Here is a 72,089-nt window from a genome sequence, read left to right on the forward strand (position 1 = left end):
CCCATATAGTAATGATTAGGAATAATGCTGACTACTGGTTGCCACTTTATTAGACACACGTAATAAAACCATATTTTGCCAGATGATTCCCGTCCTAGAAAGGGACCCGCAAATGCTGGAGTATCGAAACATGCTTTGTACAACCTTAAGAAAGCTTTTCTCCAAGACAGCAGTGAAGCACACAGTTCGCATCGCAGCAGTAGACTCCTAACCTCCGGCCTGTCAATTCGTCAAAGCCAAAACATTAGCAGCAGCAGCATCAGTGGTGGAAGTGACAGAAGCAATTTCTGTGAGTCCTTTGACACTTTTTTTTAGACCAACTTGTGCACCAGCATAATAGAGTCCAAGTGTTACACGTGGTGAATGAATGGAGAGGATGGTGCAGGAGTATCTAGAACTAAATATCAATACCATCAGGGAGAGTTTGGACCCTTTCACATTTTGGTCTTCCAAAATGGAGGAGTGGCCTGAGTTTGGCTCACATTCCTTGGAGGTTTTATCGTGCCCAGCAGCCAGCATTCCTTCAGAACCTGTCTTCAGCGCTTCTGGTAAGGTCCTGAACAATAAGCACATACAGTTGTCCCCTGAAAGCGTTGACCACCTAACTTTTATTAAGATGAACAAGTCATGGATCTCCAAGGACCTTTGCACCCCAATCACAGACTGTACAGACTAGGTGATATTGCATTTTTTAGTGTGATTAATGTCACATAACTGCACTCTGTGATATCTTTAGTGTCGCTTCTGTGCCTGCTCCTGATGTTAACACAAATTTGTGGCAATGTGAACAATCATGGTTGGTCTACATCTGGTGAGTTAGCTGTAGTGGAAGACGTTTCGGTCCCAATTATACTATTTCTATTCTCCTGAAAGTTATTCCACTTTGGTGGTGTCAGGCCCTCAATTTTTTAAATGTGGGTTGTCCATCTGCTGGATTGGGTGTAGTGAAAGACATGTCGGTCCCTATTACACTACTGTGTTGAAATTGATGCCACTTTGGTGGTATCTGTCAATAATTTTTGGAAATGTGCACACTCATGGTTGAGCGTCCATCTGCTGGATTAGGTATAGAGCAAAACCTTTCAGTCTCTATTCTACTATTTCTACTGTCATGAAATTGATGCCACTTTGGTGGTGTATGCCAATAATTTTTGGAAATGTAAACACTCCCTGTTGAGTGTCCATCTGCTGGATTGGGTGTAGAGAAAGACCTGTTGGTCCCTATTCTACTATGTCTACTGTAGGGAAATTGATGAAACTTTTGTTGTGTAAGGCCCTCATTTCTTTAAATATGAACACTCCTTGTAGGGTGTCCATCTGCTGGATAAGATTTAGTGAAAGACATGTCGGTCCCTATTCTACTATTTCTACTGTGGTGAAATTGATGCCACTTTGGTGGTGTATGCCAATCATTTTTGGAAATGTGAACACTCCTGGTTAGGTCTCCTTCATGCTTGTTGCCTGTAGCAGTAGGCCTCCAAGACCGTTGGGCCTCCACTTCCTTGCACTCAACTACCCGTGTTATTATCTTTACATTTTTCTGTCAATGGTAGTCTAGAAAACTGATATTTGTGCCACCTGAGTGTGGCTCAGCATGAAAGCAGGTAGAGATGTTGCATGTGTTATCAGGGTTCCCTGCAAAGGGGTACTAATCCAATCCTTCACCCACCTCGTCTTACTGTGATGTTCATTGGAAAGCTGTAAATTCTGTCTCAGACCCCGAAATCTCATAACTGGCTGATTGCTGCAGTTCCATGCTGCAATTTGTACTGTGGGTGAATTGAGGCCACTTTCCTAGTGTCTGTCCCTCATTTGATGTATTTTGACAGCATTTGGGGACGTTTTAAGGTGTTGTGAATGCGTTTGTTTTTGCTTCCCATTGACTATAATGGTGTTCGATTATGTTCGTTGAATATTTGCCAAATTAATCGGCAAATATGTGCACATTCAGCAAACGTAACCCGAACCGAATATTGAAATATTCGCTCATCTCTAGTTATAAGGTGTTGTGTTGTGTATGCATTTGTTTTTGCTCCCAATTGACCTGAATGGTGTTTGTTTATGTTCGGCGAATATTCGGTGAATATTGCAAATTCTGCGATCGGAATCCGAGCCGAAAATGTAATTATTCACTCATCTCTACTTACTACATCTCAGTCAAGATAAAATATAAGAAAAAACAAACGACCTCTACTTAGACATCTATTAGCATCAGCTAGAACTCTGATTCTGGCAATGTGGAACTCCAATTTAGCCCCTTCTATCTCCCAGTGAGAATCTAAATTAGAACAAATATACAGATTTTGAAGAACTCTCAAGTTGAGAATTGAGGAGACATGATTCAAAGAAATTTAGACTCCATGGCGACTCTTTAAGGACTCTGCTAGCTCGACCTTATTTGTCTAGACAATTACTTACCACCTTCAATAGGGCTAATTTCCTACACATGTAATTAAATACCTATCCTTATTTGATAATATGCTCAAATCCTTGCCCCCTTTAGAGGAGTAAAATAAAATAAAAAATTAGTAAAAAAATGTGGTCAATTCTGTACTAATATCATCTATCCTGGTATTTACATGTCTCCCTCATCACCATCCTTGTATACATGGTCCCCTCATCCCCATCCTGTACACATGGTCCTTTCATCCCTATTCTGGTATACATGGCCCCATCATCACTATCCTGGTATACATGGCCCTCTCATCTCTATCTTAGTATGGATGGACTCCTCAGCCCTATCCTGGTATGGATGGACTCCTCAGCCCAACCCTGGTACAGGTGCATCTCACAAAATTAGAATATCATCAAAAAGTTAATTTATTTCAGTTCTTCAATACAAAAATTGAAAATCATATCTTATATAGAGTCATTACAAACAGAGTGATGTATTTCAAGTGTTTTTTTTTCTGTTAATGCTGATGATTATGGCTTACAGCCAATGAAAAATCAAACGTCGTTATCTCAGTAAATTAGAAACCTTTATAACACCAATGATTTTAAAATCTGAAATTTTGACCTACTGAAATGTATATTCATTAAATGCACTCAATACTTGGTTGGGGCTAATTTTGCATCAATTACTGCATCAATGAGGTGTGGCATGGAGGCGATCAGCCTGTGGCACTGCTGAGGTGTTATGGAAGCTCAGGTTGCTTTAATAGCAGCCTTCAGCTCATCTGCATTGTTGGGTCTGGTGTCTCTCATCTTCCTCTTGACAATAGCCCATAGATTCTCTATGGGGTTAAGGTCAGGCGAGTTTGCTGGCCAACCAAGCACAGTAATACTGTTGTTTTTAAACCAGGTATTGGTACTTTTGGCAGTGTGGACAGGTGCCAAGTCCTGCTGCAGAATTAAATTTCTATCTTCAAAAAGCAGAGGGAAGCATGAAGGTCTCTAAAATTTCCTGGTAGACGGCTGTGCTGACTTTGGTCTTGATAAAACCCAGTGGATCTACACCAGCAGATGACATGCTCTCCAAACCATCACTGATTGTGGAAACTTCACACTAGACTTCAAGCAGTTTGGATTGTGGCCTCTCCACTCTTCCTCCAGACTCTGGGACCTTCATTTCCAAGTTCTAGTGTGAAGTATCCAAAACAGCTGCCATGTGCAGGGAAAGATGTGGGCTCAACGCCGGAGCCCACATCAAAGGGAGGGTGTCTGCCATTGGCGTACTATTGCACCTGATGTCGGAAAGGGGTTAAAGCACTCTATTTATTTCTTATGAACATAAATAACTGCAATATAAAGTATGCCAGTAAACACAAAACATTTTTGCACATACATTTATTAAGACAAAAAATTAGGTTAGTATATAACAATTTAAAAAGCATTGATAAAGTGGATTTCAGGAAACAGTCATTACAAGTTTCTTCATTGCATAGTGGAAAATAGGTAAAATCCCTTTCCCCTTCCCCTAATAAAATATTAATATATACAATACTAGTATGGCCATGATGAAGAAGAAAATAAATTATTTATAGTCCCATTGCTCATTACTGACTAATCCCAAGATTTTTCCAGACTTCAGAAGGCAACTTCTCAGTACAATTTAATGGTCAGAAATCCAAGTAGAGTACTGCACAATACAGCCCAAGGCAAAGCTGTAGAAAAAAAGGGGTTTGTATCATACAGGATCTTATATACAAATATATAGTTCATTCTAATGCATCTATCTATCTATCTATCTATCTATCTATCTATCTATCTATCTATCTATCTATCATTAATCTATCTATCATTAATCTATCTATCATTAATCTATCTATCTATCTATCTATCTATCTATCTATCTATCTATCTATCTATCTATCTATCTATCTCTAGTATCTATCCCCCACCCCCTGAAGATGGCTGGACCATGATTGTAAATACATCATTGTAAATACACACCTGTACTTTGCATCTCCCCCACCTCATTGTAGATTGTAAGTTCTCACGAGGAGGGTCATCTTATTTCGCTTTAATTATTGTATTGTTAACGTTGTTACTTATGACTGTTGTGTTTGAAACTGTTAAACTGTAAAGTGCTGCGGAATATGTTGGCGCTATATAAATAAAGATTATTATTATTATCTATCCACGGTATCTATCTATCTATCTATCTATCTATCTATCTATCTATCTATCTATCTATCTATCTATCTATCTATCTATCTATCTATCTCAGCCAGATTGAAAGGTCATAATGTAAAAAGTTACTATAATAAAATAATAGAGAATTCTATAAAATTATTATTTTATTTTGAAACATGAGTAATAAATATTAAGGACTATGTAATACATTTTCAGCCATCTTACCTGAATTGCTTACAGGACTGCTGTCCTTCACATCTGATAAAAGAAAAAACAGAATAAGGAAATAATTCACAGCGTCCTTCTTTAAATAAAATGACACAGAGAAAGAGATGGAGTTTTGATTACATACAGAAATATTGAAGGATAGCGGCGCTGTTACGTTTGACAGGGGTGGACTGCAGCAGGTGGACCCTTATATCACTTATAGGGTGAAAGGCTAAAATGATAAGAACAAGTATACACAATAAGTGTATACACACCCGTGCAATGTCCTACGTTGCTTTTAAATAATCACACTACCGATATGACATTTACCTGCTCGAGTATGTTGGATCTGGGAAATGTGCACTATCTCATGCTAAGTACAGGTATCTATTAACCCTTAATAATAATAATAATAATAATAATAATTTTTATTTATATAGCGCCAACATATTCCGCAGCGCTTTACAAATTATAGAGGGGACTTGTACATACAATAGACATTACAGCATAACAGAAATACAGTTCAAAACAGATATCAAGAGGAGTGAGGGCCCTGCTCGTAAGCTTACAAACTATGAGGAAAAGGGGAGACACGAGAGGTGGATGGTAACAATTGCTATAGTTATTCGGACCAGCCATAGTGTAAGGCTTGGGTGTTCATGTAAAGCTGCATGAACCAGTTAATTAATTTTTTTTTTTTTTTTTTTTAATATAGGCCACACAGGGATCGTTAGGTTAATGCATTGAGGCGGTAGGCCAATCTGAACAAATGAGTTTTTAGGGCACGCTTAAAACTGTGGGGATTGGGGATTAATCGTATTATCCTAGGTAGTGCATTCCAAAGAATCGGCGCAGCACGTGTAAAGTCTTGGAGACGGGAGTGGGAGGTTCTGATTATTGAGGATGCTAACCTGAGGTCATCAGCGGAGCGGAGGGCACGGGTAGGGTGGTAGACTGAGACCAGAGAGGAGATGTAGGGTGGTGCTGAGCCATGGAGTGCTTTGTGGATGAGGGTAGTAGTTTTGTACTGGATTCTTGAGTGGATGGGTAACCAGTGTAATGACTGGCACAAGGTAGAGGCATCGGTGTAACGGTTGGTGAGGAATATGATCCTGGCAGCAGCATTCAGGACAGATTGGAGCGGGGAGAGTTTGGTAAGAGGGAGGCCGATTAGTAGAGAGTTACAATAGTCCAGACGAGAATGAATAAGTGAAACAGTAAGAGTTTTTGCAGAGTCGAAAGTAAGAAAAGGGCGAATTCTAGAAATGTTTTTGAGATGCAGGTAAGAAGAGCGAGCCAGTGATCGGATGTGGGGGGTGAATGAAAGGTCAGAATCAAGGATGACCCCAAGGCAGCGGGCATGTTGCTTTGGAGTAATGGTGGAACCGCAAACGGAGATGGCAATGTCAGGCAAAGGTAGGTTAGTAGAGGGAGAAAACACGAGGAGTTCAGTTTTTGACAGGTTTAGTTTCAGATAGAGGGAGGACATGATGCTAGAGACAGCGGTAAGACAATCACTGGTGTTTTCTAATAAGGCAGGCGTGAGATCAGGAGAAGAAGTGTATAGTTGGGTGTCGTCAGCATAGAGATGGTACTGGAAGCCAAATCTACTGATTGTTTGTCCAATAGGGGCAGTATACAAAGAGAAGAGGAGGGGGCCTAGGACTGATCCTTGAGGAACCCCAACAGTAAGGGGAAGGTGAGAGGAGGAGGAACCAGCGAAACATACAGTGAAGGATCGGTCAGAGAGATAGGAGGAGAACCAGGAGAGAACGGTGTCTTTGAGGCCGATGGAGCGGAGCATAGTGAGGAGGAGCTGATGATCCACAGTGTCAAATGCTGCAGAGAGATCCAAGAGAATTAGCATGGAGTAGTGACCATTAGATTTAGCTGTTAGTAGGTCATTAGAGACTTTAGTGAGGGCAGTTTCAGTAGAGTGTAAAGAGCGGAAACCAGATTGAAGAGGGTCGAGAAGAGAGTTATCTGAGAGATAGCGGGTAAGACGGGAGTGGACCAGGCGTTCGAGGAGTTTAGAGATGAAGGGAAGATTAGAGACAGGTCTATAATTAGCGGCACAGTTTTGGTCGAGGGATGGTTTTTTAAGTAATGGATGTATGATGGCATGCTTAAAGGAGGAGGGAAAAATACCGGAAGTGAGGGAAAGGTTGAATATTTTTGTTAGGTGAGAGGTGACAGCCGGGGAAAGGGACTGGAGGAAATGTGACGGAATGGGGTCACTGGTGCAAGTGGTCGGGCGAGAAGATGCAAGGAGCCTGCTTACTTCTTCTTCTGTAACTGGTTCAAAGTCAGAGAGTGAACTAGATGCAGTGGGGGAGGGAGGACAGTGCATGGTAACCCTTAAACCACATTTCCCAGATCATGGGCTGCTTCATGTAGTTCAATGGGTTAATGTGGAATACACATGTATTCCACATTAACCCATTGAACTACATGAAGCAGCCCATGATCTGGGAAATGTGCACTATCTCATGCTAAGTACAGGTATCTATTAACCCTTAAACCATATAACGGGAAAAGTATGCAATTTTTATTAAGGAGTATATAGAAGTTTTCTTTTCTTTCAGATTACATTTTTTGCAAAAACAAGTGCCCTGAATTCGAGCAATCCAGCTCTTGATTGCAGAACAACGCTATCAATGTGTGTAAATATAGTACCGTTCCCATACAGATTATTTTAGTATCCATATTTAATATATACACTCATTTTTTTCTTTTAGTAAATACATTTATATTATCCCTGATTTGATTTGTGCCACTATCAAAATCATCCAACATACTTCATCGAGCAGGTAAATGTCATATCGAATACAAAACTCCCAGATACATATTGTGAGCGCACGAGGTTTGGCAGTAAATACGCCAAAAGACCCCGACCTCACCAAATCAGCTCAAAACAAACCATGCCAAAAGGAGAGCAATTCAGAGCAATGATTTATAAAACAAACTTTAATTGCCATAAATAATACAAAAACATATATCAAAATATAACATTATCTAATGACTAGAGCACAGGATGAATGTCCCAGGAATGCTGGAAAAGCGCCCATCCCCCCACTCCCCCAGATGTAAATACCCTTGTAATGGTATGCATAAGAAAAAGCACCTACACTATCCAACCAAGGTCACCCCAAAGCAGTGGGATTCTATAGTAATGCCATTAAGTATGGTGGTGGAAAAAGGGTGCTAGCACTTACCACTACACAGAGGTAGGGGGGGGCGGTCGGGCGATGGTCCCCAACGCACATTTTGTGGCCACCAGTGCCACTTCCTCAGGGGACTCGAGCAGGTAAATGTCATATCGGTAGTGTGATTACTTAAAAGCAACGTAGGACATTGCGCGGGTGTGTATACACTTATTGTGTATACTTGTTCTTATCATTTTAGAGTTTTGATTACAGTCTAATTGAAAATTGACAGATGGAATCAATGAATTATTATTAACTACTAGTGTTGAGCGATACCTTCCGATATCCGGAAATATCGGATCAGATTGGATCGGACCGATACCCAAAAAATATCGGGCATCGCCAATTCCGATACCGGAAACCAATGCAAGTCAATGGGACACAAATATCGGAATGTAAATAAACCCTTTCTTTCCTTTTACATCGAGTTCTGGAGGGGGCAAGAGTGTGAGCGGTGCGTGGGTGGAGACTGTGCATGTCTGTGTGTGCGGGTGGGGTCTGGACGGGCCTCTCGGGGGTCTGTGCGGGCTTGCCGGGGGTCTGGACGGGCCTCTCGGGGGTCAGTGCAGGCCTGCCGGGGGTCTGTACAGGCCTCTCAGGGTCTGTGCGGGCCTGCCGGGGGTCTGTATGGGCCTTTTGGGGGTCTGTGCGGGCCTGCCAGGGCCTGTACAGGCCTCTCGGGGGTCTGTCCCAGCCTGCCGGGGCCTGTACGGGCCTCTCGGGGGTCTGTGCGGGCTGCTGGGGCCTGTACGGGCCTCTCGGGGTCTGTGTGGGCCTGCCGGGGGTCTGTACGGGCCTCTCGGGGGTCTGTGCGGGCCTGCCAGTGGTCTTTGCGGGCCTCTCATGGGTCTTTTTGTCTGTGTGCAGGCATCATCCGATGGGACTACAAGTCCCATCGGGCTATGCCTGCTACAATAATAGTGATTGACACATTAGCCAATGATGGGACAGTAGTAGTCCCATCATCCGGCTAATGTGTTGAATGTAAAAAACAAAACAAAAACATGCATACTACATACATACAACATACATACTACACACTACATACATACTACATACATACATACTACATACATGCATACATACTACATACATTCTACATACATATATACATACTACATACATACAACATACCACATACATACTACATTCATACATACATACATACATACTACATACATACATACTACATACATACATACTACATACTACATACAATACATTCATACATTACATACAATACATACATATAGACATACAGTACATATAACATAGATTACATACTCACCATCACTTGTCACTTTGTTCCCCGAAGCCAATGTCATCTGTAAAAAATATTAAAATAACAAACAAACAATATACTCCCTGATCCGCAGAAATCCACGAGTGTCCCACGACGATCTTCCGTGGAGAACAGCAGCATCAGCTGATGTGACCGCTCTCTAGGGGCTCCAGGAATACAATGACGGGAGGAAGGTATCCTTCCGCACTGTATTCCTCCGCCACTGTAAAAAAAATAGTCCCTAGTCTCACTTTTGACATTGCTGTGTGAGAAAGTTCCCACACAGCAATTGCCATAAAGTGAGACCAGTGAACTACAGTAACATCTCAGTGATGCACTGCAGGAGCCATTGTCTCCTGTCAGTGTGTCACTGAGGGTCCTATAGAGCAGTGACATCACCCGATGTTACTGTTCTATAGGGAAGATCGTCGTGGGACACTCGTTATTAATTGGACTTTATTTTTTTTTAACTCTTTCACTACTGTAGGATTAATAATGGATAGGTGTCTTATGGAAAAAATGGAAAAAAAAAACGGCGTGGGCTCCCGCGCAATTTTCTGTTCCAGAGGGGGAAAGCCGACAGCCGGGGGCCAATATTTGTAGACTGGGAAGGGGGTAATACCCATGGCCCCTCCCGAGCTAAGAATATCAGCCCCCAGCTGTCTGCGTAGCCTTTACTGGCTATTAAAATAGGGGGACCCCCAAAAAACGACGTGGGGTCCCTCTATATTTTATAGCCAGAAAGGCTACGCAGACAGCTGCGGGCTGATATTCATAGCCTAGAGAGGGGCCATTGATATTGGCCCCCCGGCTACAAATACCAGCCCGCAGCCGCCCCAGAAATGGCGCATCAGTAAGATGCGCCAATTCTGGCACTTAGCCCCTCTCTTCCCACTCCCGTGTAGTGGTGGGATATGGGGCAATAAGGGGTTAGTGTCACCTTGCTATTGTAAGGTGACATTAAGCTGGGTTAATAATGGAGAGGCGTCAATAATACGCCTATCCATTATTAATCCTACAGTAGTGAAAGAGTTAAAAAAACATATAAAGACACAGCCAGAAAAAAGTATTTTAATATTCTTAATTTAACCATACTTACCATACTTCAGCGCCTGCAAAAAACATAAAATAATAAACCGCATATTCCCTGTTCGTCGCAGTCGAATTTATAACGAGTGTCCCATGATGATCTCCCCTATAGAACAGTGACATCAGGTGATGTCACTGCTCTATAGGACCTTCAGTGACACACTGACAGGAGACAATGGCTCCTGCAGTGCATCACTGAGATTACTCTAGTTCACTGGTCTAGGGACTATTTTTTACAGTGGCGGAGGATACCTCCCTCCTGTCATTGTATTCCTGGAGCCCCTAGAGAGCGGTCACATCAGCTGATGCTGCTATTCTCCCCGGGAGATCGTCGTGGGACACTCGTGGATGTCTGTGGATCAGGTGAGTATATTGTTTTTTTGTTATTTAAATTTTTTTTACAGATGACACTGGCTTCAGGGAACAAAGTGACAAGTGATGGTGAGTATGTACTCTATGCTATACAGTATATACTGTATGTCTATATGTATGTAATATATGTAATGTATGAATGTACTGTATGTAGTATGTATGTAGTATGTATGTAGTATGTATCTGGGGGCATCTGTGCAGTTGGTTTTGGCATCCATGGGTAAGATATGCCTATCTTTGGTATATATGCACTTTTGGCACTTTACTTCTAGCTTTATAGGAACATGGTAATTTTGCTACACGCTATACCTTATAGTGAGCCTGTTCCTCTGATAGGTACTATATTTTTTGCCCATTTACATTAGGCTCTTATACTCTATACATTTTTAGAGTACATTTTCATATGGATGGCCTACCTCTGCCAGGTTGCATCATTGCTTATTAGACCTCTCCAGTACTTTTCCGATTTTATTATGTGCACTTGTTTGTCTTGCTTGCATTTAAAATACTAATAAAGCTATAAACTTTTTCTACAGTTATTGGCTTGACATTAGTGATTATTTATTTTATTTCTATATAGCTACATTTAGTAATTTAAAGCTCTTGTTTCTTTGATATATATTCTATAGCTCTATCAGAGTATTCCTCAAAATTATGGTCATTCTATATTATCAGTTCTGGTATGTTATTATATTGTATGTAGTATGTATGTAGTATGTATGTATGTAGTATGTATGTAGTATGTATGTTGCATGAATGTAGTATGAATGTAGTATGCATGTATGTATGTATGTATGTAGTATGTATGTAGTATATATGTAGTATGTATGTATGTAGTATGTATGCTGCATGAATGTAGTATGTATGTATGTAGCATGTATGTAGTATGTTGTATGTATGCTGTATGTAGTATGTGTGTATGTATGTAGTATGTTGTGTGTATGTTGCATGTATGTTGTATGTCGTATGTACAGTATGTAGTATGTATGTAGTATGTATGTTGTATGTATGTATATTCTCCCCGGGAGATCGTCGTGGGACACTCGTGGATTTCTGCGGATCAGGGAGTATATTGTTTGTTATTTTAATAATTTTTACAGATAACACTGGCTTCGGGGAACAAAGTGATAAGTGATGGTGAGCATGTACTCAATGTTATATGTACCGTATGTCTATATGTATGTAATGTATGTAATGTATGAATGTACTGTATGTAGTATGTATGTATGTTGTATGTATGTAGTATGTATGTAGTATGTATGTTGCATGTATGTAGTATGTATGTATGTATGTATGTAGTATGTATGTAGTATGTAGTATGTATGTATGTAGTATGTATGTTGTATGTAGTATGTATGTATGTAGTATGTATGATGTATGTTGTATGTATGTAGTATGTTGTATGTGTGTTGTATGTATGTATGTAGTATGTTGTATGTATGTATGTAGTATGCATGCTGTATGTATGTAGTATGTAGGTTGTATGTATGTTGCATGTATGTTGTATGCATGTAGTATGTTGTATGTACAGTATGTATGTTGTATGTATGTAGTATGTATGTTGCATGTATGTAGTATGTTGTATGTATGTAGTATGTTGTATGTATGTATGTACTGTATGCATGTAGTATATATGTTGTATGAATGTAAGTCCGCAAGGACAGGGTCCTCTCCCCTCTGTACCAGTCTGTCACTTTATATCTGTTTACTGTAAATATCTATAACCCTGTATGTAACCCCTTTCTCATGTACAGCACCATGGAATTAATGGTGCTATATAAATAAATAATAATAATAATATGTATGTAGTATGTAGTATGTATGCAGCATGTATGCTGTATGTATGTAGTATGTTGTATGTAGTATGTACAGTATGTTTGTATTTTTTTTTTACATTCAACACATTAGCCGGATGATGGGACTACTACTGTCCCATCATTGGCTAATGTGTCAATCACTGTCATTGTAGCAGGCATAGCCCGATGGGACTTGTAGTCCCATCGGACGATGCCTGCACATAGACACAAAGACCTCCGGCAGGTCCGCACAGACACCACCCGCACACACAGACACGCAGTCTCTGCCACGCACCGCCCACCACCGACATCATTTCAGCAGCCAATCACAGCCATGCCAATAGTTAACATGGCTAACATGCCTAACAGGATGTGCCCACACTTCTTAGGATCCTCATTGGCTGAATAGAATAAAACTGGCTCATTGCATTATGGGAACTTCCGATTCCGGTATTCAATATTGTAAAAGTATCGGAACTCCGATACAGCAAATATCGGCCGATACCCGATATTGAAGTATCGGAATGCTCAACACTATTAACTACCCTTCCATTTTTTATGCAATTGTTCTGATGGTGACAACCAGTATGGTGCATCAGTGGAGATAAGAAGAAGCACTAATGTCTTTATTAGAAGCTGATGAGGCCAAGCTTCACGACTTACAATCATATGGTAGACTGATCATCACTTGATTGGTGTTTGAACTCTTGCTGCTTTTTGAAGAACATGACTGGGAATTTCAAAAAGTAAAGTTAGTATATCGATTATTACTACAGCAGGAAGGATGTTGTATAACTGCATGTTAAGAGAACATATCACAGAAATGTGTCAGAAGTTTTGATATGCTAGGTCTGAGTACTTAAATCCCTGTTAAATCCCAAAACAAGGGATAGAAGCACTCCACTGAGGATTGCTCTGCTTCACCAAAGACAGACACAATAAGTAGTAGATGTATCCTGCCTTACGTCATGGAAGAGAACCGTGCCCTACTGAGCATTTCTGCTGCTTTGTTTTAGTGTGGGGTCTCAGTCATAGGGCCCCCAGCAATCAAAAACTTATGACATGTGTCTGCGAGTATAAGTGTGGTTAATCTGTAAAAAGGATATTTTCAAGCAACTTTTGTTCTACTATTACTCTATGGTTAAAAAAAAATTGTCTTGAGGACAATGTGCAGCTAAAGCTGTAATATTAAAGTTCCCCCTCCTTACACATTTCAGTGTGGAAATATAAATGAAACGTTCAATAGTTATCAGTTTATTAAATGTCTTCCCTAGTCGTATCCAGCACATACTTGTTTTCATGCCTATTAGGCTGCCGTCACACTAGCAGTATTTGGTCAGTATTTTACATCAGTATTTTCAAGCCAAAACCAGGAGTGGGTGATAAATACAGAAGTGGTGCATATGTTTCTATTATACTTTTCCTCTAATTGTTCCACTCCTGGTTTTGGCTTACAAATACTGATGTAAAATACTGAGCAAATACTGATAGGCAGCCTTAGAGGTTTAGTACGGAACTTGTGCCTGATCCAATTCACTAAGTCATATCAAATAAGTTACTCAAATTTGAATCTAACGCTCAACTGCAAAATATTCTTGAGGACCAAGATGGCCTGTAAGATTAACATTTGGCAGCTGGAGCAGCTTGGTGGATCATGGCTTAGAATTGTTGCCTTACAGCACTGTTCAACCTTAAGCAAATTCTGCAAAATGTCCGTCTGCTCTCTCCAAGTTTGTGTGAGTCTCCTCCGGGTATAGGAGCAATAGAAACATATTTCGTAGTTACACCCTAAAAAATGTCCACTGTTTAAGAGCCTCACAGACAATAAACGGTGTGCATGGAAACCGACAAGACAAGCATAATGAAACATTTCTGCATGTATCTAGCAATCAGAAATTGCTTTCTTAACAAACAAATACCTTTCCATCACTCCCAGTCTAAGAATAAATTAATGACGTTACCAATATTAATACCTGATACAGGAATGTTTCTCACCTTAACGCAGTCATTGCCTTTTGCACACATTCGCACATCACAGAATACGTAAACGGAATCTGTTGCTTGAAACTTAAATAGGCTGAAGCGGATTCTTGCTTCGAGGGATTCTCCATTTTGCTTTATATTTGTAGAGACGTCACTGCCTGGGCAGCTGCAAAGAAACAGGAATTAAATGAAAATTACCAGTGACCAAAACCTCCCCATATGTGCACATGTCATCTAACTTGTGAGGAGGAGCTGGGGGGAAGACAGTGGTATATTGGGGTTATTCACACCTGAATCTGAGAATTTTAAGTAGAGTTGGAGTTGGGTTACATTATCACTTAACATTTACTTTTGGAGATGCCTTCATATGTCATTTGAAGCAGTTTTTTAACCTCGTGTCAAAAATGTAAAGGGTGAGATTATATTTCCCTTCTCATATTTAACCTCTTATTTTGGCACCCCTAATTGTGCTCTATCTAAGTATAATAATATTGTACATGCCATGTAAAAGAACTCTATAGTTAGGCTCGGTTCACATGTGGCTTTATCTGTCATTTTTACTGAAACATACGTGTAGGAAGGCAACAACAGACAACATGACAGAAACCCGAGGAACGCCATTATATGAAAATAGGTTCTATCTTGTGCCGCTGGGGTCTGCCATGTGACAGATATATATTTCAAAGATATATTTCATTGTCATTCCTTTTACAGAACAGAAACATAATGCCAATGTGAACCCAGCCTTAGAATTTAACAAGAGGGTCAAGCACTGTGATGCATGGAAGGGGGCAGAAATACATGTCTGACTATAGTTTTTTCATATATTTTAAAATAGCATCTTTATATACTTGCTAATGTCTAATAAAGACTGTTTAATTCACACATAGATAATTTCCTAATGTGCAACATTTTTTTACTGCAATGTAGAACACAGTTTCCCCTTTTAACAAAAGACAGAATATACAATCATCTTACCCTCCAGTCACAATATTAACAGAAGTATCAGAACTACTATTGGTTGGTGAAGCAAAACAATTCTCGACTCTCAGTGCAAACAAATTTCCATCTGCGCCAGTGACGAATAATCCCAGAAAGATGTCCGTCCCCACTGTCAAAAGATCATCTTGAGTAAATGGAATGTTATATGATGAATCTCTATATGCTGCCATGGTAAGATCAAATGATCCCGTTCCATTGATGCCTGGAATGGTAGTAGTGCTAAAAAAGGGAGTCAGAAAAGAGAAATTAATGTAATGCATCAATTTATTATGAACAGAAAATTAAAGTTTTAGTCATTATTCCTAAAATGTGAATGATGTCTTTATATTTAGTGGAACGCTCACTTAAGGTTTCATCTCTACATTATCTAGTGACAGGCTGAAGAGAATGACAGAGCTGACATAGAAAACAGCTGTGCCGAGGATGAAGTTGTATCATGGTAGCAAAACACGAAGGGCCCAAAAGATCAATTGATCTGATATCATTTTTCCAGTGCTGTTAACTAGAGTTGAGCGAATATATTCGGAATCTGTTGCCGAATCTAAATTTGCCAAATTTGTGCCATATTGGTACCCTAACCATGCCGAATGTATGTTTGATGATCGGTTCCGAAATATTCGTTCTTTTCTATGCCCATTGACTCCAATGACGTTCGGCTGTGTCCAATCATAATTGGAACCAAATTTTGAAAAATTTGCTCAACTCTACTGTTAACCCCTTCCCACCGCTGCCAATTTCCATCTTTTCATTTTCATTTTTTCCTCCCCTCATTCCTAGAGCCATAACATTTGTATTTTTCGGTCCATATACATATATGAGGGCTCACTATAAGTTGTACGTTTGAGTGAAATTATTCATTTTACCCCATAGTGAACTGGAAAGTAGGAAAAAAAATTCCAAGTGCTATTAAATTGTGAAAAAAAGCAATTCTGACATTTTTTTTTTAAATTATTGTTATGGTGTACATTATATGGTAAAAATGACCTCGCAATATGATTATGTTCATCAGTACGATTATCGCAAAACCAAACATGTCCAGTTTTTTAATATTAGTGATGAAGAAAATCAGAACTTAAAAAAAAAAATTTTCTGATCGTGTCATCATTTTCCAAGACCCATAACGTCTTCATTTTTTGGTTGATAAAGCTGTGTGGGGCTTATTTATGGGTTTTTTTTTTATACCATTTTGAGATAGATGTAACTTTTTGATCTCTAGTTAGGGCATTTTATTTGTAGTATTGCAGCGGCCAAAAACATTTTTTTTCTTTAATTTTTTCTGTTTATGATGTTTACCAATCGTGTTAATTTTTTTAGATTTTGATAGATTGGATGCAGCGATACTGCTCAATTATTTTTTTTTTTTTATCTTTATTTTTTAATGGGAGGGATCTGAACTTTTATGTATTTTAGTATTTATTTGTCACCTGAGGAAGCTTGAACCTGCTTTTAGCATACATACAGTAGCTGTACCACCGCATTGCTGGATAGAGTGAAAATCACAGTTTCCTTTGAAGCCTAGCCCAGGCTGTCATAGCAACCTTCAGTGACCCATACTGGGGCGCTGTTAATGCCTCTGTCAGAGACTGACAGCAACATTGAACAGGGTGGTGCAAAAACGCATGTTTTAGCACCACAAAAAAAAACACATATTCTTTACTTGCAGATTTTCCTCATAGACTTGAATGAAATGAGGAAAATCCACAGGTAAAATATGATATGCACAGCGCAAACTACACAATATAAATATTATCTTATTATTTGCTGCAGTTTTTATGCCTTTCTCCCATATTTGATGTGTTTTTGCTGCAGATGTGACATCGTTTTTTAATGTGGTTTTATAGAGCAGAAACCTTTTAATTCTGCACTAAAAAATGTGTAGTGAGCAAGGCTGCACCTGCTAGAGGGGTTCCGGCCGGGAGTATACATATTGCATACATGACCGCCGTTTCTGCCGCAGATACCAGCAAATTCTTGAAGCCCATGGTGATTTTAAGGTGCATAAAATGAGTTGCTTTCCCTTTTTCACTTTTTTTTTATAGAGGAGACAGGTAGATGAAAAACAAATCACAAAGTGTGCCACCCACCATTTTTTTGTAATTGACTGTGTTTTATTAATAACATATTAAATGTACCTTATTAAGATGATATAGCAAAATAATTGTAATAATAATGTCAGTTTATGTTCAATTACTTCAGCTGGATGGGTTTTTTTTAGAAAAAAAAGATTTTTGGAACACCTTTTTCTGACACTCCATTTTTACACCAATTACACCAATGTAGTTTTCTTGAGCAAATAATATTTTGTTAGCAAAGTGACACATGTTCTATATAAATGAATACTGTAATTAATAAATACAGTGGGGCAAAAAAGTATTTAGTCAGTCAGCAATAGTGCAAGTTCCACCACTTAAAAAGATGAGAGGCGTCTGTAATTTACATCATAGGTAGACCTCAACTATGGGAGACAAACTGAGAAAAAAAAATCCAGAAAATCACATTGTCTGTTTTTTTATCATTTTTTTTGCATATTATGGTGGAAAATAAGTATTTGGTCAGAAACAAACAATCAAGATTTCTGGCTCTCACAGACCTGTAACTTCTTCTTTAAGAGTCTCCTCTTTCCTACACTCATTACCTGTAGTAATGGCACCTGTTTAAACTTGTTATAAGTATAAAAAGACACCTGTGCACACCCTCAAACAGTCTGACTCCAAACTCCACTATGGTGAAGACAAAAGAGCTGTCAAAGGACACCAGAAACAAAATTGTAGCCCTGCACCAGGCTGGGAAGACTGAATCTGCAATAGCCAACCAGCTTGGAGTGAAGAAATCAACAGTGGGAGCAATAATTAGAAAATGGAAGATATACAAGACCACTGATAATCTCCCTCGATCTGGGGCTCCATGCAAAATCCCACCCCGTGGGGTCAGAATGATCACAAGAATGGTGAGCAAAAATCCCAGAACCACGCGGGGGGACCTAGTGAATGAACTGCAGAGAGCTGGGACCAATGTAACAAGGCCTACCATAAGTAACACACTACGCCACCATGGACTCAGATCCTGCAGTGCCAGACGTGTCCCACTGCTTAAGCCAGTACATGTCCGGGCCCGTCTGAAGTTTGCTAGAGAGCATTTGGATGATCCAGAGGAGTTTTGGGAGAATGTCCTATGGTCTGATGAAACCAAACTGGAACTGTTTGGTAGAAACACAACTTGTCGTGTTTGGAGGAAAAAGAATACTGAGTTGCATCCATCACACACCATACCTACTGTAAAGCATGGTGGTGGAAACATCATGCTTTGGGGCTGTTTCTCTGCAAAGGGGCCAGGACGACTGATCTGGGTACATGAAAGAATGAATGGGGCCATGTATCGTGAGATTTTGAGTGCAAACCTCCTTCCATCAGCAAGAGCATTGAAGATGAAACGTGGCTGGGTCTTTCAACATGACAATGATCCAAAGCACACCGCCAGGGCAACGAAGGAGTGGCTTCGTAAGAAGCATTTCAAAGTCCTGGAGTGGCCTAGCCAGTCTCCAGATCTCAACCCTATAGAAAACCTTTGGAGGGAGTTGAAAGTCCGTGTTGCCAAGCGAAAAGCCAAAAACATCACTGCTCTAGAGGAGATCTGCATGGAGGAATGGGCCAACATACCAACAACAGTGTGTGGCAACCTTGTGAAGACTTACAGAAAACGTTTGACCTCTGTCATTGCCAACAAAGGATATATTACAAAGTATTGAGATGAAATTTTGTTTCTGACCAAATACTTATTTTCCACCATAATATGCAAATAAAATGTTAAAAAAACAGACAATGTGATTTTCTGGATTTTTTTTTCTCAGTTTGTCTCCCATAGATGAGGTCTACCTATGATGTAAATTACAGACACCTCTCATCTTTTTAAGTAGTGGAACTTGCACTATTGCTGACTGACTAAATACTTTTTTGCCCCACTGTATATACTTAATAAATGTATAGTTGTATGCCCAGGGGGAACAATTAAACCTATAAATATGTCATGCAACCAGAATATAATGAGAATAAATGCATTAGTTTGTTAGTACAAAAAGTGAAGACTTAGGCTGCCATCACACTATCAGTATTTGCTCAGTATTTTACATTAGTATTTGTAAGCCAAAACCAGTGACGTAGCTGGGCAATATACTACGTGGCTGGGCAATATACTATGTGACTGGCCAATATACTACGTGGCTCTGTGCTGTATACTACGTCGCTGGGCAATATACTACATGGCTGGGCAATATACTACGTGGCTGGGCAATATACTATGTGACTGGCCAATATACTACGTGGCTGGGCAATATACTACGTGACTGGGCAATATACTATGTGGCTGGGCAATATACTATGTGACTGGCCAATATATTACGTGGCTGGGCAATATACTACGTGGCTGGGCAATATACTATGTGGCTGGGCAATATACTACGTGGGCTGTGCAATATACTACGTAGCTGGGCAATATACTTCGTGACTCAGCAATATACTACATGGCTGGGCAATATACTACGTTGCTGGGCAATATACTACGTCGCTGGGCAATATACTACGTCGCTGGGCAATATACTATGTGGTTGGGCAATGTACTACATAGCTGGGCAATATACTATGTAGCTGGGCAATATACTACGTGGCTGGGCAATATACTACGTGGGCTGTGCAATATACTACGTGGCTGGGCAATATACTATGTGGCTGGACAATATACTACGTGGCTGGGCAATATACTACGTGGTTGGGCAATATACTACGTGGCTGGGCAATATACTACGTGGACATGCATATTCTAGGATACCCGATGCGTTAGAATCGGGCCACCAGCTAGTATATATATATTTATTATGTATGTGTGGGAAAAAATCCCAATGGATTATTCAAAAAGTCATGAAAGGCTACATAGTGAACTATATTACATCAAGAAATGTAAAGAGAAATAATGTAGTAAGATTCAAGTAAACATATTGGGTACAAAATGAATGCAGACCCCACAGCATGGCTGATGGACCTGGCCTGCGTTTCGCTGGTGGCTTTGATGAGGCTTTTTGTGACTAATAAACTAATTTGTTTTCATTATATTCTGGTTGCATCTCATATATATAAGTTTAATAAATGAATATTGGTAATATACTTACCCAGGGGCGGCCACATACAGAAGAGGGCCCCTGTACAAAACATTATATGGGCCTTTTACAATCCAATAACTAATAATGTACAATTCTACCTGAAATGGGCCCCCTTATCTACTGGGCCACTGCATAGGTTGCACCAATGGTATATCCGCCCCTGTACTTACCCTACCAGAGGATGTAGGGTCATATTTAAAGCAATCTGCATAGTCAGGTTGTAGGCACATGTGAAATTGAAGCGGAGAGGATTCACCGTGATGAGTTTATTTGGGAGAATATCAATGTGGATGGTATTGGAGAAATAGATTATTTTGGATTCATTCTAAACAAATAAAATAGAGAAAGGGTCCAGTGTAAGTTCACAATATTGTTTTCTGGAATGTATTTGATGATCAAACACATTTCTGCCAATTTAATAGTAAAGCTAGTGTTTTCCAAATTAAACATGTAAAATTAATATTGACAATTGTAACATCAATTACATACGGTAATTTTGTCTTGAAAATAATAGGGGACAGATTTATCTGCGATGTTAAAACCAAACTTTGACTTTCAATCAAAATTTGACATGCATGAATAGCACCATTTTACAGTTAAGGCAGAGAATAAATGAAAAAATGGAATTAAATTCTGAATACATTGCATTATATATCTTATACCGATCCTTATTTAAAGCCTGTACTGAGGCTAAATGCGGCAATCACAATTCTACAAGCTCCAAAGCTGTAATCTCATAGCATTGCTTGCTCATTGATTGTCTTCATCGATCTTGTCCTGGTGTTTGGCTCTGGGAATTGGACTGCTTACTTCAGGCTCAGAAATATATTCGTTAGGCCTCATTCACACGTCAGTATTCGGGATCAGTGTTTATATGCCAAAATCAGGAGTGGAATTAACAGAGAAAAACTATTAAAAGATTGACACCTGTTCTGTGTTGTGGAGACACTCCTGGTTTTGACATGCAAATACTGATGAAATACTGATAAAAATACTGATGTGTGAATAAAGCCTTTCCCTACACTGGAGAAGCTAGTTCATGGGAAGTTATCATCCGAAAATGACCTAGTGTTTTAGTAAGGCTTTCGTGTGAAATGTATTTGTTTTTGGCAATGACTTTTTCTCCATATTACAAGCTGTAAAAAAGATGGGAAAAAAATCTTGCTATTTTCACACAGGCAAATTGTTTATTTTTAGTCTTTAAAGGGAACCTGTCACCTGAATTTGGCGGGACCGGTTTTGGGTCATATGGGCGGAGTTTTCAGGTGTTTGATTCACCCTTTCCTTACCTGCTGGCAATCTTGCCTTGTGCAGGCATGTACTAAGGAGGACAGAGAATGAACTTCAATCCAATATTTCGGCCAGCATGCAGCCAGCGGGTAAGGAAAGGGTGAATCAAACACCCGAAAACTCCGCCCATATGACCCAAAACCAGTCCCGCCAAATTCAGGTGACAGGTTCCCTTTAACTTCCTACTTTTATTTCAAGAAATCAACATGGGCATGAGGCAGAATGAACAAATTCCTACTGGTGATGAGTGAGTGTGCTCGAATACTATGTTTGAGTCATTACGGCTGCATGTGTCGCGGCTGTTAGCCTGTTTGTTAGGCAATCCCAGCATGTGTCGCGGCTAAGACATGCAGCCGCGGCGACTCGAACATAGTATTCGAGCACATCCAAGATACTCTATTAGCACACAAGAGTGCTAGGATAACGTCAATCTGTCGTATTGAGGCATATAGGTGTTACCTCTCATTATAATTCTGCCTCTGACGATAAGGAGTCTATTGAAAACTCTTTCTCAAAACAGCGGGAAGTATGAATCAAAAAAGCCCTAGTAGCTGATGTGAAAATTGCAAAATTACTAATCTTGTTTTTGTAACAAAGATCATGATATGAAAAAAAAACCTTTGCCAAAATAAAAAAATGCACGGATTTACAGGTCATTTTCTGATGGTGGCTTCCCTCTTCATGTAAGCTGCTAGTGGTGTGTATGACAACAAGGTTACTTCCATTGCCAGATAGCAGCACTTTGAGAGCAGCTCTGAACTATCATACCATCATCAGCTGTAACTCTGAAAAAGTAATGACGCATTTACAACACCACTCAATTTTTCACATTTCAATCAATTGGGGCAGACATCTGAGGCTTTGGTTAGGTTACAAAACATTTAGTACTAATTTGTTAGGAAAATGGAAAATGTAGGGTTTATTTGTGTTAAAGAAATTGTTATTATATGGTTCTTGGTGATTATTTCCCTTTAACAAGTGGATTCCACATGTCATATATAACAGGAATCTGATGAAATATGAAAGCAATAATGGAAATTCTCTGCCCTTGATCAGGAAATAGCAGCATTTTGGACATGGCGTATTTTCGCTCCATCCAAGAAGCTGAGTTCTAATCCTGCAGGTAAATTCGCATGTAATGAATTGCTATGGGTGAGACTCCTAAATACGCACCACGGGTGGTTTACGCAGTGTCAGGAAGAAGCACAGTGGGCATGGGATTCATATAACTCCCATCCACTGTGCTGGTAATGTAGAACACAGCGTTTGGGATGCAGCGTTCATGCACTGCAACCAAAATGCTGCTATTGCTGATCGTGGGCACGTACCCTTAAAGATTAAGTGAAAAAAAAGAAAATATTTTACCGTAATAATGTTTCCGCACCAGCCGGATGTCAATTCTGCTAGGATATGATCGACTCTAACATGGTTATCAGCTGTGCTATACAGAACGTTGCATTCAGATGTATTTTTTCCAATATATATTGTTGTATAATCATATTTAAGATAAGTCAGGAGGCATCTATTGATGGAGACTAGCATGACATCAGATTCACATGCCACTACTGGACTCAGGTCGCTAATTGCTGGGAAGATAAAAAGTGACAGTATTTTAATTATTGATTTAATTTATTCATCACATTATTATGTTGTACATGAAACTGATTCCTGTGCCTAAAACAAGCTGCATGCATGCTTTGTAAGAATAGTCCTAGCACTTGTAAACTATATGAAGGTATGTACTGTATGCATGCATATATATATAAATGTATGTAAATCCCATTGAACGCATGTGGAGAGATCTTAAAATTGCTGTTGGGATAAAGTGCCTTCAAATATGAGAGACCTGGGGCTGTTTACAAAATGAGAATTGTCCAAAATTCCAGTTGAGAGGTGGAAGAAGCTTGTTGATGGTTATAAGAAGCGATTGATTGCAATTATTTGTTCCAAAGGGTGTGCATCCATCCAAATATTAGGCTGAGGGTGCCAACAATTTTTGTCTGGACCATTTTTGGATTTTTCTGTGAAATGATATTCAATTTTGCTTCTTTTCTCTGTTTTATGTGTTGTTTCAATACACACAAAAGAAATAAACATGTGTATAACAAAACGTGTTTTGGCAGCAGATAGAAAGTCATCATGGTGACAAATGCATATCACTGCTGCGGCCAATCACTGAGGTGGTGACATCGGCACTGAGCTCAGTGATTAGTTGCAGTGGTTATGTGCGTTTGCATTATTATAAACCTATTTATATTTCTGCTGATAGAGTTGTAGAAAAATCGGTAACTTTTTTTGGTAACATTTGGGGCATATGTGACTTTTTTATCACTTTTTATTACAGTTTTTGTGAGACAACGTGACATCAAATATAACTACCGTAATATGGCATTATTTTTCAACTTTCCCCCCCAAAACCAGTTTTCACCTTCCCGAGCAGGCAAAATTTAACAATTCTTACCAGTGTCACTTTATGAATCTGAGATTGTTTTTTTGTGACACATTGTACTTTCTATTAGTGGGAAATTTAGGACAAATTATTTTGCTATAATTTCTGAAAATATCGGAATTTTGGTAAAAATGTTGAAAATTTGTCAATTTTCAAAATGTCAATTTTTATATCATTAAACCAGTCAGTCATGCTGTACCAAATAATTTATAAATAACATTTCCCACATGTCTACTTTACTTCTGCATCATTTTCGAAACATTTATTTTTTTTTGCTAGGAAGTTAGAAGGGTTAAAAATTTATAAGCAATTTCTCATTTTTTCCAACAAAATTTGCAAAACATTTTTTTTTATGACAGAAAATACCCAAAAGTATTTTTATTTTTAGGTTTGTGATATGGAGAAAAAAAAATAAAAAAAAATGTTCACAAAATACATTTAACACAGCAACATGAGTTAAACAATGGGTCATTTTTTTATATCACATTTCCTTTGAGAAGACTGAGATTTTTTTTCATCTGAAAAATATAAATTACATTTTCAAAATAAAAAAACACAATTAACATAAATATTGGATTAAAACAAGGATGATTTTTTGATAATACTTCTGCTGACACCTTTATAGGCTCTGTCGGCATATATATATATCGGTATATACAGTATGTCCGAACGTTTAACTAAATGCAATGTGGAAGCACACTAATGTGTATGGGGTCCTGAACAAAATTATAGAATTATGTCACTTTGTGCAAAATACTTTTTGGCATTCCTGAAAAGATGCATAAAGAAATAATACAATTTAGTAACATCCATTGCTTTTCATATCCTATATATACACACTATATATACATATACATAACACAGCGTAACATTATAATGAATGCTTGTCTAGCAATATTTACAGATTGCATACTTCACTTACTTTTGTTTTTGTAAAAGGTGCCATTACACACACATTCTCCTGATGTGCATATTTCATCGTCAGCACATGATGGATTACATAAACTTACATCTGAAATAAATAAAAAGAAATGTACACAAGCCTTCACAAAAAAGAAAGGCTCAGGTAAAAGTAGACTTTGGCTTAGGCCGGTTTCACACGTCAGTGGCTCCGGTACGTGAGGTGACAGTTTCCTCACGTACCGGAGCCACTGACACACGTAGACACATTCAAATCAATGCATCTGTGCAGATGTCATTGATTTTCTGCGGACCGTGTCTCCGTGTGCCAAACACGGAGACATGTCAGTGTTCGTGAGAGCACACGGATTACACGGACCCATTAAAGTCAATGAGTCCGTGTAAAACACGTACCGCACACGGACGTTGTCCGTGTGCAGTCTGTGTGCCATGCAGGAGACAGCGCTACAGTAAGCGCTGTCCCCCCCATATGAGCGGTCACGTGGGGCCGCCGATTACAGTCATGAATATGCGGCTCCACCTCCCATAGAGGTGGAGCCGCATATTGATTACTGTAAATGAGCGGCCCCACGTGACCGCTCATACAGTAGAAGGTGCGGCCAGGACAGGAAGCAGCGCCAGCCAGCGAGGGAGCCGGGTGAGTATTTTAATAACAGCGGGCGGGCGCACAAGGGGTGGGAGGGGGGTGGGGACATGGATCTTTATGTTAAACATGAGAAACAAAAAAAAGGATTATTCATATCTTCTCTACAGCAAACGCTGCTGCAGAGAAGATATGAATGGCGGCTTCAGCACCACGTGGGGGGGACAGCGCTTATCTCTAGCGCTGTCTCCTGCACGGTGCCTGTGGTACCCAGTGGGCACACGGGCGGCACACGTGTGCCGCACGTGTGCCACACTGATGTGCCACAGAAACGCACGGGCACACGGACACGGATAATTCCGGTACCGATTTTTCCGGTACCGGAATTATCTGGACGTGTGGGACTGCCCTAACGGGGCCTTTTTTTCTTACTTGTGCAGCAGACAGCAGTTGTGTTGTAGAAATAATCAGGGGGGCAGCAGTCATTGGATTCTGATAGGCAGACATCTGGTGTTGTGGGGACACAAGAGTCTATGGCATTTATGCAGAAACATGGACCAGTTTCACAGGATCCACCACAGGTATCACAAGCTACAATGGGGCCATCTGTAAAGGCAAGAACATAATATTTAACATCATATTTAAGGAGTAACCATCGTTTTAATTTTTATCTCCTGAATCAATAGTACACATGAAAATAAGGAACTTTATATTCCGAGAAATTTACTTCTTTCTCTCCCATGGCTGATTTAATTTTCAAAGTTCTCAAATCACGGGTAAAATTACCGAGATGAGAGATAGAAATTGCTACTGGTAAGATTCTATGTATATGGGGAGGTGGAGAAAGAGCTAGAGGCTGATATCATCCCTCCTTCAGTCTATACAGAATCTCATCAGTAGCCACTGTCATCTCCTATGTCAGTAATGTCAAAATCTGTCTTTTTCTGAAGTCAGACTTTATCCAAGAAGTGACAATTTTGAGACTAGATGATCAGTCCAGGAGGAGAAAGAAGCAGATTTCTCTGATAAGATATATTACAAAGATGCTCATTTTCGGGTCTACTGCTGATTTATAAAATAAAAATGATAGTAACTCTTTAATCTTTACTATACAAAGGTAATAAAACAATCTAGGCGCATATGGTAAGAAGACGAGAAGCGTGTGGGTGACTATGGCAGTGACAACTCATTGTATCTTAATCGTAAATGTTCAAGAATCCAATGCAGTTACCCTATATCTAAACACTGAGCAAGATAAAGACTCTATCCACTCAAACAGGCACTGAGCACTAGGGGCACATGCCCCGTCATCCCCTCCCGCACTTTCCTTATGCTGCATCCCTGTAAAAAGAGAGCTATTTTATAGTAGGAATCTATTATTGGTATTTTATTCAGACTAAAACCTTCGTTCATCATTGTCAAGCTGTGTGCCTTTTTACGACGTTGCATATTATTCACAGCCAACAATGAACAATGTGAATCTAAACCTGAGGCAGGAAAAACTTGTGTTCTGTCCTGAATAAATCGAGAGCAATATTGAATAGTATGTAATACGCAGTGGGATTTCTACAAGTACTATATGAGCTTTCTCTAAGTCCTACAAGCAATAATTAGCTAATGTAATCTAGTCTGCTTCCCAGTAAAGTGAGAATGTTTGTTACAGAAAAATGTTATAAATTCAGAATGAAAGGTTATATACTCACCGTAGCATCCAGCTTCTAAGAGAGAGAGAGAAAAAGAAATAATATGGGATTACTATTGTTAGTGCTAATGTAATAACAACAACACATATATACATTTTATTTAACACCTTAGTTCCCATTTGTCCACTAATGGACAAGCCCTGCTTAAACTATTGAGGACCCCATTTACAATAGATGCAATCTATACTGTGCCGTCTCGGTGATGTCAACACTCCCAGAGAGTGACGTGACTTGTCGTGTCACATGAAGGCTGCAACCAATGAGTATTCGCTGATTGGCTGCAGCTATTACTATTTCATCACAGCATCCACCCTGACGGAATATTGATGAGCTGCAGCCAGAGAGCATCTGCTGATTGGCTGCAGCCTGCATGTGACACAAGTCACGTCACTCTCTGGGATCAACGATGACGAAATAGCTGGAATGGTGTCGCTGCAGGAGGTGAGTATCCACTCATAATATTCTAACTGCACTCCTGAGTTCTCAAGTTGGGGTTGTCCAGTAGTAGGCAAGCCATGTAAGGAATGGCTTCCTATGTGAGCAGAATATAAACACATTCATGAAATGCAACATGCACAAACAAAAAAGATTAAAGTTGAATCTGTCTGCCACATCGGCTCTCATGTCGAAAAATATGAAATGTAAAAGCTGAGGCTTGTTGTGACACATGAGAATGCATTGCTGAGAATGATGGTTTTTTTGTGTTGCACTAAGGATCATTTCATCTGATGATTAAGTGTTTTGATAATTGGGAAATGAACATTTTTAAGAACTTTCTTTCACGATAATATTTCAGTGTATTTGCAGTCTAAGAGCTCGCTCACACTTGCGATAAAAAATCGGATTGCACTCGACCCAATGTTAAACTATAGGACAGCTCACACATGCGATTATTTTCTCATGTCAATTCGGCATGTGAGAGGATTGGAGCACGGAACACTGACACTCCCAGCAGAGAAGGAGCTGAGGGTCATTACCATATCACATCCAATGCTCTCACATGAGAGAGTCACCAGATGCCACACACTAATGGGACCCCAGCCTAAGAGCCAGCAAACAAGAAAAACCAGGTCAAATTACATGTTTTAGTAGAATACAAAGCAAAGCACAGGGGCGATAGATAGATAGATAGATAGATAGATAGATAGATAGATAGATAGATAGATAGATAGATAGATAGATAGATAGATAGATATGAGAGAGGAACGGGTGTATCTCACAAAATTAGAATATCATCAAAAAGTTAGGCAATTCATTTGAGTTCTTCAATACAAAAAGTAAAAGTCATATATTATATAGAGTCATTACATACAAAGTGATGTATTTCAAGTGTTTATTTCTGTTAATGTTGATGATTTTGTCTTACAGTCAATGAAAACCCAAAAGTCATTATCTCAGTAAATTAGAATACTTTATAACATCAGCTTGAAAAAAAATTATTTTAAAATCGAAAATATTGGCCTACTGAAATGTATGTTCAGTAAATGCGCTCAATACTTGGTCGTGGCTCCTTTATCATCAGTTACTGCATCAATGCAGCGTGGCATGGAGGCGATAAGCCTGTGGCACTGCTGAGGTGTTATGGAAGCCCAGGTTGCTTTGATAGCAGCTTTCAGCTCGTCTGCATTTTTGGGTCTGGTGTCTCTCATCTTTCTCATGACAAACCATCACTGATTGTGGAAACTTCACAGTAGACCTCAAGCAGCTTGGATTGTGGCCTCTCCACTCTTCCTCCAGACTCTGGCACCTTCATTTCCAAGGTCTAGTGTGAAGTTTCCACAATCAGTGATGGTTTGTCATCTTCTGGTATAGGTACACCAGGAAATTTTAGAGCACTTCATGCTTTCCTCTGCCGACAAGCTTTTTGGAGATGGAAATTTATTTCTCCAGCAGGACTTGGCACCAGTCCACACTGCCAAAAGTACCAATTCCTGGTTTAAAAACAAGAGTATCACTGTGCTTGACTGGACAGCAAACTTGTCTGACCTTAACCCCAGAGAGAATCTATGGAGTATTGTCAAGAGAAAGATGAGAGACACCAGACCCAACAATGCAGATGAGCTGAAGACTGCTATCAAAGCAACCTGGGCTTCCATAACACCTCAGCAGTGCCACAGGCTGATCGCCTCCATGCCACGCCACATTGATGCAGTAATTGATGCAACCAAGTTTTGAGTGCATTTACTAAACATACATTTCAGTAGGCCAACATTTTGGATTTTAAAATCATTTTTTCAAGCTGGTGATATAAAGTATTCTAATTTACTGAGATAATGACTTTTGGACTTTCATTGGCTGTAAGCCGCAATCATCAACATTAACAGAATTAAACACTTGAAACAGATCACTCTGTAATGACTCTACATAATATATGAGTTTCACTTTTTGTGTTGAATAACTGAAATAAATTTACTTTTTGATGATGTTCAAATTTTGTGAGATGCACCTGTAGATAGACAGATAGATAGACAGACAGATAAATAGATAATAGATAGATAGATAGATAGATTACATGTAGATATCTAGATAGGCAGAAAGATAGACAGACAGACTGACAGATAGATAGATAGATAGATAGATAGATAGATAGATAGATAGATGACATGTAGACAGATAGATAGAATGAGATTCATAGCAAACTACTAGTTACATATTGTAGAAATACATAGGTGAATGTGAGTTATATTAGCAAACAATAAAGACTAGTGCTTTCAACTTGATCACCCCCAGCATGTTCCAAATAAGAAGAACCACCATAAAGGCACGTGACTACTAAATTTGGTATTGACTTGCTACATTGTTAATAAGACAATACAGGAATCAAAGGTTTATAAAGGAAATCTTTACCATGTGCCTATCCAATTTCTTAAAGTGTTTGTGGAACAATTGTTGCTGCCATCTTTTTAAATTAAAAAAAAACTTACCATTAGAACTTGGTATAAATTTAAAGGGTTTGTCCGGAGCTTACCAACTGATAACCTGCCATTATTTACACAGAGCAGAGTTCTCAGGAGCTGAATTCCCTCCACATGTAGTCGATGCCGACAATGTTAAGTAACCGACATCTGTCTCTAACGTTAAACAGTGGTTTGTGCTGATCATCCACCATTGCTCTAAACCATTTAGATGCCACTGCCAATCTCTGACAGCAGCATTTGGAGCAATTGCTGGTGAAAATTACAAAAAAAATTCTTTACAAACTCCTGTTTTTGTTTTTTCATCACTTAAAAAAATAATTTGAAGTTTGGTATTGCTATAATTGTACTGACTTAAAGAATCACGGTGACAGATCATTTTAACCATGCAATGAACTCGGTAAAAACAAAATCCAAAAACAACAATAGAATTGCTTTTCATCACACTTTTAATTTTTAGTACATTGTATGATAAAATAATTTGCGCCATTCAAAGCTACAACTTGTTCCACACAGTAAATAGCCTTCATATGGCCACACGGATCGAAAAATAAAAAGTTATTGCTTTTGGAATAAGGGAAGGAATATATGAAAGAAAAAAAAAAAGAAAAATTGTCTGGTCCTTAAGGTGCTAAGTATAAAAATACTTTAGATTTAACTCTTCTGTGGTAATTTAGTGCTCGTTAATGTAAGTTAGTTGTAATCGCCCCAATTGAAAATGAATAAACGAAGCAAATATGTCAAAATAAAACTATCTTAGCTAATGACAGCCCAGCATCTGGCTATTCAATAACGTCCATCATCCCAACAAATTAAGACGTATTATTCCATATGAATATATAGAGTTCAGGCTTTATATACATATGCATATAAAATAGAACTATCTTACCAGCATATTTCAGAGCGGCCACCAGAACAACGATGTAGAGTAAATTCATCTTTGCACCCTTGTACAGAATGACAATTCTAGCTAGGGTCTGCTGTAATGTTCCCTTCCAAGCCTCACTTATATAGTGGTAAAGGGGGAGAGGGCTGAAAAGGGAGTCAATGTAATAGGAACCTGAAATTATTTGAATTTCACAATAACCTAAGGATTGGCAGAACTCATCATTTAGAAGGAAGACTCACGAACATTTAACTCTTTCTTCCCCGTGCTTAGTAACCAACTTGCTAGTCTTGTTGCAATTATTCTAATATCTGAGGAATGTACACCGAAGAATGTGACGATGTGCGTATACCACCGATGTTTTCTGTGACAGGCTGGCTCTTCCCTGCCCTGCAGACACTTGCCTCATACAAATCTTTGTCATAGGAAAGATTTCTTTAACTTCGGCTCTCATCCAGCAATGAGTAATATGGCACCTGTATAGGTTTATGGGGGTCTACGTTACCTCCAAATGTGACATGTTCACTTGACAGCTTTGTTAATGGGATATTCTCGTCTAGAAACATTTCAAAATGTCAGTACTACAGCTTTGGAAAACTCAGAAGAGACTTTGTTTTCCTCCCTACAATTTTTAAAGGGCCATAAATGGGGGTTCCACTTGAAACACACTTTTTTTCATACAATGTAATGTTATACAATTTTCCAACAGACATTTCATTGTATGAAGGAAAAAACTATTTGCTGAATCTGGAATACTTTTTTTAATTCATGTCTGCCATTTCTATACAGGCCTATAGTCAAGCACGGCATGCTCATTGCGTTGCAGAAAAGTCATGGATTTTCATTCAGATTTGACCCCTTCAATGTTGGCTTTGAGTGCAGACCACCAACCGCACTCAAATCTGCATGTGTCCAATGTTAGTTTTGTTTCGGAATCACCATACATTTGTAGAGAGGATGACTCTACCTGAAAATCTGTCAACCTCCAGAAAAAAAATCATTTTCAAAACATAACTTAAATGATTTACTGGTATTAATAATATTTTGCAGTTGACCCAACTTCCCCCAGTAGTCTGATCCGACCTTCTGGACAGGGGGTTCCAGGCTTGCATAGTGAATCGTTGTGATGTGTTTGCCATAGTGCATACTTTCAAAATCCTTCAAAGATTTTTGTGATATGAATTTAAAACAAAATATGTTAATTTATTCCATTTAACTGGCAATGAAAATGAACTATGAATCATCTAATTAGGCCCTAAGAGTGGATATCAGGTATGGCCGGTGGTAGTTCTGTAGATGCACATTTCATGTTGTGTCATACGGTCACTCTGGGGTTGGGACAATTATGTATTATCTGAACTGGTTAGCTGTCTTGTGATTACCCTTTATTAGTAAGGTATAGAGATTATTATAATTTAATTTTTTTACCATGTGCTTTATGAGATTGGTAACATTATTAAGAACTTTCCTGGACACCAGTCACAGGGCCATATATTACAATTCCTGTCCTTCATCCTAGTCTGTGTAGGACATAAGTCAATGCTTTCAGCCATTCAGTTACATGAGGAACATACTATTAACTAATATTAATTCTTTACACATTTGACTAGAATTACACTCACTTATCGCTTACTATCATTTTTAGTGACAGATAATATATATGTGAAAGAAGGTGGGAATTCTACTATTCCACAATTACAGCATTCTTGCATCTGATATAAGCGATGCCATTAGAAAGTCACGCAACTTTTAGAAAGTCTTTATAGACCTACTGGTTAAGATGTGACAATTAGAATAGAAAAGAGGATACATAATCAGATGAACAACACTGATGGTCTTGAAGACATGTATTTGGGTCCTTGGGGGTTGGACAAATGATCTGTTTTAACTATCACCAATTCCCTGCAGCTCCCGTTCCAACTTTGCCTGGTCTTTCCGCAGTTGGTCCAGGAACGGAACGAGTAGGGGATCAGTGAGGCGAGTTTTGTATCTTTAATTTTTAATTTGTTGTGACCCTTTTAAAAAAATTGTATGATGAAAAACAAGAAGAGCACTGTTACTGATTGGGGTATTTACATTATGTACAACAATTATGCGGAGAAGAAGAATTGCCAATCATTACACTATTTATTATAGTACTTTATTATGTTAGATCAAAGGCTTGTTTTGTTTCAGAAGCAGATCATTTTTTACTAACTTACTAATTAATGAGCACACGCAAATCTTGGTATACTACAAATACATTTATTTTATACAATGAGAGGATAAATACACAACTTTGTGTTTTTGATTTCAGCAGCACAGAAAACAGAAGAGGAGATGTTGGAGCATTCATGGACTAAGCATTTTTTAGCGTGATATGCTACTAGGGTACAATAATTGTATTATTTACAAGACATTATCCCTTTTATGGTCATCAATCCCTATCAGACAAATATATAGGGATTAAGAAGAAAAATAACTTAACTATAGTCCCAAAAGAAGAACAAGCCTTAATTACAAGTAATACCCATTATCTAGTCCGGGTTTATGGTTTCCAGAAGAGTCCGAGGAAGCTTGTTAGAAGATCTTCACAAACAGTCCAAGCAGGGAGGCTGCCAACATAGTCCAAGGTGACACTGCATAGAACGAGACACACAAGGAATTATTGCATATCATGGTATGTGGATGTTGTACATTTGTTATGATCACTTGTCAATAATTGTGTTATGGTAACTATATGGCCCATTGCTTAATCCTCCCCTTGGTATCCCAACTCCAGGTCCGCTCACTAGTCTTGCTTGTTAGACTAAGTGCACACTACATCTGAGAGCTGAGGAGCTTTTCCGAACATATACAGTGCCGGCAAAAAAATCTTTACACATGTGTGGCTAAAACCAAACTTTACAGGTTAAATCTGTGCCGTAATTTCACTTCTTAAAAGTGCACACCTAAATTAATCTTGGCATGTGTTGGTTCTATCTACCATATACAATATCCAACTAGAAGAAAGTATGGCTGAATATCCAGTGCTAGATGGTCAGACAATTTGTGCTGGGCATGGTTATGATTATGGAGAGTAACACATGTAATAAGCTAATGCCTCCTGTGTGATAGGATGCTCTTACCTGTGTGATGTCCAGAGCCATTGGGATCATAACTCTTATCTGCAAAAGAAATCAGAGAAAAGTCAAATATTGTAGACCAGAATTGCTAAATGCTATCAATATGACATCAGATAGTCTGGCATAATCGAGATCACATAGATCGGTTCCACTTTATGTTACATAATACATCTACAGGATAGAAAAGATCAAAATGCCGACATACGATGTAAGAATGTGGGAAAATATATCGTACGACACAAGGGACCAAAGCTTCTTATAAAAGACAACAACCTTTAAAACATTCTCTTTAATGGCTGGAATATTGGTGGATGGAAAAGAAAACGATAATGGGGACTTGTCTAGTGACCAGAAAGGAGAGTTTTGTTATGGAAGATGGTTGGAGGAAAGCAAAAAGTAGAGGACGGTTGAGATGATACCTTAGTTAATGGAGCTGTCCAGTATAAAAAAAAATGTTCAAATAGTTTATTAAAGGGAATCTGAGGCTTTTGCCATCCAATCTGAGAGCGGCATAAAGTAGAGACAAAGACCATGATTCCAGCAATGTGTAACTTACAGGGCTGCTAAGTGTAGTTTTGATAAAATCACTTTTACCAGCAGGGGATTCACTAGAGGACTAGTAAACCCGCTGCCATGTAGTCCTCCATATTCATGAGCCACATATACCCCGCCCCCACTACTGATTGGCAGCTTTCTATGTACATTAGGCAGAAAGCTGCCAATCAGTGGTGTCGGCATGGTTATACAGAGATCAGCATTCAGGGAACTGATAGATTTACTGCAGAGAAAACAATGAGTTTATCAAAATGACAGCATGCAGATCAGTAAGTAATACATTACTGGAATCAGGGTCCCTGCCCCTACATTATGATGCACTCTGATAGACTAGCAAAAACTTGGTGTCAGATTCTCTTTAAAGCATTCTGCGTTAATAAAGATATTAAAAGAAGTTACCGTAATTTCTCTCTCTTGCGCTCTAAAAGACCAAGCACTTCTGTACAAGGATAGCCCATTAGTAAAATGGTTCAGTGTAAGGCTTCATGTTCCCTGTAGGGGCATCGCAGGGACCTAAACAATTGCTATCAAGCTCCTGAGCAGATTACAGTTTATTGCTGGGTGTCCGAGCAACAGGGTACCCAGTAATCAATTTCATATGAGAGGACCTTATCACCCCAAAATTAAAATTTTGAGGGTGATAAGGTGATCAAAAAACTCACCACCCCCAACATTTTTATTTTATTTTTATTTAAAGCATTCTCCAATTTCAGAAAAATATTATTATATTTTCAAAGGTTGTGTTTTTAAAGGCATTTGCTTTTTAAATATGAAAAATGGGAATAGGGTTTGATATTAAACCTTTTTTTTTACGTGCAGTATGTATTTTTTTAACCTGGCATGGGATGTTCTTTACAGTCACCTGTTGGGTATATAAAAACTGTACTACGTGCCGGTCATATTTTCGATTCAATATGATAATAGACTGATGTCCTATCTCATTGTAAGCCAACCTTCATATACATTCAGAGATAGCCACAAATATGGCTATCGAGGGCAGCACGGTGGCTCAGTGGTTAGAATTTTTGCTTTGCAGCACTGGGGTCCTGGGTTATAACCAAGGACAATGTTCTTCCAGTGTTTGTGTGCGTTTCCTCCCACACTCCAAAGACATACAGATAGGGAATCTAGATTGTGAGCCCCTATGGGGACAGTGATGATAATGTCTGTAAAGCGCTGTGGAACATGATGGAGCAATGTAAGTGCAATAAAGACAACTCCGCCATCATTCTCCCGAAGTTCACAGCTGATTATGGAAATACCAGTCAGTCGGTATTACTTTAAGAATCAGATTTACCTTGGAAACTCAGTGTTACACCCACTCCGGAGGCAGCAGCTTTTCCTGAACGGCCAGAGGTACACTGTGGGCAGAAAAGAAAAGGGTCAGATTCACCAAGATTGTTTTAGGTGACAATATTAACTGATTTGTGGAAATAACTCTGGAATGATGAACTCATCGGCAGGTTTCTGGTGAAGCATTATAATCACTGTATGTAATAATGAGTGAGGAAATAGTTGTCAATCAGGAATGAACATATTGTCTCATCTCCAAGCAGCTCTTGGCTTATGAGAACTTAAGAAGTCCTACTCAGTAAGTGACACCTATGTAGGCAGCCCGTCAACCAGAATTCTACTATGTCTGCTGTACGCCAGAATGCTATTTCAAATTATCATGAAATGTTGGCTGCGAAACCATCCATAAATGTGCTCAGCTCCTTATGGAGCCCACTAATAGGGTCGCATATTCATCATGGCAGGGGTGCTTTATTATTATTATTATTATTATTATTATTATTATTAAAAGTCCATATACTTACCGCTCCACAACTGCTTGATTTGTTGCATATCGCCACCTCACAAAATAAATAGACTTCTGGATAATTTGTAAACAGAAATGCGCTAGTTTGGAATCGAGCCTCAGAACCATCTCCATTCTTTATGACCTTGGTCACGACACCATTATTTGCAGCACAGCTGAAAATACAGAAAATGATATTTAGAGTCTACGGCATACATTATACTGATTTCTGAGACATACTGTATGGTTTTGTGTCATTGGAGCAGTGGACATGCATCTTGTTATGGTACGTCCAGGCAAACTTTCCACGTTCTTGGTGAGTACCGGTATATGGATGTGCACCAGGTCAGCTCTATAGACATGCTATGTGAATGAAGAAATGTTGAGTAGTATTTGACTTACCCTCCGCTTATAAGCTGAACATTGGGGGTACTTAGGTCCTGGCTAGGGGTAGCATAACACTTCTCTAGTCTTAGCGAAAATGAATCTGCATCCAAATCTTCAGAGAAGATTCCCACGTAGATATCTGATCCAACATATATATCTTGGTCTGACTCTATTGGAACTGTGAATTGTGAATCAGAATATGCAGACATAGTGACTGTGAAGTATCCAAGCCCAGCTCCTGGTGAGGGTATAACCACTGAACTATGAAAATAAAAACCAGGCTCATCAATATCACCACAGGCAGCCATAAGTAATCCAATATATGAGCTCTACCAACCATCATTCTCGGCAGTGAAAACAAGTGTTACAAAATCAAGTCATGAGGAAACAAAAACTGAGGCATCAATTAAGGCCTATTATATTTTATGTGTTCCAATGCATAATTTACCCATAAATTCCTTTAGTAGAAAATGAGATTGGCGTCTCAGACCGCCAATAGACCGCGCTGCTGAAGAAAGGATGCAGTTCCAGAAGGGAATAGTAATTTCATAGTTTTTATTTTTACATGCTTTGAACCCTTTCTCAAGAACAAACTACTGTACATGTAGTGTGCGAGCCCGAAATGTGTAAAAATGAAAACTGCAAAATTACTATTCCCTTCTGGAACTGCGTCCTTTCCACAGCAGCCAGATCTACTCTGAAACATCAATCTTCTTTTTATACTAATCGATATACAAAAGAAGGTCTACCTTCATTTACTTATGGGACTACAGCAGCTGTAATATTCATGGCAATTACTGGAGTTGTGACAATCACAACCTTTTCAGGTGAGCAACTCCATAACTCCCTTCTCATCTGTAACTTTCAATATCACCCTATGGGCTCTTGTCTCCAGCCTTCCTTTTTAACCCATAATTTCCTGTCAGTATGAAAGGTGTCAATTTTCTCAAAGGTTAAATTTCCTCCAAGCCCTTTTCAGGCAGATTTTGCCTGGAACACCTCCTGAAAAAGCACTACAAAACTGTCACTAAAAAGGTATATAGTGCAGGGCAATATAAAAATGACATTGCTGTACCCATGCTAAGTCTTTCGTCACTTCTTTTAATCGCTTTAGGGTTCAGAAAGTGGTAAGAGAAGTAACATGCTCATTTTTGCTAGGAAGCTGCTCTCCACTACTGTGTAAAATGGAGAGAAAAACGACAAAAAACTATTGCAAAGTTGCTAGCACTTTAGGAAAAACCCCACTAGTGGCTTTCTGAAACAGTTTTGCTTCTAAAATCTCGGTGGAACCTGGAAGTCGTGTGAACACATCCTACACAGGTAAACAGACTGATAGGGAAGGCTGCCCTAACATTACTCAGGAGGCCTTTATATTGTGCTTCGGAGTATGTTTGGGTGCAGATTTACATCTATTTGTAGACAGGATTTGTTCCAGCTTTTTGTTCTTTATTCTAGCACCAATGGAACCTATTCCATACTGGACTATCAATTACTCGATGATCATCACACAATGTATATACCAGTCACTTGTCAGGGTATAGAGTCTTAAGAACGAACGCTTTACTTAGGTTACTAGAACCTGTTATCTCAGTCTTCTACTTCTGTTTTTTGGAAGTCTCCTGTTTATTTGCAGCTTGTGTACTGGTCAGAAATGTCACATTATCAAGTGGGAATATATGACACTGGTACACTCGAATGTCACTGTTCTTTTCTAAATTTCACAATATATCACTGTAGGCATCTCACCTTAGTATGGGATTTAGAGAGAAGTTAAGGCTCGTCTGCATAGTCAGGTTGTATATACAGGTGAAGTTGAAGACAATTGGATTTTTGGTAATAAGAGGACCAGAAAATGGACTGATGTGGAGAGTGTTGGTAAAATAGATTTTTGATGAATCTCTCTGGGTAACAAAGCAAAGTAAAATGATTACATGGATGTGCACATCTTCATATTTGCTTTTATTAAACTTTACAAGAGGATGTAAACAGGATCATTCAGTTTTGAAAAAAAAAATATTTGATTCCCTTTAGATGTGCCCTAATATTCAGAATTTGTCACGCTGATGGTTTTATGTCCTTCAGTGGCTTTTCTGGTTACCATAATGTGCTGACATGCACAATAACTCACTATGCATTTGGAGTCCGGGAGGTTGGATGCCATCAATATCCCTTTTCACTATAGCCTCATTATATATTGATTCTAAGAGTGAACTATATGTTTAAATATGTCTAATATCATCTATGCACCATTGGAAAACATTTAGCTTTAAAGCCATTTGGTCCTGGAAACGGTTATAAAACTATTTCAGTGTCTCAGTGGCACTTAAATAAACATCAGAACTACATTTAGAGTCATTATTTCCAAATTACGGATGGAGAAATTGGTCATATGTTAACCTGTTCGGGCAACAGACCTTAGCGCTAGAAGAGCGTAGAGGCCCCAACAAATTTTCTCTACAAAGCTGCTCCTGACCTGATGCTATGCAGTTTTTGCAGAGCGCTTGATGAATAGGACTGTGCTGAAACAGTTTGAGTTCCTTTTTTTTCTTTCACATAGAGTAATTAATAGAAAATTGGACCACCATGCTACCATGAAATGTTCTACTAGACATAATGGGATATGAGTTGTCCAAATGGTTTAACATTTTTAACCCTTTTTCATTGATGACTCTAAATGTAGTTCATGAGCCTTTGAATTAGTTTTATAAAAGTTTCCAGAATAATGTGGTTTACACCTTTTTGCATTATATACTCTGCTCTGTTTTTCAGCATCAATAATATATAATGAAGCTAGATTAGATAGGTATAAAGAAGACTATGGCGCTAGCCGTGTCTGTAAGATGGCACAACCAGTTACTGTATAAGTTAAGAGAGCAGTTAGATAACTTTGTTCCTTAGAAAACATAAGAAATACATGGCAAAGCTGTTTTTTTTAATTTTGAGATGACTATCAGGCCTGGTCACAAAAGATAAGTCTCCGCTTCCATGTAATTTCTTCAGGTAATTTAGTGGTGGCGTGGCTGTCATTGCAATGCGGCATTTCAACTACGGTTTGGCTATTGGTGATTTATGAAATGAATTACTATTAATACACACACAAGATTTCTCATGAGAATACAAAAATGTAACTTAATATGATAATATACTAATGTGACGAAATTGTGACAAGAAAAATAACTTACCGAGTTAATGTTCCCACACCATCCTATGGCTGCTTTTACTTGAATACTTCTTTCACGTAAATTTTTAATAGTGTCATTATAAGTAAATGTACATGCAGCGGAGCTATCAATTAGATGAAAACTTTCGTAGTCATAACCAATTTCTTCGAGCTTGCACTGGCTGACAGATGCTATCATTACGCCACCATCACAAGACACTGTAGGTGCCAAATCTTGTGGAGCTGTAGAGAAATACAAAATTCACCATACAGTTTAGTAGAACGTGGACTCACATCCGAGATGTTGCAGGTTTGTGGTATCGGTACCGATGCTAAAAGCCAGTAGCTTATAAATGTGCGATTACTGTGTAGGTTAATTGCATTTTTTGTGCTGCAAAAATTGCAAACTCCATCTATGGCCGTTGTTCTTTAGGTAATAATGTGATGACCTTATACCATATTATATCACAAGGAGAGCATGAATATGTTCTTTCAGTGACCTGAGAACGCATTCACTGTCAATTATAAGATGGAAACACTCACTATTTCCTGCGTACGTAGAAGCATTACAGTTGCACACTGCCGATTCTTTGTTACAAACTTCATCACTGTAACAGCTTGGACTGCACTCCACTGTTTCTGGAACACAATGACAAAACCAGCAATAAGAAGGTTAATAACGTTCTACTGTCAGCAATGATATCGCTCTTCTTAGTTCTACGTTTCTACAACTGTGAAGGCCATGAACATTAGTGTCAATTATCCCCACTTACCTGTGCAGCAATGCAGAGTACCATCCCAGTACCACTTGGAGAGCGCAGCACAGCAGCTGTTGTCTTCCATTGGGCACAAGCCTGAATCAGGAACACATTCGTCTATACCATCATTGCAATAACATCCATTATCAGATGTACAAGACCCGCCACAGCTAGCATCACTGCACAGAATAGGACTAGCACCAGCTGTAGAAAAAAAAGATTCTATTTTATTAACATTGTAAATCAAATGGTAACATACATATAAGGGAGCGGGAGTTCTTAAATACCAATCTATTTACCCTATTAACAACAAAAAAATACAAACTAGGGATTTGTATACATTTAAAAAAAAGTATAGTGAAGCATGGATTTTCTAATTTATCTAAGGGCTCATTTGGCTTTCAGTGATTTCTCTCATGGTCCAAGTTATACCAGTTTTTTATCCATTTTTCACCAGTTTGCCACAATCAGCATTCCACCATTGTTTCTAGTTTGAATAAAAAAGAAGAGAGCGCTTTCTCCTATCAAACAGTCTGTGATTTCACAGACTCACAGTCTTGCATTGGCAATTTTGATCCAACACTCGCATCAATATTGGACGTCTCCCTGATTTTGTGCAGACCCCTCTGTCTGCAAAAATACACGGGCATGTGAGCAGCCTCATGGACTATAATGGGCACTAGTTCTATCCATGGAAAACACAGAGAGAACTTGTATGAGAAAAACTGATGTTTAAATGATCCCTAAGTTATACCTTTAGAATAATCCACAAACACTACAGTATATGATAAAACAATTAATACAAGAAATCATTGCAAAATAGCATCAATGTTTAGCTAGTCATCCACATTCCATTATCACAATTTGTTTTCATGCATGTTCACCCCTGAATTTAACTTTTTTTCATCTACTTTCTGTGAGTATTAATTTCTTAAAGAGTAACCATCGTTTTCATTTTTATTTCATAAATCAATAGTACATATGAAAATAAGCAGCTTTGTAATATATCTTATCAGAGAAATATATGACAGTTGTCACAGATACAATTGTATGTAGGAGGGAGGAGCTACAGGCAGAGCCCCTCCCTCCTCCCCCCTCCTCCTCCCCCTTCTATCTAGATAGAATCATATCAGTAGTACGGTAACTCTCATTTCCTATCTCAGTAATAGGAAAGTGTCTTCACTGAATGCAGAATTTACCTAAGAATTGAGAATTTTGATAATGACTGATCAATTCTAGCAGGGAAAGAAACAGATTTCTCTGATAAGATATGTTCTAAAGTTGCATATTTTCAACAATATTTACTGTACAACTGTTGCTTCAGGTGACTTTTAGGAGGAAGCTGGTATTGTTATGGGTAATACCACTGTTTCCAGCCATTACATTTTCCTTTGTCTGCAATTAGCGCAACAGGTTTACCCTTCTACAGGCTCTATGTCTAATTGTTAATTTTCTCTGAACTCATTTCCAAGAGAAGAGAGACTAGCTACTATGAGGTCCCAATACACAGCACACATAGGAGTCCGGACATCCTGCTCTTCTAGCTTACATACAATCAGCAGTAGTAGTATGGGGAACATTATACAATAGTACTGAGCAGTGTTACTGTAAATCCAGCAGTGGGATGTGACAGTAGAACACTTAAAGAGGTTGTCCACTACTTTTACATTACTTGGATAAGACATCAATGTCTGATCGGCTGGGGTCCGACACTTGGCATCCCCCCGCTGATCAGCTGTTATCATGGCAGCGGCGGAGGTAGTCGTAATTTGCCGAGGTGTTCTGTCTACTTGCAATGGCTACCACAGGGTACTTCACATCCACCTAATATTGATTTGAATAGGAAGCGGATGTGCAGTACTAAGCACACTAATAGTAGTAGTTGTTCTGCCCATTCTAGCGAAGGTCAGGTTTCGTATCTAGCTTTAAAAAGGTTTAATACCATAGTTTTGGTTTTGCTGTGTTATAGCACCACCTAGTGGTGGTTAAATTTATTACCTGTGTTTTTCAGTAACTATTAGAGTGTTGCATTCTGGGATTCACCAAGGTATCATGGGAAGGGGAAACTCCATTTTCTCTCTGTGTATTTCCCTGGACACACGTGTTAATCTGCTGTGTTGAACTACCTCATTATCCCTGTTCTTGCTATGTAATGTTGTACAGAGTGTGATTAACTGTATAGCAGCTAGTACACAGGAAATGTGATTTTTGGTTACCTGCTGTATGTAGTTATTATAGAAGTTGCATCATCCCTGTTAGTTGCAGTCATGTTATTATTTGCCCAATACTTATACAAATCATTTGTATTCTTATAGTTTTACCGCGCTCATGTTTACCAATAAACAAGTTAGACTACAGAGAACAGTCTGCTTATTTGGGAGACAGAAGTGGTTTATGCCTTATGTCGGATCACACACCGTATCAACGTGTATGAAGACAGAACAGTAGTAAGATTGATATATGGAAAAAAAGTTGAAATGACAGTAACCTAATTTTAAATTTAGAACTAGATTGTGTATTAACACCATGCAAGACTCTATAGTGAGGTAGAATTGGTGGACCCTCATCCAACTGGTAAATAAAAATGCCAGATGCATTTATGACAGTTTTGAAGATACATGTTTATTCTATAGCAGGTGGCCTGACTGTATATGGTTCATCAAATGTACCGTGCGAAGCATTGCTCATGACAGTGGCCCACTCTTGTTTTGGGGCAAACCAGTAGATTCCCTTATTCCCCTGTGAGCCAGTCCGAGCCTGCTATGGTGTGCAAATATAAACATAATATTGCACTCCTCCTATCTTTGCTCCTAAGACAACTGTAGTACTGCCTTTCATTCTGTTGCTAAAACTGTACTACACAAATAATGTACAATTATAAAACAAATAACACATTAAGTACTTACAATAGCATTGTGCATCTGCAAAAGAAGAGCAGAAGAGAAGACATTTTAATCATCAGATATGGGGAATGATGGTTTAAATAAAATGAATAACCACATTTTGATATCTTTAATAAATTCTGTCATTAAAAGCAATATTCTGGTGTAGAGGGCTTTTCAGAGGGTAATGGTTGGCGAGCAAGAGCCAAGAATCACTTCATACAGAACATCTCTAAAACAGAGAACTGCTCTGGTGGACTTGAAAAGTCTATGTCAGTCAGTGTCCTCCAAGTCCAGTCCTCGAGAACCACAAACAGATCATGTTTTCAGGATCCCTGCAGTACTGCACAGATGATAATTCCATCACCTGTGTAATATTAAGGAAGTCCTGAAGGCATGTTTTGGTGGAGGACTCGAGTTTGGGAACACTGGTCTATACATTACAAGCATGTCCAAAGTCTTTTTTAGGATTATCAGCATCCATTGAAGTCATAAGCTGCCTTTTGTTTTCAATCGTAGCACGTAATCTGCCATTGCACAACTATTAGGCCGGTGTCACACTTGCATGTGCAATGCGAGAAACTGGCATCAAGTCCTAGCACTGCCGCCGGCGGTTAGGACCAGAGCATTGAGCTGCATAGAATACAGCTACATAGAAACACATGCACACTCCGGTCCCGAGAGTCGGCGGCAGTGCCGAGTATTGATGTGAGAGACTTGCGCGAGTTTCTTGCATTGCAGTTGCAAGTGTGACTCCGGCCTTAAAATTATAGTTGCCAGAAACAGTGGCCCTCTAATCCATGTTTCTATTAGCTCCGTTGCACTAACTAGGCTAGAGAAGCAATACCGAACAGGGCGTATGGACAACAGTGGTACAATTGCTGGAAAACAGTGGTAGTTGTCTTCTAATCTCATACATCTTTTTTAACTACCAAAACAGAGGTAATGGACACTTTCATTGCAATGCATTTCCAGTTTACTTTGCAAACAGAGTGTAATATAAACACTTATTTCATAAGGTTGGATATTGTCCTTATCAAAGATCTGTCCTTGTAAAAAAAAAACATTGGCATCTTGTTCTGAAAACAAAACGTTAAGGGAACCTTTATATGCAGTCCTATTTGCCGGCATCATGCTACAGAGCAAGAGGAGATGAGCAGACTGATATATAGTTTTGAGGGAATAAATTGAATTTTACTTATAATCCCCGTTTCTACCTTGCTTGGTAATCCAGTGGTCAGTCCCACTCAGTGCTCGACATCTTTCCCAATATGATTGTGCTTACTGAGATAGATGTCACTTAATAAATAGGTCCTCCTACTGGATTACAGTTTTAAAGGATAAAATCCAGGTTATAGTAATTTTTTTCCCACCAACCTATGTATTAATCTGCTCAGCTTCTCCTCTTCTGGACCATATGTCCACAGATAGGACTGAATGCACAATGTGACAGGTTCCCTTTCATCAAATCCCAATCCCCCAAAATATACAGTCAATAAGCAGCACTATAAGATACTCCATCCCTAATATATTTGGTTTTAGTTCACTAGGCAATTCAACATCTAAACAATCGGTTACTACTATACAAGAAAAACTTCACTTTAAATGGTATTCAGGTTTTAGCAAATACAGGCTATTCATTTTGAATGATAAGGTTATATACATTTCCATAATATGTATCAAGTCATCATGCTGTGATTCAACAATAGTTCTCATTGATGTTTTCCATAAAGCTGCACTGGTCCTGTGCTGGGACACACCGGTGAATGACTGGATATACATTCATATAATGAGAAAAAAAATTTAAAGCCTCACGGTGTTGTTCAATATGAGGACCGGTCACAAAATGGCATTGCTACTCCAAGGAGAACCCATGGTAAAAAAATTAAGAAAAATTCCAAGTGTCGGCAACTAAATAAAATCTTTAAAGCTTTATTTCAAAACATAGGATTAAAATGAATGGTGGTCGATGAGATAACTTTCAGATGATCAAGGGCAGTTCATGCCTGAAACGCATCTAAGTGTTATTTCATTTGAAGCTTTGAAGATTCTATCCATTTGCGACACTTGGAATGTTTCTTAATAATGACTGGATATAGTAGTTACAATCTGTACTAACACTACATTATTTATGACCCCAATACATTTGCAGATTTGTGGACATCATCAATAAAGGCATTTGTTGAATGACTGAAGTAGAAAGTATAGTGGAAAATTGTTGTTTGTTATATTTTATGCAAAGATTAACAATTCTTTGCCAACTGTAGAAAACCTATTTAACTTTGAAAAAAACCCTGAATATCATCAATGCATCAGAATTGCTGTTTCACGCTAAATCTTAAAAATTTGAAAAAAATTTAAAGACGAGAAAATATAGAAGTAATAATAAACAGAAATACATCCCTATAGAATTGTGTAATCCTCAGTAATCAGATATTACCTGCATATTTCAGCAGAGAGCACAAGGCAAAAAAGAGAAGTAATTTCATTCTTTCAGTGTTCTGCTTCTTCTTCAGGACAAGATGCAGATGTGCTAGCAACGGTGATGCACACAGACTCTGTTGCTTTTATAGGGGTAATACTCCCAAGGAGGCAGAAATACTCTAGATGTTTAGGGGATGTAATAGGACAATGACGTAGAGACTGAAGGGGTTTGGATCAAACCTAGAAGGGAGGTACTAGCTTGGGGTGTATATGGCTAATTGCATTCCCCCATTTACAATCTTGGCCTTTAATGTTTTACAGGCGTAGTTCAGGAATGTAACTATACAGATGCAGTGGATACTACCTTTGAAGATGAGTTGTTGCCCTACCTTACCCCCAAGGTTACATGTCATGAGGTTTTCCTGACACTGTGGGTTAAATGTCATTTTTTTACTTTATGCATAGCAGTCTGTGTAGCCAATATAAGAAGAAAGCTTAAATTAACTGAGCTACGTCCTTTAGGAAGGGGATTCCTTGAACATTTTCGCTTGTGCAAGTATTTCGAAAACCTAAAAGTAATCTGTCAGTAGGATCAACCCTACATGGGCATGTAGATCACTGAATAAAACGATACCTTGATATCTGTAATAGAGATGAGTAAACTTGTTTGGAAAACGTTCTCCAATCTCAAAGAGCATTTTTCCTCAAAGTCGGCAAAATGTGGTCAATTTTTGTAAATGATCGCTTTTCCACTAATGCTTTTGTTTTGACAATGTCTAGGATATCGTTGCTGTATGATGAGTGGGGGAACATGTTTTATGAGGGAAGGGGGTATATCTACGTCAGAGGAGCTGCGGAGTGTAATTTAAAAAAAAAAAATTTTTCTTTAACCCCTTCGCGCCATGCGCCGTACTAGTACTGCGCTGCCGGCACTGCATAAGTGCCAGCCGCAGTACTAGTACGGCGCCGCCATTTTCCAGTCACCGCGCGGCATCGCGCGGTGATCGGGTTCCGGTGTCTGCTGTTCCTGACAGCAGACAATCCCTGCACGCAGCCCCGGGTGCCTGCACCGCCCCCCCGCATCAGCGATCGCTGTGATTGGCTGGTCAATTCTGACCAGCCAATCACAGCGATGTGACAATAAAGTTTAAAAAAAAAAAAAAAAAAAGCATGTGACAGGCTGTGATTGATGCTGTGTGACGTCGCACCAATCACAGCCGTCACAGTAGGTGGGGTGATCGCCACGTCACCTCACCTGATTAACCCCTATGGCGCTGATTGGCTGAACAATAGCTTCTAGCCAATCAGCGCCAAAGGGGTTAATTTAAAATACCAATCACCGCCCTGCACGCCATCTTTCTCTCAGATTTGGCGTGCAGAGCGGTGGTCTAAGCCCCTCTGTGTCACCTTAGTGAAGGAATCCATTGGTGGCCAGTGCGATCCTCCCTGGGATCTCCTGCCTCCAGCTTGTGCTCCTGCTTCAGCTTGTGCTCCGTGTTGTGTGCTCTCTGCTGCCATCTGCCTGCTGTGTGACTCCTGTGATCACAGCAGCAGCAGCACCTCCCCCACCCCTTTCCCATCCCCCCATCCCTGTTCCAGTACCCCCTCCCTCCCCCACCCTCCAATTGAATTTTTTTGTGCACTTTTTTTGCGCTTTTTTTCCTGTGCGCGGCGTCCCGCGCAGAGCATTCGTGCTCTTCCTGTGTCCGCAGCGCTCTGATCAGTATCGCTGCTGATCAGAGACTGCGCCACAGGACTTTTTTTTTTAGGTTAGTTAGTGTAGCGGACATTGCAGTCTAAGCGACGTCCGTTTTTTTTTTTTTAGAAAAAAAATTGTAGTTAGTACAGTGTAGTTTTAGACGTAACAAGGTAGCGTAGCCGGCGTCAGTGTTTGGTGACGTCCCTCCATCCCTGTTCAAGTACCCCCCTCCAATTCAATTTTTTGCGGACTTTTTGCGCTTTTTTTCCTGTGCGCGGCGTCCCGCGCAGAGCATTCGTGCTCTTCCTGTGTCTGCAGCACTCTGATCAGTATCGCTGCTGATCAGAGACTGCGCCACAGGACTTTTTTTTTTAGTTAGTGTAGCGGACATTGCAGTCTAAGCGACGTCTGTTTTTTTTTTTTTTTAGAAAAAAAATTGTAGTTAGTACAGTGTAGTTTTAGACGTAACAAGGTAGCGTAGCCGGCGTCAGTGTTTGGTGACGTCCCTCCATCCCTGTTCAAGTACCCCCCTCCAATTCAATTTTTTGCGCACTTTTTTGCGCTTTTTTTCCTGTGCGCGGCGTCCCGCACAGAGCATTCGTGCTCTTCCTGTGTCCGCAGCTCTTTGATCAGTATCGCTGCTGATCAGAGACTGCGCTACAGGACTTTTTTTTTTTAGTTAGTGTAGCGGACATTGCAGTCTAAGCAACGTCCGATTTTTTTTTTTCTTTTACAAAAATATAATAGTAGTTAGTACAGTGTAGTCTTAGACGTAGATTAGCTGGTGTCACAGCGTTCGTGACGACCGGTCTTTTTTTTTTTTTAGAGAAAAAAAAAATTGTACAGAGTAGTTTAGTGGTAGCGTGTTAGTGTAGCCAGCGTCACTGACGACCGATCATCTTTTAGAAAAAAAAAAATTGTACTGAGTTTTATAGGTAGGGAGGTAGCGTCTTGTGCATAAAAAAAATCTGCTATCGCCGGATAATCTCTAGTGCATTAGGGGAGCGTACGTCACACTGTTAGTGGCGTTCGCTTTTCTTTTGTAAAAAAAATATTTAGTTGCGTAGGGTAAATTTATACTTTTTTTTTATACAAGCTTATTTTTTTACATTGATTTTTCTTTTCATCTTTTTTTCTTGTTTCTTCTACATTTTTTCTCACTACTTGTTTTTTCTCTCTGATTGGTTTTAATAAAGAGTACCCTATACACAAGCCCCACACATTACACGTGTAAAAGCACCACTTACACACACATACCCAGGGTTTGGGGAAAAAAAATGGCCCATTCGTCAACAAGGCGCTATTCACCAGAGGAGGCTTACGCCATCCTTGCGTCCGACACGGATTCAGCCAGTGAGGAAGATCCCACATTCCTCTATTCCTCCTCCTCCTCCTCCTCATCTGGTGAGGAAAGACCCCTAACAAGGCACCGTAGGACCCAGGCAACTCCTGCAGCAATCGATCCCGTATGGATTGCACCCCCAGAAAATTTTCAGCCCGTCATTCCGGATTTCAGCAGCAGCTCAGGAATCCAGTTTGACACGACTGGCCTCACTGAAATTGACTTCTTCAAATTCTTTTTCAGTGATGAAATAATAAATATTATGGTGGCCCAGACGAACCTGTATGCCCAACAATTTTTTACCCAAAATCCCACGTCATCTTATGCCAGATGGACCCCCGTAAATGCAGCAGAGATGATGACATTTTGGGGAATTGTGCTGCATATGGGCCTAATCAAAAAGCCAAAGCTTCGGCAATACTGGAGTACTGACACTCTCTACAGTACACCGGTATTCCGCATGGCCATGAAAAGGACACGATTTGAAGCGATCCAAAAATTTTTGCATTTCAGTGATAATGCGCAGTGTCCTCCCCGAGACGATCCAAACTTTGATCGTCTATATAAAATTCTTCCAGTGGTTGAACACTTCAGCAGAAAATTTGCTGAGGCGTACACACCCCAGAGGGACATCGCTATTGATGAATCTCTCGTTCATTTCAAAGGGAGGCTAAAATTCCGACAGTACCTGCCCAGTAAGAGGTCCAGGTACGGAATAAAGCTGTACAAACTGTGCGAGAGTACCTCAGGGTACACCCACAGATTTAGGGTCTACGAGGGTAAGGAAACCCAGATTAACCCCCCTGAATGCCCCCCCATCCTGGGGGTGAGTGGGAAAATTGTGTGGGCATTGCTGCACCCACTGCTGGATAAGGGTTATCACCTTTATATTGACAACTTTTACACCAGCATCCCACTCTTCAAGGCCCTCTCTGCCAGAGGTACAGCTGCATGTGGCACCGTGCGAAAAAATCAGCGAGGCCTCCCTAAGCCGCTAATTGGGCAAACGCTGAGAAAAGGGGAAAGCAGAGCCAAATGCAGCGACAACATGCTGGTGGTCAAGTATAAGGACAAAAGGGATGTCCTTATCCTGACCACCATACACCGTGACAACAGCACCCTTGTCACTGTTCGTGGGACCACAACACAAGTCCCAAAGCCAGATTGTATCCTGGATTACAATCGGTACATGGGGGGTGTGGATCTCTCAGATCAGGTCCTCCAACCATACAGTGCCATGCGAAAAGCTTACGTATGGTACAAAAAATTGGCCGTGCACATTGTACAGATGGCACTGTACAATGCTTTTGTGCTGTCCCGATCTGCAGGCAATACGGGGACCTTCCTTCAGTTTCAGGAGGTAGTCATCAAGGCCCTAATGTTTGGCACTCAGGGAGGTGAGGGTCCCAGTACTTCTGAATCTGATAGTGCCCGTATTGTCCAAGGTCAACATTTCCCAGGACAGGTTCCCCAAACAGCGAGGACAGGACGATCACAAAAACGGTGCAGAGTATGTTCCAAGAGGGGAATCCGAAAGGACACAATTTACCATTGTGAAACCTGCCCTGAGAAACCTGGCCTTTGCATTAAGGATTGCTTCAAAGCATACCACACGTCCACAAATTAATAAAAATTAGTTTATACCCTGTTGACACAACACACTGTGTAGTTTCCAACATGGGGTCACTTGTGGAGTGAGGCACTTGGAGGTTTACGGTGCTCACCACATATCTAAATAAATTCCTTGGTAGGTCCAGTTTTCAAAATGGGGTCACTTGTGGAGTGAGGCACTTGGAGGTTTACGGTGCTCACCACATATCTAAATAAATTCCTTGGTAGGTCCAGTTTTCAAAATGGGGTCACTTGTGGAGTGAGGCACTTGGAGGTTTACGGTGCTCACCACATATCTAAATAAATTCCTTGGGAGGTCCAGTTTTCAAAATGGTGTCACTTGTGGAGTGAGGCACTTGGAGGTTTACGGTGCTCACCACATATCTAAATAAATTCCTTGGGAGGTCCAGTTTTCAAAATGGTGTCACTTGTGGAGTGAGGTACTTGGAGGTTTACGGTGCTCACCACATATCTAAATAAATTCCTTGGGAGGTCCAGTTTTCAAAATGGTGTCACTTGTGGAGTGAGGCACTTGGAGGTTTACGGTGCTCACCACATATCTAAATAAATTCCTTGGTAGGTCCAGTTTTCAAAATAGTGTCACTTGTGGAGTGAGGCACTTGGAGGTTTACGGTGCTCACCACATATCTAAATAAATTCCTTGGTAGGTCCAGTTTTCAAAATGGTGTCACTTGTGGAGTGAGGCACTTGGAGGTTTACGGTGCTCACCACATATCTAAATAAATTCCTTGGTAGGTCCAGTTTTCAAAATGGGGTCACTTGTGGAGTGAGGCACTTGGAGGTTTACGGTGCTCACCACATATCTAAATAAGTTCCTTGGGAGGTCCAGTTTTCAAAATGGGGTCACTTGTGGAGTGAGGCACTTGGAGGTTTACGGTGCTCACCACATATCTAAATAAATTCCTTGGGAGGTCCAGTTTTTAAAATGGGGTCACTTGTGGAGTGAGGCACTTGGAGGTTTACGGTGCTCACCACATATCTAAATAAATTCCTTGGGAGGTCCAGTTTTCAAAATGGGGTCACTTGTGGAGTGAGGCACTTGGAGGTTTACGGTGCTCACCACATATCTAAATAAATTCCTTGGGAGGTCCAGTTTTCAAAATGGGGTCACTTGTGGAGGATTTCCACTGTTTAGGTACATCAGGGGCTCTGCAAATGCAACGTGACGCCTGCAGACCAATCCATCTAAGTCTGCATTCCAAATGGTGCTCCTTCCCTTCCGAGCTCTGCCATGTGCACAAACAGTGGTTTTTCCCCACATATGGGGTATCGGCGTACTCGTGAAAAATTGCACAACATTTTTTTCTTTCTATTTTGTCCTATAACCCTTGGGAATACAAAAAAAACCTTGCTAAAGATCATTTTTGTGGAAAAAATGTGTTCTATTTTTTTTTACGACTCATCATTATAATTTTTGGTGAGGCACTTGGAGGTTCACGGTGCTCATCACATAGCTAGATAAGTTCCTTGAAGGGTCTAGTTTCCAAAATGGGGTCACTTGTGGCGGTTTTCCATTGTTTAGGCACATCAGGGGCTCTCCAAACGGGACATGGTGTCCGATCTCAATTCCAGCCAATTTTGGTTTGAAATAGTCAAACGGCGCTCCTTCCCTTCCGAGCCCTGCCGTGCGCCCAGACAGTGGTTTTCTCCCACATATGGGGTATCAGTGTATTCAGAAGGAATTGCACAACAACTTTCGTGGTCCATTTTCTTCTTTTACCCTTGTGAAAATAAAAAAAATGTTGCTAAAAGATCATTATGTGGAAAAAAAAGTTAAATGTTATTTTTTTCCTTCCACATTCCGTTAATTCCTGTGAAGCACCTGAAGGGTTAATAAACTTCTTGAATGTGGTTTTGAGTACCTCGGGGGGTATAGTTTTTAGAATGGTGTCACTTTTGGGTATTTTAAATCCTATAAGCCTCTCAATGTGACTTCAAATATGATGTGGTCCCTACAAAAAATGGTTTTATAAAAGTTGTTGAAAAAATGAGAAATCGCTGTTTAACTTTTAACCCTTATAACTCCCTAAGGAAAAAAAAATTGGTTCCAAAATGTTGCTGATGTAAAGTAGACATGTGGGAAATGTTATTTATTAACTAATTTGTGCGATATGAGTCTCTAATGCAAGGGTATAAAAATTCAAAGTTTGAAAATTGCAAAATTTTCAAAATTTTCGCCAAATTTCCGTTTTTTTCACAAAGAAACGAAGGTAATATCAAATAAATTTTACCACTATCATGAAGTACAATATGTCACGAGAAAACAATGTCAGAATCGCCAGGATCTGTTGAAGCGTTTCAGAGTTATTACCTCATAAAGTGACAGTGGTCAGAATTGTAAAAATTGGCCCTGTCACTTAGGTGAAAACAGGCTTCGGGGTGAAGGGGTTAATAACTTAATGTGTGTAATAAATAATAATCTTTATTTTTATATAGCGCCAACATATTCCGCAGCGCTTTACAGGTTGCATACATTATCATCGCTGTCCCCGTTGGGGCTCACAATCTAAATTCCCTATCAGTATGTCTTTGGAATATGGGAGGAAACCGGAGTACCCAGAGGAAACCCACACAAACACGGAGAGAACATACAAAACTCTTTGCAGATGTTGTCCTTGGTGGGATTTGAACCCAGGACTCCAGCGCTGCAAGGCTGCTGTGCTAACCACTGCACCACCATGCTGCTCTGTGTACATTCCAGCAGCCGGGGGCAGAAACCATCAACAACGTAATTACACAAGGGCATCTGAGATTGGTGGCCGAAGTCACATGTCCCTCTCCATATAAAAAGCAGACATCTTGTTTTGTTGGCACAATTTTCTCATTTTCTAGATTGTGCTAAAACTGTGTTTTAGTCAGGAGATCCCATTTTCTAATCCAAATCATGTGGGCTAAAACTGTTGAAGTCAGGAATAAGGAGGCCCCATTTGCTAATCAAAATGGTTTGGTCTAAAACTGTGTTGCAGTCAGGAATCTGGAGGACCCATTCGCTAATCAAAATTGTTAAGCCTAATATTGAGATTCAGCTAGGAGATGCCATTTGCTAATACAAATCATTTGGCTAAAACTGTCGCAGCCAGGAATCAGAAAGCCAAATTTGCTAATCAAAATCGTTAGGTCTACGAGTGCTGTTAAGGCACACTAGCTAAGAAAATAAATACTGATTGTTCATTTAGTGACAGGTGGCTGACAGGTCTGGGCCTAAGGTTGTGCAACAGCTGCTTAAAAGAGGAGAAGAGTACATACAAAAAAAAAGTGTGGTCATAGTGGAAGGGGACATAGGCTTGGTGTTTCACATGTATGCGGGTTAGGTGTTAATATTAGCTCAATTAAACAAACACTGTCTTGTCCTATCCAAAGACAACTAACAACATCAGTTACTGGATGGGCTAATTGACTCCCTTTCTTTGGCAAGAGTGTGGCACCCCAGGAGTTCGGGTACCACTGTGGTATTGCCTTTCTCTCAGGGAGGGTGATGCCATGCCTGGAAACAAGGAGGATCCCTTTGACAGGTAACCTGTACATGCAACATGTTCTGACTCCAGGTCAGAAGGGGGAGCTTTGGACCCAGTTTCAGGGGAGCTTCCCTAGAGATATATTCTGGCTTGGAGGAGGAGTTAGATTGTGATTGTGTGAGACAGTGAAGGAGGAAGGATCAGAGGAGAAGTCAGGAGATGGAGGAGAGCTGTGATTGGGCTCCCTCCATGCTGAAGGCCAGAGACTGGACACCAGGTGTCTGAGGCTGTGTGGGACTTCATGTCCCATAGCAGAAACTGGAGGGCAGGAGATTGAAAGTAACTTGCCCACACCTACACCCTTAGGTACAGCAACATACAGAGCCTGGAGTCACCGTGAATAGAAACCCCTATAAAACGGCTCGCGTTGCCTACCATGCAGGTACTGTCCCAGGACAGAGAGTGAGAGAGGACCTTAAAAGAAGCTAACTATTTCTCCACCTTCTCACTAGTGGGTATTGGCAGTGTTCCCACGGCAGAGGCGGACGAAGAGAAGACTGCCTTCACGATGCCAATGGGTCTCTCCAAACTCAACTACATGCCGTTCGGACTATGCAAGGTACCAGGGACATTCCAGAGGATGATGGAGTGCTGTCTTGGGCACAAGAACTTTGAAACCGTCCTGTTGTACCTGGATGATGTCATCGTCTTCTCCAAGACCTATGAAGACCACATGAAGCACCTGGCTGAGTTGTTTGAAGCTCTGTCTAACTTCGGCCTGAAAGTAAAGCCGTCTAAGTGCCACCTGTTGAAGCCCAAAGTGCAGTACCTTGGCCATGTGTTAAACACCGAAGGTGTGACCCCAGACCCTGACAAAGTCACCATGATCAGGCACTGGCCAACACCCAGCACCATTCATGAAGTGCGGCTGTTCCTCAGATTGGTAGGCTACTACCAAAGATTCATCAAGGATTTCACTAAGATAGCCGCATCCCTGCAAGACCTGTTAGTGGGCCAGTCCAAGAAGGCCAAGAACAAGAATCCTCCACTCGAGTGGAAAGACAAGCTGGAAGGATCCTTCACTTGGTTGAAGTTGGCTCTCACGGGAGATGAAGTACTGGCCTACCCTGACTATGACCAATTGTTTGAACTGTACACAGATGCCAGCAACATGGGATTGGGAGCTATACTGTTCCAGGTATGGAAAGGCAGAGAGAGAGTAATTGCCTATACCAGAAGGAAACTTTGTCCTACTGAAAGGAACCCCCACAACTACAGCTCCTTCAAGCTGGAGTTCCTCACCATAGTCTGGGCGGTAAAAGCACTAGTTCAAGCACTACCTGGCTCCAGCAAAATTCACCATTTTCATGGACAACAATCCGCTGACTCACCTGGAAACAGCAAAACTAGGTGCATTGGAACAGCAAAGAATGGCCCGATTGTCCAACTATGAATTTACCATCAACTAACGTGCTGGGCACAAGAATTCAAATGCCAATGCGCTGTCCACGATGCCCCATTTACCATAAGTGGGAGGAGATCTGGAAGCACTCGAAGAGATTGAGTTACCAGCCTTCCACCGCCCCGAGGAGACCCAGTACTCCCATCATGTGAAGAACAAGCGCAATGACAGGTGAGAAGCCATGCTGAACCCATTGCCCCACCATGGATGGGCAGAGACACAGGATAGCGACCCAGCAGTCCATCTGGTAAAAGAGCTGCTGATACAAGCTGATTCACACCCTGGTCCAGATGTTCCACAAGAGGCTCAGCAATTGTGGAAGGAGAAGGTCAAATTGTTTATCTACGACGGTAAGCTGTGTCGGAGGAATATCGACTCACGCACTCACGAGCTGGTCTGACAGTTGATAGTCTCGAGACAAGATGCACCAATGGTCTTGGAAGCGTACCACGATGGAGCAGGACACTTCGGATGGAAGAAGTTGGAGATCCTACTTCATGGGAGATTCTACTGGATTGGCATGAGAAGAGCCATTGAAAAGTGGTGCCGAGAGTGTGGCCCATGCAACCTGTGCAGAAGAGACAGACAGGCTATGTCTATGCTTTGACCGTAGTGGACCATTACTCAAGATTCCTGGTAGTTGTGCCTGTCAAGGACCAAACAGCAAAGACAGCAGCCAAGGCATTCCAACAACACTTTTGTCGACCACATGGTTACCCTGAAAAGGTACTTACTGACCAAGGCCCAGCCTTTGAGGCAGAAGTGTTCCAAGAGTTCTGTAACCTGTACGGATGCAAGAAGATCAGGACAACACTGTACCATCCACAGACAAATGGCATGTGTGCGAAGATGAGTCAGGTGGTAATTGACTTACTGAAGACCTTGTTCCTGGAAGAGAGAAACCTGTGGCCAGAGAAGTTGCCGGACTTGGTAAATCTGTACAATCATATCCCGGTGAATCCACCAGCTGCACTCCAGCCTACCTAATGAGCGGGAGACCTAGCAAATTACCTGTTGACCTTGATATGGGAATCCTAACACCAGAAACAACATTAGCAGATGCAGATTGGGATAAGGAGCGGTAACAGAAATACCACCAAGCACAAGAATGCGTGGAAAGAAGTCTGTACCAGGCAAGAAAGAAGCAGGAGAGAAACTATAACCAGTGCGCCCCTGCAGTTCCCTTGACTTCCGGTGAACAAGTTCTAAAGAGGAAAAGAAGAATGCACAAACTTGATGATCAGTGGGAGGCAGAACCATACATCATCTTACAGTCAAACTTTAATAACACCAAGGTGTGTCTCATAAACAAAGATGGAGGAGAAACCTCAACTGCAGTAATAAGAGATCATCTTAAGGTATGTCCTGACCAACTGAGAGACAAGGAGAAAGACCAAGATAGCCCTCAACCCACAGAAGAAGAGGAAAAGAAAATCCATTTCCTCAGTCATGGACTCAAGTAAATCAAGCCATAGTGGTGCATGTTTTGACCTTTCCCCAGTTGGAAGTACCAGAAAGAGATGTGATCCAAAAATCAATCTGAACCAGAAGAGACTCTATTCTAGTGGGCTCAAGCAGCAGACATCACACCAGCAGTGGAGCAAGAGAATCCACCCCCTGCTATGGGTGAATCTATCATGCCCACAGTGAGCAGTACTCGTAGAAAATCAGGTATACCTGTTCTACATAGATTCACCAGTGGCGTAGCTATAAGAGAGTGCACTACACCATTGGTAGCTAGAATAGTGAATCCTGTCAGGCCACTATCAATCCCTTTACTACGTAGTACCAGAGGTCAGATACCAGCCCATTACAGGGACTAAAATATAAGATGTCAATAATTGTCGTTATCTGGTTAAAAATGTTTGGTTACCCTTATTGAAAGTTAAAATGGACACTAGGGTAATGGACGGTGAATTACCTAAAAACTTTCCTTGTAAATAGCTGGCACCTCCTAAGGTGCATCTACTGGTTTTACCATACCCTAACAGCGTGAGTAGAACCCTGTTTGTTTCCAAAGACCAGAAGGAAAACCATTTGGCGCAGCCAAAGAAAGGTCTAGATGTTTATGCCTTGCAGCCCGCACAATCCTACGTTGGGGGTTTAGAACAGGTCCCCCGCATTGTTATAGTTGGTGCACAAGAACACCCTGGTATGAAAACGTTTGCACTTTGACTATGTTAAAGTTCTGCACCTGTTTTACCTGTTGAAATGTATTTCAAATACTTTGCACATCTAACCTGTCATTATTTATGCTTTCTTTTCCCAGTCCTTGAGTACTGGATTTAATGGGGGAAAATGTGGCACCCCAGGAGTTCGGGAACCACAGTGGTATTGCTTTCCTCTCGGGGAGGGTGATGCCATGCCTGGAAACGAGGAGGATTGCTTTGACAGGTAACCTGTACATGCAACATGTTCTGACTCCAGGCCAGAAGGGGGGGCTCTAGGCCCAGTTTCAGGGGAGCTTCCCTAGAGATATATTCTGGCTTGGAGGAGGAGTTAGATTGTGATTGTGTGAGACAGTGAAGGAGGACGGAGTAGAGGAGAAGTCAGGAGCTGGAGGAGAGTTGCGACTGGGCTCCCTCCACGCTGAAGCGCAGAGACCAGACACCAGAAGTCCAAGGCTGGGTGGGACTTCATGTCCCATAGCAGAGACCGGAGGGCAGGAGATTGAAAGTAACTTGCCCACACCTACACCCTGAGGTACAGCAACATACAGAGCCCGGAGTCACCATGAATAGAGACCCTTATAAAACGGCTTGCGTTGCCTACCATGCAGGTACTGTCCCAGGACAGAGAGTGAGAGAGGACCTTTAAAGAGGCCATAGGCAGCAAGGGACTATTATACAGCGCAGAGTGGAAGGCTCCCAATCTGACCGGGCAAGGGAATTCAACTCGTTTCCAGGCTGCCTCGTCTCCACCATCACCTGTTGCTGGTACTCTGGACTGTAGCCGTAAGCCACCAGTAGAACAGGTAAAGAGACTGCAACCTTGTGTTCTCTGATTATTTCTGGCACCACATCATCTTTCCCTACTACACCGAGAGCCTTGGGGACCCAGCTTCAACTGTGGGAAGTCATACCGTCTTTTCTGAAGTGCCATCACTCCCCAGAGGACCACTTTAAGCAGCATCAGGCACCTCCGACCGAATACTGCAAGTGGCGTCACAAACATTCTTATTTCTAAAAAAAACCCTTTAAAGACCTTCCCTTTAATTTGGACTCCCAGGGCCACAGACTGGGTTGCTGCCACCGTTACCACCCCTTTAACGCCGACTGGACTGGGTACCAAGTAACCCTAGGCCCTGGGGAGCGGTTCAGTGGCAAAGCAGTAGATGAGGATCAGAAAGGGCTGGTGCTCCAGTGGATGGCAAGCTCTGCATAAAGTGACCTCTCCTCCTCTTCCTCCACCTTACCGTCACACACAGTACAATCCACAAAGATGTCACCCCAATCACCCTTGTTTCCTCCCGTGACACAAATTTCCAACCGCCCAACTTACTGTGGGAAACCAAAGAATCACAGAGTCCGGAGGCTGAAAGTATATGCACTGATGCCTCAAATTTTTTCCTGTTAGATGTGGGGGCTGGACAAAGTAGGGTCCAAGCAGCATCCATACTTTTATCATCAGGCGTTAATCCCCAGGAGTGGAGGTGATCCATATGTGACTCAGATACCAGAGGTGCATGCAGACTGTACTGTGATGTTAGGGCAGGAAGAGGAGGAGGGTGACTCTCAGATTGAGGAGTGGGAGAATAGAGAGGATGACGATGAGGTTGTAGATCCCACTTGGAGTGAACCCAGAGGCACACAGATGAGTAGCTCAGCAGAGGAGGTAGAGGATGAGGAAGACGAGAAGGTTACATTGCGGCTTGACACACAGACATAGAGTCATGCAAACATGACAAGCACTGCATCCTCAGCCACAGCTGTGGTTGTAGCCAGAAGCAGGCACAAGTAGGGTTGAGCGAAACGGATCGGAGAAATTAAAAAATCGCCGACTTTTGTGAAACCTGACCCGATCCTAGTGTGGGATCGGCCATGAGGTCGGCGATTTTCGCGTCAAAGTCGCGTTTCGTATGACGTTTTCAGCGCCATTTTTCAGCCAATGAAGGAGGACGCAGAGTGGGGCAGCGTGATGACATAGGTCTTGGTCCCCACCATCTTAGAGAAGGGCATGACAGTGATTGGCTTGCTTTCTGCGGAGTTACAGGAGCTATAAAGGGGCGTGCACGCCGACCGCCATCTTACTTCTGCCGATCGTAGCATAGGGAGAGGTTGCTAGTTAGGGAGGGAAGGTTAAGCCCTGAAACTGCTTGTGCTGTAGCAATTTCCACTGTCCAACACCACCTTTTCTTTGCAGGGACAGTGGAGTTTATATTTTTGTGCATCAGCTTTGTAGCTTATTAGGCTGCCTTATAAGGCTCCCTGATAGCTGCATTGCTGTTTGTACGCCGCTGTGCAAACCAACTGCTTTTTTAAAAGCAAAATCCTGTTGCTCCTTTCTGTACAGTTATCTTTTTTATTTGTCCACAATTTTGTGTGCAGCAGTCCTTTTTATTGCTGCCATACTTGTCCTGAGATCATTGTAGGCAGATTGAAATTATAGTACAGTCTTTGTATTTTTTCATATATCTTCCAGCCACGTTCTGCTACTTACATTGTGTAGTGTAATACACTGGGCCTGAGTTTTGGTGCAGTTTTCCCCCCAAAAAAGGGAGATTTAAATTGGCACTAAGTGGATCTATGTCAGTTCTGTTTGTCGTATATCTTCCAGCCACGTTCTGCCACTTACATTGTGTAGTGTTATACACTGGGCCTGAGTATTGGTGCAGTCTCCCCCCCAAAAAAGGGAGATTTAAATTGGCAATAAGTGGATCTACGTCAGTTCTGTTAGTTTGTCGTATATCTTCAAGCCACGTTCTGCCACTTACATTGTGTAGTGTAATACACTGGGCCTGAGTTTTGGTGCAGTCTCCCCCACAAAAAAGGGAGATTTAAATTGGTACTAAGTGGATCTACGTCAGTTCTGTTTGTCGTATATCTTCCAGCCACGTTCTGCCACTTACATTGTGTAGTGTTATACACTGGGCCTGAGTATTGGTGCATTCTCCCCCCCAAAAAAATGGAGATTTAAATTGGCACTAAGTGGATCTACGTCAGTAGTACATAGTTTGTCGTATATCTTCCAACCACGTTCTGCCACGTGGTATTCCATAGTAGGAAGAGTGCAGTGTGGGAATTTTTTAACCAAGATCCGAATGATCAGTGCAAAGTTATCTGTAAGAAATGCTCAAAGACCTTTAGCAAAGGGAAGAATCTCTAAAATGTAAATATAATGTGCATGCTTCGAAATTTAACCAGCATTCACTTGGAGCGCCCCCAGACACAGGGCCGCGGGTTACTCGGTACCGGTCCTCTGCTGGCTCAGTTCTGGGGATGTCACGGTGGCTGGATCCGGTCCGTGACCTTGCTAAGGGGCGTCCAATGAAAGGTGATACGAGTTTGTCAAGGTTTTGTGATGCCACCTGTAGTGTTCGGTCAGGGCGACCAACGCTGCTTGGGGTCCACTGGGGTGATGTGATGGCAGCTAGATGGTAAACCTTCCCACAGGTGAAGTATGTCCCCAGGGATTCCCAGTAAGGTGGATGGTGATGGTGTAAGGTGCAGACAATAACGAGGACACAGAGTTGCAGTCTCTTTACCTCTTTACTGGTGACTTCAGGATCCTCAATCCAGAGCACAATTAACAGGGCTGTCTGAGACCGGCCAGTCCGAAGGCACATCCAGAGTTCTCTTTGCAGGTGGAAATCAGTGCCTACCTTTAGCGCCTGTGTGTTGTAGTGCTTCCCTGCTGAGCATTCGGGATAGTCCTCACAACTTTTATTCTCGTTTCTTTCTAATTCGTTCCAGTTCTCCGTCCCCCAGGTATGTTATGGCTAGGACGCAGCCGTTTGACGGGTAGGCTCGGAGTTCTTCCGGGACCCTAGAGATGCCCCTCTCCACGCGTTGCCCCCTATGTCTGCTTAGGTGATGTAAGGTAGACAGCCAACCTATAATTAACTGTCCTGCAGAGTTTGAAGTAAGGCATAGAGTCAGTTACTTCCTCGGTGTTCCGGCCACCGGCTACGCGCCTCAGTAGGATGTTGCCGTTCTCCGGGCACGACTCCTACTCGCTCTCCTTTGTGCTTGATCTCGTTTCTCACTGTCCACAATATCCTTCGCTTCGTGTCTCTTTCTTAGGATACCGCCGCGGGGTGTGCAGGCGCGGTTCCATAACGTTCTATTCTGGTCACTAGGTACCTGCCAGGTTCCCACGCCTGACAGTGCCCCCCTGAATCTTCTCCCTGCAACACCCCCTGCCACGGGATGTTGCCTGAATCCAACCCTGTCAGCTTCTGACTAACTTCCTATCCAACCCCTAGTTTTACCAGTGTGAGGAGTGGCCTAGTAAATAAAACCTTTTGCTCCCCCTAGTGGCCGGAGTGTGAAGTGTAATGTGTGCTGGTGATACCTGGTCAGAAGAACTCCTTTAGTGCCATCAAACGTACCATCACTCCCCTTAGTGGCAGAGCGATGTTACTGCAACGACTAGATCTCTGGGGTGCTGCACTCTTGCAAGCCTAGACTAACTACCAAACGTCCCGTACCGTTGGTGCACCTGCTCAGAATGAAGGTAGTCAGCAACGCTACATTGCTTCCCTCACTGTAAGCCCACCGGTTAGGACACCACCAGCAGCAATTGTGGAGGTATCGTCACAAGGCCAAAGCAGTCAGGGAATCACAAGGTTCTTGGTAGGAAACACTGTACGTATGCCAACATCAAGAATACCATCACCAACCCTCTCTCAATCTGCCATGTCCACCCCCACCCCCGCTAGTTCCATCATATGCATCTCTCCAGTCCAGCTCACCCTGATGGCCTACGCAGTACCACGCTATGACCTACCCAATCGACACTTCTTTGCAAGAAAAGCCATCCCAGCCCTCCACCTGCATGTCAAAGACCGCATTGTCCATGCACAGAGGCAATCAGTCAGTAGAAAGGTGCACCTCACAACAGATGTTTGGACTAGTAGGCATGGCCAGGGACGTTACGTGTCCATCACGACGCACTGGGTTAATGTGGTGGATGCAGGGTTCACAGGGAACAGCCATAGTGGGACAGTTCTGCCTAGCCCACGATCTAGAAAACAGTTGGCTGTAGGCGTTTGCCACTCCTCCTCCTCCTCCTCCTCCAGAAGCAAAAGCTCGTCCACAGAGCGCAGTCACACGACCACTCCATCCGCAGCTGCCAGTGTTGCACACGAGGTGTCCCATTATCGAACAGCTAGTGGTAAGCGTCAGCAGGCTGTGTTACAAATGAAGTGTTTGGGCGACAACAGACACACAGCGGAAGTACTGGCCGAGTACTTTCAGCAAGAAACTCAGTCATGGCTGGGCAGTGTACATCTTGAGGCAGGCAAGGTAGTCAGTGATAACGGAAGGAATTTTATGGCTGAACTGAAACACATACCTTGCCTGGCTCACACCTTGAACCTGGTGGTGCAGTGCTTCCTCAAAAATTATCCGGAGTTACCAGCCCTGCTCCTGAAGGTGCGAAGACTTTGCTCGCACATCTGCCGGTCGCCCGTACACTCCAGCCGTATGCTGAACCATCAGCGATCACTGAATCTTCCCCAGCACCACCTAATAATCGACGTTGCAACAAGGTGGAACTCCACACTGCACATAGTTCAGAGGCTGTGCGAACAGAGGCGTGCTGTCATGTATTTGTGGGAGGATACACATACACAGGCAGGCAGTTGGATGGCAGACATGGAGTTGTCTGGTGTGCAGTGGTCGAAGCTCCAAGACGTCTGTCAAGTCCTTCAGTGTTTTGAGGAATGCACACGGCTGGTAAGTGCAGATGATGCCATCATAAGCATGAGCATCCCACTAATGCGTCTGCTGATGCAAAGTTTGATGCACATTAAGGAGCAGGTGTCTGCAGCCGAGGAGGGAAGCCTTGATGACAGTCAGCCATTGTCTGCTTGGAGAACTCTCCTGGACGAGGTGGCGGACGAAGAGGAGGAGGAGGAGGAGGATGATGGGGATGAATATTTATGGGAGGAGGATGCTTCTCAGGGGGCAATAGAAACTGGTGGCGTTGCAAGGTCAGGTACAGGGTTTTTGCGGGACACAAGTGATGTTGATTTCCAAGAAAGTGCTCCTCAACCCAGCACAAGCAGTGAATTGACACCTGGAACATTGGCCCACATGGCTGAGTATGCCTTGCGTATCCTAAAAAGGGACCCCCGCATTATCAAAATGATGACCGATGACGATTACTGGTTGGCCTGCCTCCTGGATCCACGATATAAAGGAAAATTACAAAATTTCATGCCACGTGAGAACCTTGAGCAAATATTGGCTACCAAACAAGCAACTGTTGTAGACCGTTTGGTTCAGGCATTCCCAGCACACAGCGGCGGTGATGGTTCTCGCATGAGCTGTAAGAGGCAACATGGCAGAGGTGTTAGAGGTGCACAAATCCGAAGTGGCGTGGGACAGAGGGGTTTTATGACCAGGTTGTGGAGTGATTTCGCAATGACCGCATACACGACAGGTACTGCTGCATCGATTCAAAGTGACAGGAGACAGCATTTGTCCAGTATGGTTACGAACTACTTTTCCTCCCTTATCGATGTTCTCCCTCACAGGTCATTCCCCTTTGATTACTGGGCATCTAAAATAGACACCTGGCCTGAATTGGCAGAATATGCATTACAGGAGTTCGCTTGCCCAGCTGCTAGTGTGTTATCAGAAAGAGTCTACAGTGCTGCTGGTTCAATAATGACCGAAAAAAGGACACGTCTGGCTACCCGAAATGTTGATGATCTAACCTTCATTAAAATAAACCAATCATGGATTTCAAATTATTTTGCCCCACCTTCCCCTGCTGACACGTAGCTTGCCTGAAAAATGTCTTGCTTTTGGCCTCCTCTTACTGACTGCTCCAATTCCGCCATTTTCAGCTGCTGAATGTCCACCATTGGCCATTTTTATACCTCCCTAAATGGGCAGACTCCCCCCACAGGGCCGTGGTCACCACTTGGCGCAAGCACCCATGCGAGTGCCATTTGCCTGGACAGGTGGGTGTGCCCACTCTTGGGCGACGGCACTGGCACAGGGTCCCTCATAGTACAATGAAGTGTCTCTGACGGTGGTGGTGCACAACCAACGTCAGATACACCGTCGTAATATAAGGGGCCTTGTGCCAGTACCGCCACCCACGAAAGAGTGTTCCCCCTCAGCTCGAACAGTGCTCTACCACTTGCAAAACTTACCTCTCCCTGCTCCACCACAGTGTAGTCTGTGCTGTGAAATCCTTCAATGGCACGGCCAATACAAATTTGTTGAAATGATAGATGATAGTAAAAATATACAGGGGCCCTGGCCTCCATTTAGACCAGTTAATACTTTGCGCCAACTACCACTGTCTGCTACTCAGCAGAGGAGCCCACCCCTGTACCTAGCTATGCCACCTGTTTATTTATGAACAATTTTTTGGCAGACATTTAGCCCGCTTTATTATTTTGGCCTACTAACTGTGTCATCCACTCATTACAGTTGTCCTCCACTGAACAAAGCTATGCCGCCTGTGTACTCCTGTTACCAATTTTGAACTGCATTTAGCCTACTTTTTTATTTTAGGTCTACTAAGTCTGTCTGCGCCACTCAATACAGTTGTCCTCCACTCTACAAAGCTATGCTGCCTGTGTACTCCTGTTACCAATTTTGAACTGCATTTAGCCTACTTTTTTATTTTGGGCCTACTAAGTCTCACTGTGCCACTCAATACAGTTGTCCTCCACTGAACAAAGCTATGCCGCCTGAGTACTGTCTCCTGTTACCAATTTTGAACTGCATTTAGTGTAATGTCTATATATGGTGGCGCAAAGTGTCAGTATGCTATAAGTCCTTGCAGCTATACCAAACAAACCTCCACAAACAGTTTGTAGACCAAAAATATCAAAAGTATTAGTATACACCTAGGTATATACAGGTACGCACTTGATAATAGCAAATAAAAGACCTATATAATAAAATATAATGAATACCTAAGGAGTATATACTGGTGTGATCTGCCGGTAGCAGCCACCTAAAACTGACCTCCGGGTAGGAACGGGATCCTGCAGTGCCAGACGCCACGTGGAGTGAGAGCGGTAAGTCCGGATGGCGTGCAGGACCTTCGTGACGTCACTAGTCACGTGACCGTTACCAAGACCCGTGAGTGAGTACGGAGTGCAGTGAGGATCTATCAACCCACACGTTTCGGAGACAACTGTCTCCTTCCTCAGGGATAATCATCCCTGGGGAACTCCACGCGGCGTGTGGCACTGCAGTATCCCGCTCCTACCCGGAGGTCAGTTTTAGGTGGCTGCTACCGGCTGGGGCAGCCACTTGTTTGGATTTTTATTATATTTATCTTTATTTGGACTCCTCTGGAACTATGGCAGCAGTACCACAGCTTTCCAGTTCCTCAAAGACTTATCACTGGAGGTAGGACAACTTGCCTGTAGTTTTCACCCTGCCTACCATCGGCGCCCACTAAGGAGGTACTGGTGTTAATTGATATTCACTGAGAGATCACATCAGTATATATTCCTTAGGTATTTTATTATATAGGTCTTTTATTTGCTATTATCAAGTGCGTACCTGTATATACCTAGGTGTATACTAATACTTTTTATATTTTTGAACTGCATTTAGCCTACTTTTTTATTTTAGGCCTACTAAGTCTCTCTGCGCCACTCAATACAGTTGTTTTCCACTGAACAAAGCTATGCTGCCTGTGTACTTCTGTTACCAATTTTGAACTGCATTTAGCCTACTTACTTTTTTGGGCCTAGTAACTGCGTCAGCCACTCCTTACAGTTGTCCTCCACTGATCAAAGCTATGCCGCCTGTGTATTCCTGTTACCAATTTTGAACTGCATTTAGCCTACTTACCGTATATACTCGAGTATAAGCCGACCCGAGTATAAGCCGACCCCCCTAATTTTGCCACAAAAAACTGGGAAAACTTATTGACTCGAGTATAAGCCTAGGGTAGAAAATGCAGCATTTACCGGTGAATTTCAAAAATAAAAATAGATGCTCCATTACGTTCATTATTGCCCCATAGATGCTCCATATACAACTGTGCTATATAGAATGCTCTGCACCGTTGATTATGGCCCCATAGATGCTCCTTATAATGCTGTGCCATATATGCTCTGCACCTTTGATTATGGCCCCATAGATGCTCCTTATAATGCTGTGCCATATATGCTCTGCACCTTTGATTATGGCCCCATAAATGCTCCTTATGTTGTGCCATTTATGCTCTGCACCTTTGATTATGGCCCCATAGGTGCTCCTTATAATGCTGTGCCCCATATATGCTCTGCACCTTTATGGCCCCATAGGTGCTCCTTATAATGCTGTGCCCCTTATATGCTCTGCACCTTTATGGCCCCATAGGTGCTCCTTATAATGCTGTGCCCCATATATGCTCTGCACCTTTATGGCCCCATAGGTGCTCCTTATAATGCTGTGCCCCTTATATGCTCTGCACCTTTATGGCCCCATAGGTGCTCCTTAGAATGCTGCTGGTGCTGCCATAAAAAAAAAAAAAAATCACATACTCACCTCTCTTCTCAGGACGCCGGCGCTTTCAATAATTACCTGCTCCTCGTGCGGCTACGTCACAGCGCCCTCTAACCTGAGCGTCATTGCTAGAGGACGCTGCAGACGGAGTCGGAGCGAGGAGCAGGTAATTATAGCGCTGCGCTCCCCTTACCTGCTGCGGCGCGGTCCCTGCAGTCCCTGGCTTCTCCGGCGCTGCAGCTTCTTCCTGTAATTGAGAGGTCACATGGCACCGATCATTTACAGCAATGAATATGCGGCTCCTCCCCTATGGGGGTGGAGCTGCCTATTCATTTCTGTAATGAGCGGTGCCATGTGACCGCTCAGTGCAGGAAGAATCTGCAGCGCCGGAGAAGCCAGGGACTGCAGGGACCGCGCCGGGAGCAGGTAAGTATAATTACACAGCCCCCGCTCCCCCTCCCCTGCTGACACCCGAGTATATGACTCGAGTATAAGCCGAGAGGGGGACTTTCAGCCCAAAAAAATGGGCTGAAAATCTCGGCTTATACTCGAGTATATACGGTACTTATTTGGGCCTAGTAACTGTGTCAGCCACTCCCTACAGTTGTCCTCCTCCACTGAACAAAGCTATGCCACCTGTGTACTCCTGTTACCAATTTTGAACTGCATTTAGCCTACTTTTTTATTTTAGGCCTACTAAGTCTGTCTGCCCCACTCATTACAGTTGTCCTCCACTGAACAAAGCTATGCCGCCTGTTTAGTCCTGTTACCAATTTTGAACTGCTTTTAGCCTACTTTTTTATTTTGGGCCTATATCTGTGTTTCCTTCTCATCCTGCCCATTGCCCAGCCACTGCTAGATGAGTCTGCTGGTACATTGACCCAGACCACTACATCCCCCTTGCACTCTACACAGCCAGAATCTGACCCTGCTGAAAGTCAGGTTCCCCTTCCCACATACTATACCACCTTACACGGGGACAAAGAGGAAGGTGCAGATGAAAGTGCAGGTTCCTTCATCAGGCGGGGGGGGGGGCATACTCGTTGGCACTGGCACAGGGCCCATCATAGTACGCAAAAGTGTCTCTGGCAGTGGGAGGCGCCGCCCGCTATCAAACACACCGCCATACTATGAGGGGCCCTGTGCCAGTGCCAATGAGTGGGCCCCCCCTGCTTGCTCAGGATCACAGCACTTGCAAAGTTGAAATACTTACATCTCCCTGCTCCACCACCGTGACGTATTCTGTGTTTCCTGGGCCCACGAAAATCTTGAGCCAGCCCTACCCCCCACAACTTTAGCCAAATGACCCCCTGTTTTCAATTCCTAACAATTATTATAAAGTAAATTAAGATTGACAAGCTTTTGGCATTAAAATGGGCACTGTAGGTGTTTTCCTGTCCTCCACTCACTGCCGACTTTGATTCCCCATTGACTTGCATTGGGTTTCGTGTTTCAGTCGGCCGTCGACTTTTCGCAGTAATCGGCCGATTTCACCCGACCCGACTTCTGAGAAAGTCGGGTTTCGCGAAACCCGACTCGATCCTAAAAAAGTAAAAGTCGCTCAACTCTAGTTGTAACTAATGTGCAACATTAGGTGATTCATTTTTTTAACCTTTTTGACACTGGAGTTATCATCTATACATGTACTTTTATATAGATTTGTATCCTGTATAAATTAATTATTACTTTATATAAATATATTTACTTGCAGGGCAGCAAGCTTCTCGTATACCTACTTCCCCTCTTGCGTTTTTTTTGCACACAAAAAAGCTATAATACCCATAATAAATCTTATCATGTCTACATACAGAATGTTGATGTAATGTCAAAACTATGTATATTTATTACCGTATAAATTCGTGTATAAGCCGAGTTTTCAGCACTTTTTTTGTGCTGAAAATGCCCCCCTCAGCTTATACATGAGTCATTGTCCCAGTTTATGGTGGGGGAGTGGGAGCAGCAGGTCACAGGAGGCAGAAACCGGCGGATGCGGCTAAAGCCTGTGCCCACTGCTAAAGAGAAATAAATATTCACTGCACTGGCAATGAATATTCATTTCTCTTACAGTAGTTCCAGCAGCTGCTGGGCTCTAATGGGTGTCCGCTCATTAAGGAATTAATATTCACCTCTCTCCACTCCTATAGGCTGGAGAGAGGTGAATATTCATTACCATAATGAGCGGGGGCACATGATCACCTGGCTGTAAGAGCTGCTGGAAGCCGGAACAAGATGCTGTGAGGTTGCGCAGGGAAGGTAAATAGGATGTTTTATTTCTTTATGCTGTTCTCATGGGGGCCATACATACAAGGATGGGAATAAGGTGCCATGCATACAAGGATATGGATAAGGAGACATGCATACAAGGATGGGAATAAGGAGCCATGCAGACAAGGATGGAAATAAGGAGCGATGCATACAAGGATGGGAATAAGGAGCCATGCATACAAGGATGGGAATAAGGAGCCACGCAGACAAGGATGGAAATAAGGAGGCATGCATACAAGGATGGGGATAAGGAGCCATGCAGACAAGGATGGGAATAAGGAGCCATGCAGACAAGGATGGGGATAAGGAGCCATGCATACAAGGAGGGGATAAGGAGCCATGCAGACAAGGATGGGGATAAGGTGCCATGCATACAAGGATGGGGATAAGGAGCCATGCAGACAAGGATGGAAATAAGGAGCCATGCATACAAGGAAGGGGATAAGGAGCCATGCATACAAGGATGGGGATGAGGAGCCGCCATTCTTACAAGGATGGGAATAAGGAGCCATGCACACAAGGATAGGGATAAGGAGCCATGCATACAAGGATTGGGATAAAGAGCCATGCATATAAGGATGGAAATAAGGAGCCATGCAGACAAGGATGGGGATAAGAAGCCATGCAGAAAATATGGGAAAAAGGAGCCATGCAGACAAGGATGAGGATAAAGAGCCATGCAGACAAGGATGGGAATAAGGAGCCATGCAGACAAGGAGGGGGATAAGGAGCCATGCATACAAGGATGGGGATAAGGAGCCATACATAGAAGGATGGGAATAAGGAGCCATGCATACAAGGATAGGAATAAGGAGCCATGCAGACAAGGATGGGAATGAGGAGCCATGCATACAAGGATGGGGATAAGGTGCCATACATAGAAGGATGGGAATAAGGAGCCATGCATACAAGGATGGGAATAAGGAGCCATGCAGACAAGGATGAGGCATAAGGAGCCCATGCATACCAGAATAGGGATTAAGGGAGAAATAGGGGCCTATACTAAAGTCAATAAGTTTTCCCAGTTTTTCCAGGCAAAATTAGGCACCTTGGCTTATACTCGTGTCGACTTATACACGAGTATACTGTATACGGTAATTTATTTGTACAGTAAATGGATTGTTTACCACTTTTTGTCTTTGCTGGGTTTTCCCCTTTGCTTACTTGTCTTGTATCTTAATGTTTTAATAATTAATTTGAATAATAAAGATTAAATTATTTTAATATTTATACTTTTATGTCTGGGTAGTCCAATTTGTGGTGGTACTCCACCGTAAAAAGGCTGAAACATCAGGCTGTATTAATACAGGAGCAAGCAAAAAGCATTCTTTCACACGGTTAAATGCACGAAAAGCATCCTCATACCAGTTTGAGAAATCTGTGCCCTTTTTAGTTTTTAATATTTTTTGTAATAATTTGCAAAACGCAAATCGCACTGTAGTGCTTTCAGGTTTCCAGGATGGTCCCATTTTACTATAACCTGTAATTTAGTGGGATCCATCTAAAAACCTGCAGCAAAAATCATATAACCAAAAAAAGAAGTTCCTTTATAGCGAATATACACTTCTCAAGTTTAGCATACAATCTATTTTATCTGAGAATACATAGTACTTGCCAGACATGTTCTATATGAGAATAAAAAATGAGGAAAAACATCATTAACAAAATGTTGGAATACAGCAGGTGCATTGTTGAGACTAAAAGGCATCACAAGGTTTTCAAAGTGTCCCTCCTGTGTGTTGAAGGCCATTTTCTACATATCCCAGTGTTTGACCCCTTATCAGATTGTAAGTCCCCCTTCATGTCAAGTTTAAAGAACCATTAGCTCCACAATCTGATTTAACAGGTCAGGAATGAGTGAGAGAGGATACGGATCCGTGACTGTTATTTGATTGAGTTCCCGGAAGTCCAGGCACGGCCACAACCTGCCATCTTTCTTTTTGACAAAGAAGAACCCTGCTTCTACTTGCGAAGAAGACAGCCTAATATCTCCTTTAGCTAGACTCTCAGCAATATACTCCTTGAGAGCTTATCTCTCCAGACCAGATAAATTGTAAAGTTTGCACTTGGAAACTGCTCCCGAAGTAAACCTTATGGTACAACCATAGGACCTATGGGTTGG

At 41.5% G+C, this 72,089-nt stretch overlaps 2 protein-coding genes across 2 annotated transcripts; both read right to left on the reverse strand.

Moving 5' to 3' along the window:
- Nucleotides 1-3,772: 3,772 nt before the first annotated feature.
- Nucleotides 3,773-31,556, reverse strand: LOC138669733 (uromodulin-like). Its single transcript, XM_069756452.1, has 11 exons — nucleotides 31,415-31,556; nucleotides 27,611-27,625; nucleotides 26,340-26,513; nucleotides 25,326-25,415; nucleotides 23,320-23,540; nucleotides 20,835-20,989; nucleotides 15,492-15,734; nucleotides 14,526-14,679; nucleotides 13,194-13,260; nucleotides 4,804-4,836; nucleotides 3,773-4,106 (listed from the first exon to the last, which is right to left on the reverse strand). The coding sequence occupies exons 1-11, from the start codon at nucleotides 31,461-31,463 to the stop codon at nucleotides 4,045-4,047; spliced, it is 1,263 nt and encodes a 420-aa protein (XP_069612553.1). The 5' UTR covers nucleotides 31,464-31,556; the 3' UTR covers nucleotides 3,773-4,044.
- A 2,079-nt stretch (nucleotides 31,557-33,635) lies between these two features.
- LOC138669734 (pancreatic secretory granule membrane major glycoprotein GP2-like) lies at nucleotides 33,636-46,638 on the reverse strand. The gene is made up of 11 exons (XM_069756453.1): nucleotides 46,496-46,638; nucleotides 44,080-44,094; nucleotides 41,189-41,377; nucleotides 40,959-41,054; nucleotides 40,438-40,658; nucleotides 39,002-39,156; nucleotides 37,271-37,516; nucleotides 36,888-37,044; nucleotides 36,368-36,431; nucleotides 34,519-34,557; nucleotides 33,636-34,029 (listed from the first exon to the last, which is right to left on the reverse strand). Exons 1-11 carry the CDS (start codon nucleotides 46,542-46,544, stop codon nucleotides 33,971-33,973), a joined length of 1,290 nt encoding a protein of 429 aa, XP_069612554.1. The 5' UTR covers nucleotides 46,545-46,638; the 3' UTR covers nucleotides 33,636-33,970.
- Between the last annotated feature and the right edge of the window lie 25,451 nt (nucleotides 46,639-72,089).

Source organism: Ranitomeya imitator, chromosome 3 (genome assembly GCF_032444005.1).
Source record: "Ranitomeya imitator isolate aRanImi1 chromosome 3, aRanImi1.pri, whole genome shotgun sequence".
Taxonomy (NCBI): Eukaryota; Metazoa; Chordata; class Amphibia; order Anura; family Dendrobatidae; genus Ranitomeya; species Ranitomeya imitator.

Excerpts from the sequence above, each read along its gene's own strand:
- LOC138669733 (XM_069756452.1), bottom strand. The coding sequence starts at position 31,463 with ATGAATTTACTCTACATCGTTGTTCTGGTGGCCGCTCTGAAATATGCT. Across the intron at positions 14,680-15,491 it reads GTTAATATTGTGACTGGAGG|CTGCCCAGGCAGTGACGTCT; the intron begins GTAAGATGATTG and ends GTTTCTTTGCAG. Across the intron at positions 13,261-14,525 it reads AAGGCAATGACTGCGTTAAG|TCATGTTCTTCAAAAAGCAG; the intron begins GTGAGAAACATT and ends TGAAATTCCCAG.
- LOC138669734 (XM_069756453.1), bottom strand. The coding sequence starts at position 46,544 with ATGAAATTACTTCTCTTTTTTGCCTTGTGCTCTCTGCTGAAATATGCA. Across the intron at positions 37,517-39,001 it reads TCTCTAAATCCCATACTAAG|TTCAGTGGTTATACCCTCAC; the intron begins GTGAGATGCCTA and ends TTATTTTCATAG. Across the intron at positions 34,558-36,367 it reads TGTAACACTGAGTTTCCAAG|ATAAGAGTTATGATCCCAAT; the intron begins GTAAATCTGATT and ends TTTCTTTTGCAG.